This window comes from Bos indicus, chromosome 20 (genome assembly GCF_029378745.1).
Source record: "Bos indicus isolate NIAB-ARS_2022 breed Sahiwal x Tharparkar chromosome 20, NIAB-ARS_B.indTharparkar_mat_pri_1.0, whole genome shotgun sequence".
Lineage (NCBI taxonomy): Eukaryota > Metazoa > Chordata > Mammalia > Artiodactyla > Bovidae > Bos > Bos indicus.
Genome location: NC_091779.1, coordinates 66,187,728 through 66,257,299, shown reverse-complemented (window position 1 = coordinate 66,257,299; position 69,572 = coordinate 66,187,728). Strand labels below are relative to the sequence as shown.

General features: G+C 54.6%; 1 protein-coding gene across 2 annotated transcripts; it reads left to right on the top strand.

The window, feature by feature from the left end:
• The first annotated feature begins 9,601 nt into the window (after nt 1-9,601).
• On the top strand, nt 9,602-51,885 carry TENT4A (terminal nucleotidyltransferase 4A). 2 transcript variants are annotated; one of them, XM_070774874.1, is made up of 13 exons: nt 9,602-10,846; nt 35,453-35,576; nt 36,356-36,402; nt 37,246-37,366; nt 38,330-38,437; nt 39,568-39,696; nt 41,843-42,056; nt 43,896-44,022; nt 45,002-45,102; nt 45,651-45,823; nt 46,079-46,237; nt 48,980-49,144; nt 49,733-51,885. In XM_070774874.1, exons 1-13 carry the CDS (start codon nt 10,107-10,109, stop codon nt 49,922-49,924), a joined length of 2,400 nt encoding a protein of 799 aa, XP_070630975.1. In that variant the 5' UTR covers nt 9,602-10,106; the 3' UTR covers nt 49,925-51,885. The 2 variants fall into 2 exon arrangements, with proteins under 2 accessions (XP_070630975.1, XP_070630974.1); XM_070774873.1 differs by having other exon boundaries at nt 9,604-10,846; nt 49,730-51,885.
• Nucleotides 51,886-69,572: the final 17,687 nt, after the last annotated feature.

Genomic DNA, 69,572 nt, shown 5'->3' with positions numbered 1-69,572 from the left:
TCTCTGGCGGGATGCGGAGTTCGGCAGGTGGTGCCCGCTCAGTGTTCTGCTGGGCTTGTAGAGGAGCCCCTGGTAGGCTTGCCCAGGCGGGGGCTCCTGCATGTCCTCCATCCAGGGGTCCTGTCCCAGGCTCTTCACTGGAAGCTCCCGGCTCCGCCCTCTTCCCTTCCTCCACGTGGAATCAATTACGGGCCGATGATTTTACCTCCAAAACATCCCGCGGCAGCGTCAGTGCTGTGTGTCTGCCAGACGCATTTCCTTTCTGCTGGGCTCGCGGCTCGACTACAATTTATAAACTCCCCCGGCTAGGTGCGGCCGAGAGCCTGAGTTCTGGCCACCGGGCTGCCCGCTGCTGCAGATGTGGGCCACACCAGGTGCGACCCCGAACCTCCTGCCGGACCCATCATCCTTCTCCTTCCCTCCCCTGCCAGTCCTTGCCGGGTACCGGGGGAGCCTGCTGGGCCCAGGGAAGCCAGGACCCCTGGACGGGGTAGCCTGCATCCCTGAAGTACCTTCACATGCCCTCCCTGCCCACACCCAGGCCCCATCAGGCCCAGCTGGACGCAAGTATGAATGAGAGACCAACTCACTACAGCCTGCCGCTGAGATCTGAGGGTGTTTCTTCCAAGAGGCACAGCCCCTGACCTGAGCAAGTTTATCTTCAACTAAATGTTCCTTTGCAAACCTAACACCGTGCTTGTTACTGACTTTCCAGTTCTCTCCTCAGCCCCTGGGTCGTCAGCCACTATCACCACCTTCACCCAGCCTTGTGCATCACAATTCCATCTCCTGAGGCAGAGTGAAAGTGAAAGTCGCTCAGTCCCGTCTGACTCTTTGCGACACCATGGACTACACATTCCATGGAATTCTCCAGGCCAGAATGCTGGAGTGGGTAGCCCTTCCCTTCTCCAGGGGATCCTCCCAACCCCAGGATTGAACGCGGGTCTCCTGCATTGTGGGCAGATTCTTTACCAGCTGGGCCACCAGGGAAGCCCAAGAAAACTGGAGTGGGTAGCCTTTCCCTTCTCCAGGGGATCCTCCCAACCCAGGGATTGAACTGGGGTCTCCTGCATTGCAGGCGGATTCTTTACCAGCTGAGCTATCAGGGAAGCCCCCTGAGGCAGAGTGAGTCTCCTTAAACAATGTAGATCCCGTCGCTCCTCAGTGCAAATCTCCTCATGGGCGTCCAGTGCATCTCACATGCCACAGGGTGGAACATGGCCTTCCCAGGCCAGGCCTCGGTCTACAGTGCCAGCCTCGGGCGAGATTTCTGTGGCCACCCCTGGACCTGGAAGCCGGGACTGTGGTGCTCCTATCCTCAGGGATGTTTCTCTCCCCAGGCGTAGAACATCCTTCCTCTGCACGCATTTCCTGCATCTCAGGTTAGATGGGAGGGGACGTCTTGGGATAGCTGTGCTGCTGAAACGTGGTGACCCCCGTCCTGGAGGAACCATGGACGGAGGTCTTTGGTGATGCTCACACCAAGGGCGCTTGAGGACACAGACCCATCTCCACGGTTGTCACACTTCCCAGAAAAGGCCAACCCTGAATTGAACTGAGAGTCTACATCCAACAGACCAATTTACAGAAAACAGAGGAGACTTCCTTGGAGGTCCAAGGGCTAAGACTCCACGCTTCCACTGCAGGGAGCACAGGTTTGATCCCTGGTTGGGGGATTAAGATCCTACATGCCACAGCCAAAAAGCAAAAATAAATCAATAAGTGGGGTCAAGATCTTAAAAAAAGGAAAAAAAAGAAAATAGAGATGACCGCGAACATGTCAAGTGATCCCACAGGGAGATGTACCTGCACAACAGACTGTGGGACAAAGGAGCCATATTCTTCAACAAAAGATTGCCACCCCCTCGACCCCAAAAAGAGAAAAAGACGAGGGAGAAATCACAGATTAAAAACCTGGGAAGATTCAAACCAACCACTGCAATTATAGAGCTTATGGGGGAAAAAACAACCCATTAAAATTTTATAAGATAATCAGATATCGATGATCCAGTAGTCATGTACAGATGTGACAGCTGGTCCATAAAGAAGGCTGAGGGCTGAAGCACTGATGCTTTCGAATTGTGGTGCTGGAGAAGACTCTTGAGAGTGCCCTGGACAGCAAAGAGATCAAACAAGTCAATCCTAGAGGAAATCAACCCTGAATATTCATTGGAAGGACTGATGCTGAAGCTGAAGCTGAAGCTTCAATATTTTGGCCACCTGATGGGAAGAGCCAACTCATTGGAAAATACCCTGATGCTGGAAAGATTGAAGGCACAGGGAGAAGAGGGCGACAGAAGATGAGATGGTTAGAGAGCATCACTAACTCAATGGACATGAATTTAAGCAAACTCCAGGAGACAGTGGGACAGGGAAGCATGGTGTACTATAGTCCACGGGAGTCACAAAGAGTCGAACACAATCAAGTGTGTGTGATAAGACACAACTTATCAACTGAACAACAACAACAGATATCAGCTATGGATCAGATGTTTGATGATATTAAGTAAGACATTATCATTAATACGTTGATGTGATTAATACCATCAGATCAGATCAGATCAGTCGCTCAGTTGTGTCCGACTCTTTGCGACCCCATGAATCACAGCACGCCAGGCCTCCCTGTCCATCACCAACTCCCAGAGTTCACTGAGACTCACATCCATCAAGTCAGTGATGCCATCCAGCCTCTGTCCATCTCATCCTCTGTCGTCCCCTTCTCCTCCTGCCCCCAATCCCTCCCAGCATCAGAGTCTTGTCCAATGAGTTAACTCTTCGCATGAGGTGGCCAAAGTACTGGACTTTCAGCTTCATCATCATTCCTTCCAAAGAAATCCCAGGGCTGATCTCCTTCAGAATGGACTGGTTGGATCTCCTTGCAGTCGAAGGGACTCTCAGGAGTCTTCTCCAACACCACACTTCAAAAGCATCAATTCTTCGGCGCTCAGCCTTCTTCACGGTCCAACTCTCACATCCATCCATGACCACTGGAAAAACCATAGCCTTGACTAGATGAACCTTTGTTGGCAAAGTAATGTTTCTGCTTTTCAATATGCTATCTAGGTTGGTCATAACTTTTCTTCCAAGGAGTAAGCATCTTTTAATTTCATGGCTGCAGTCACCATCTGCAGTGATTTTGGAGCCCAGAAAAATAAAGACTGACACTGTTTCCACTGATTCCCCATCTATTTCCCATGAAGTAATGGGACCGGATGCCATGATCTTCGTTTTCTGAATGTTGAGCTTTAAGCCAACTTTTTCACTCTCCACTTTCACTTTCATCAAGAGGCTTTTTAGTTCCTCTTCACTTTCTGCCATAAGGGTGGTGTCATCTGCATTTCTGCTTTATTGACTATGCCAAAGCCTTTGACTGTGTGGATCACAATAAACTGTGGGAAATTCTGAAAGAGATGGGAATACCAGACCACCTGACCTGCCTCTTGAGAAATCTGTATGCAGGTCAGGAAGCAACAGTTAGAACTGGACATGGAACAACAGACTGGTTCCAAATAGGAAAAGGAGTACGTGAAGGCTGTATATTGTCACCCTGCTTATTTAACTTCTATGCAGAGTACATCATGAGAAACGCTGGACTGGAAGAAACACAAGCTGGAATCAAGATTGCCGGGAGAAATATCAATAACCTCAGATATGCAGATGACACCACCCTTATGGCAGAAAGTGAAGATTAATACCATAACTATGTTTTAAAACAAGAGTGCTTATAACTCAGAAATACATACTGAGATATTTACGGATGAAATGATATAGTATCTGGGATTTGCTTCAACGTATTTGGAAGGAGAGAAAGTGGGTAAGGATGTTAGTGAACACATTTGACCATGAGTTGATAATTACTGAATCTGGGTAATGAGTATATAGGGTTTCATTATATACTTTCTTGCTTCTGTTGTATAAATTTGAAAATGTCCATAATCAATGGTGAGGGTGATCACTCATTTTACAGAAATGCTCACCCCCAAGGTTTACTCTTTTTTAAAAAAATTTATTAAATCGATTTACAATGATGTGTTAATTTCTGCTGTACAGCAAAGTGATTCAATTATACATGTATTATACATATATATTCTAGATTTCCTTTAAGTAGTGGCCCCAGCGCTCAAGACTTCCAAAAAGCTCAGCCTTCACCTTGGTAGGCACAGAGCTCTTTGAAGGACATCTGTCTTCATGGACAAGAATCCTTGGGGCACAGCTCAGGTAGATGGCTCTCGCCTCCTGTCTCTTTTTTCCTCATCATATTATTTGCTTCCTAGTGACCAGAGATAATGCACAGGCCGCCCACCGATGCTTCCTGTCTGCCTCTCTCTGTGTGGGAGCATTTTCTGAGTCCCTGGCTGTTGTTGTTCAGTTGCTCAGTTGTGTCTGACTCTCTGCGACCCCAACGACTGCAGCATGCCGGGCTTCCCTGTCCTTTATCATCTCCAGGATGCTCAAACTCATGTCCATTGAGCCGGTGATGCTATCTAATCAGTTCATCCTCTTCACCCTCTTCTATTGACTTCATTATTTCCTAGCATCAGGGTCCTTTTCCAATGAGTTGGGTCTTCACATCAGGTGGCCAAAGTATTGGAGCTTCAGCTTCAGCATCAGTCCTGCCAATGAATATTCAGGGTTGATTTCCTTGAGGATTGACTGGTTTGATCTCCTTTCTGTCCAAGGGACTCTCTAGAGTCTGCTCCAGCAACGCAATTCAAAAAGATGCTTGCTCCTTGGAAGGAAGGCTATGACAAACCTAGACATTGTGTTAAAAAACAGAGATGTCACTTTGCTGACAAAGGTCCATATAGTCAAAGATACGGTTTTTCCAGTAGTCATGTAGAGATGTGAGAGTTGGATCATAAAGAAAGGTGAGCACTGAAGAATTATGAGCAATACTGAACTCTTATTTTAAGCCACTGAGTTTAGGGGTGGTTTGTTACTCAGCAGTAGCTGACTAATACAAACACATGCACAATCTGATTTTTGTCAGTTACTTATATCACCTATTTAGTTTCTGTGAGCAACTGAGTTAGGAACCTTGAATTAGATAGAGGTTTTCAAACTTTACTGTGCTTAAGAATTGTCCAGGGAGTTTACTTAAAATATTGATTCCTGGGCCTCACTTCTAGAAAGCTTCAGTAGATTAAATGAGCCCCTGAGATCTGCATTTAGACCAGCATGTCTGATTTTGGTACAGATCATTCATGAAACACACATTGGAAACCATTTGCTCATGAGAACACTAAAACTGTGATGTAATCACAAATATTACCTCTCCTTAATATCAGGAAAGAGAGAGAGTGGGTTTTGGCCAAAGAAGGGTACATGCTTTGTCTGATAAGCCAAGAAAAAGATGTCCCGCTTCCCGGAGTCTGAGACTGCGTTTTGCTGTCGGTACTATTTCTTTTTTTTTAATATGTATGTATTTTTCTTCAGCTGCGTCAGGTCTCAGCTGCATCACGCGGGATCTTTTGCCGTCGCACGTGGACTCTCTCCAGAGTGCCGGTGCTCGGTAGTTGTGGTGCACGGGCTAAGTTGCTCCAGGGCATGTGGGATTTTAGTTCCCCAACCAGGGATGGAACCCAGGTCCCCTGCATTGCCAAGTGAATTCTTAACCACTGGACCACCAGGGAAGCCCCAGGATGGTTTCTTCATTTACATAAGGAAATGTTTCTTCTAAATCACATAAAAGGTTTATGATCAAATGCATAAATAACAAAATCTGGATATAATTACAAGAAGTTGACTGGTGGCTGAGGAATCAGGCTAAGAGGGATTAACTAGAGGTAAACAGCAAAGAGGGAGTGGGAGGTCAAGGGGCGGGGGTGGGTGGGGAGCTTAAAAGGGGGAAAACAAGTGAACAGTGACAAGCTGTGTAATCGATCCTGGAAGCTCGGCAATGCAACTGCCTGCTCTCATTCCCACTGGGTCAGTGAGGTGACGACTGGTCATCCCACCAGTTCATTAAGGGCCCATTGTGTGCAGACACAATCCTGGAGCTGGCCCCCACCAGAGAAAAGGACAGGTAAAAATTCTTCTCCTTGTGGAGCTTACATTCCTTTGGGGTGAGGGGACACAGATGATAACAACGTAAAGATATTTTACATCAGATGGCATAGTGGGTCGATCTGTGTTCCCTGGCCCCTCCCCCTCAAAAAAAGCTCTGGTCAAGCTCTCCCCCTGGGTGCCAGTAGCATGTGACCTTATTCAGAAATAGGGTCACCGCAGAGGTAGTCGAGTTAAGATGAGGTCAAGCGTGAGCCCTGATCCAAGGTAAATGGTGTCTTTATAAGAAGGGAAAAGACACACAGAAAAAACTCGATGAAATGCTGGAGGTAGACAGGGATGTACCCACAAGCCTGAGGAGCAGCTAGAGCTGCCGACAGCACCTAGGTGGCACAGTGGCAAAGAATTTGCCTGCCAATGCAGGAGATGCAAGGAACAAGGCTTTGATCCCTGCGTTGGGAAGGTCTCCTGGAGTAGGAAATGGCAACCTGTCTAGCATTCTTGTCTGGAAAATTCCATGGACAAATGAGCCTGGGGGGCTGCAATCCTTGGGGGTCGCAAAGAGTCAGACGCGACTGAGCACAGGCACATACACTTCAGAAGAGTAGGTTTCTCCCCCAGAGCCCCCCGAGAAAGGCATGGCCCTGGGGACACCTTGATTTCTGACTTTTAGCCTCCAGGATTGTGAAAGAATGAATTTCCGTTGTTTCAAGCCATCTGGTTTGTGGTATTTTGTTCTGTGGTCAAGGAAACGAATGGAGATAAATGCTAAGAAAAACACAGCAAGGAAGGGAAGGAGTGAATGCTGAGGGTCAGGTTTGCAGTTTAAATAGAGCCACTTGGAAGTCCTCCCTAAGGACTGAGAGTGGGGAGGGACCTCTGGGGTAGGAGCGTCCCAGGCAGATGTAACTGTAAGTGCAAAGGCCCTGGGGTGGCAGTGTGCCCACTGCTTTGTGATTGAGTAGACAAGGTGATCAGGCAAGGCAGGGACTTGCAGGTCATAGCACGGCTAAGTGAGAAACAGAGCCCCCAGAGGGTTTGGAGCAGAAAAGTGGCATGATTCTTATTTATTTAAAATCAACACTTTCTCTTTTTTAAGGCTCACTCAGGTGGCTGTGGGGAGACAAGGCCAAAGCGGGCAAGAATGGGTTGGGGAAAGCCAGCAAGAAGGGACTGTTTAGGTTAAACCTATGGAAGCTTGGGGCTTCCAGGTGGTACTAGCAGTAAAGAACTGCCCTGCCCACGCAGGCGGCACAGGAGATACCCCTTTGATCCCTGGGTTGAGAAGACCCCCTGGAGGAGGGCATGGCAACCCACTCCAGTATTCTTGCCTGGAGAATCTCACGGACAAGGGACAGAGGAACCCAGGGGGCTGTGGTCCATGGGGTCACAGAGTCGGACACAACTGAAGCGACTTAGCACAGCACATGGAAGTTTGGAGGGGCTGTGGGTGGAGGGTGGGGTGGATGGAGGCTTTTGGCTGTTTGGCAGGTGAAGCCTAGAGGGTGTATTGGCTCTGGAAAGAGGAGGCTGGGATGACTCCGAGGGCTTTGGCCTGAGTCACTGGAAGTAACGAGTTCCAGAATAACAACTGACTTGTTTTGTGTGTTTTTTTGTGGTTTATTTAACTGGACATGTTCTAATCCTTGATCATAATTTCCACATGTACCATATACAGGTGCTGAGCAATGTCTGAACAGAAATAGCCACTTTTATCAAGTAACATCATTTGAGGGAAGAAAAAAAAAAAAAAACCAACACCAAAAACCTAGGTATGCAATACACGGACTTTTTCATGTTGGTAGGTTTCCAGTGTCAAGTACTTAGCGCAGTCCACTCATCTGAGATACCAATGAGGACGAGACCATTTAAAATCTGCTTTGTTCCGAGGTTCGACGGGAAAGGCGTCCAGGCTGCTGGGTGGGAAGGAGGCGAACAGCCTCAGGGCCCTGGCTCGGTCAGGGAAGTCGCCTGGCCCAAGAACGCCCTTCCCGGATCGGGCCAGGCCGGGTGGGGCCGCCGGGTCCGGCAGGCAGGCAGTCTTAGCTCCCCTGGCACAAGCAGACTCTGGACCTCACCGAACGTGTGTGGTCAGTGGTGTGTGCCAAACACCTCCAGCGTCAGAGCGCCGGGCTCAGAGCACCCTCTGGACACGGGAACGCACAGGGCAGACGGCTGGGCAGAGTCGCCGATGAAGCCTGCAGACCCCGGGCCAGCTCGAAAAACCCAGGCCACCGCGGCCTGCTTCCCTGATGGGCAGCGCCGCCGGGCCGGCCTCGGGAAACCGCACCAGTGAGCTAAGCTGCCAGCTTGAGCTTCCTTTTCCGCATAGAAAATCAGTTTTAAAAGCATAACAACAGCAAACCAACAAACAAAATAAGCCTGAGGCGGGATGTGTATTTTCCTTTGGAAACAGAGAGGAGAGAGAAGCTGTGAATATTCAAAACTGTTCCTGATTAGTAAGATGGGGTATGAAAAATGTAGAACTTGTTTGAGTTTTTAAATTGAGAAGGCAAAGCACAACGGGTATGCGCTTTAGGCGTTACAGCCACAACAGAAATTCAATGTTACCACCTACTGCTTGTGTGAGGGTGAGAAAGGACTTAGAAATCTCTTCGAGCCCGGGTTTTTCTTCCACTAGGAAATGAGAACAACAACGCCTACCTCACAGGGACGCTGACCTTAGCCCACCCCGGCAGCCCATAGCATTGTTTGCGTTGTTAAAGGATTCATGCTTTATTACTTTTGCTATGATTTATTACTGTGTACGTCTTTTTATGTCTCCTAAAATTGGGGAGGATCTTAATCTATTTAATTATAATATTAAAAATGAAAAACAATAGCCTGTGAGGAAACCGGCAGATGAGGGTCGACCCCCCGCAGGGTGTGGGGCGATTCCTCAGGAGGACGCCGGCGAGCACGTGGGCGGCGCCGACACCGGTGACCGCGGCGTGACCGGCCGCCCGCGGGACCCTGGTGGACGCGAGGGGGTCTTTGTGGCATCTCTGGTCTGCCCGTGGGGCGGCGACCGCCCCGCCGAGGGGCCGGTCAGCTCCCTACGTACAGCCTGCTCCCTACGTACAGCCTGGGGAGGGCGAAGACACGGAAACGTCCCCCACAGGCGGCGCCGGACTCGGACTCCTGCGCATGCGCGGCGCGGCGCGGCCCATCGGCCGCCGGACACCCAGCGCGCATGTCTCCACGCCTCGGCCGGCGCGTGGTGGAGGGAGGTGGGGCCGGCGGATGCAGACGGGACCGAGGGCGGCGCATCGCCTAGCGGCTTCCCCCTCTGCCCCCACCGCTGCCCCAGTCTGGTCTAGAAAGGCCCACGAAGCCGGCGCCCCCTCTTTCCAGCCCCTCCCCCGTCGCGTATCCTTCCGACGCGGTGCCCCGCCCCTCGCTCCCTCCCTCCCCCCACGCCCTCTCCTCAGACGGAAGGGAACGCCAGTACGCAGGCGCGCTAACCCAGGCGGCGGTGTCTAGTGAGGATTTGAAATCGGCCGCGCGTGCGCACTGGCGTCCGGGCCCGGGCACGGGAGGCCGCGCTTCCTGCCCGCTCGCCCGCCCCCGCCCCCCGCCCGGCTCCCTCCCCGCCCCTCATTGGAGCGGAGGCGGCGGCGGCGCCCCCTCCTTCACCCGCGCCCCGTCGCCGCCGAGCGTGTCTTTTCGCCGCCGCCTCCGCCGCTGCTGCTGGCAGGGACGCGGAGCTAGCGGCGCGAGCTCGCCTGAGGGCCTGGCTCGCGGCGGCGGCCGCCCTCCCGCGGGTCCCGGGCCGCGCGGCGCCTGGGCCCGCCCCCCTTCGATGGCCTCCGCCGCCGGCCCGAGTGGAACGCCGCCGCGACCCCCGCGCCGCCTGAAGGGAGCCTGACAGGCCCCAGCAGCACCGCCGCCGCCTGCCCGGGGCGCTCCCCGTCTCCTCAGAGACCGCCGCCGCGAGCCGGGACCCCGACGGGAGCCACCGCCGCGAGCCGGCCCGAGGCGCGGCGCAGGCCCGCCCGCCCGTGCGTCCGTCCGCCCGTCCGTCCGTCCGTCCGTGCGCGGCGCGGCGCGGCCCGGGGGCGGGGCGGGCGGGCGCGCGGGCCCGCGGGGCGGGCGCGTGGATGGATCCGCGCGTGGCCTGGATCCAGCCCGAGCAGAAGGGGCCGGCCAATGCCCTGTGGATGCAGATCTGGGAGACCTCGCAGGGCGTGGGCCGCGGCGGCGGCTCGGGCTTCGCGCCCTACTTCTGCCTCAACTCGCCGGCGCTGGACACGGCGGCCGCGGCGGGGACGGGGGCGGCCGGGCCGGGCGGCGGCGGCGGCCTAGGGGGGCCCGCGCTGCCCGCCGCGTCGCCCCCGCCGCCCCCGCCGCCGCCCGCGCCCGGCGCGGCCGCGTTGCCCCCCGCGCTGCTGACGGCGCTCGGGCCCGCGGCCGAGGGCGCCCGGCGCCTGCACAAGTCGCCGTCGCTGTCGTCCTCGTCCTCGTCGTCGTCCTCCTCGTCCAACGCCGAGTCGGGCACCGAGAGCCCCGGCTGCTCCTCGTCGTCCTCCAGCAGCGCGTCGCTCGGCCGGGCGGGCGGCGGCCGCGGCGGCGCCTTCTTCCACTTCGCGGACGGCCCCCCGAGCGCCCCCAACGGGCACGCCGGGCCGCGCGGGCCCGCGCCCGCCGGCTCCCCGCCGCCGCAGCACCAGTTCCACCCGGGCCGCCGGAAACGCGAGAACAAGGCCAGCACGTACGGCCTCAACTACCTGCTGTCCGGTAGCCGCGCGGCCGCGCTCAGCGGAGGGGGCGGCCCCGGGCCCCAGGCGCCGCGGCCCGGCACGCCGTGGAAGAGCCGCGCTTACAGCCCGGGCATCCAGGGGTGAGTGCGCGCGCCGGGCGCCGGGAGCGGGCGGCCTCGGCCGCGAGGGGCCTCCCGGGGCTGCGCCGCGGGCGAGCGAACGTCCCCACCCGGGGCTCCCACCTCGTTTGGAGGGTGGGTGTCGGAGGCCGAGGTCCGACTCTGCGGGGAGCTTTGTAGTTTCTTATTTTCATATTCAAAGTATAAACGAGCGGTGTGTCGAGATTCTAGAACTAACGGTGCCGGAAAGGGCCCGCTGCGTTCTGCGCGAGCAGGTGTTTTCCTTTTCTCGCTGGCTAAACTGGAAAGGTGAAGAAAACAGCAGCCCACTCTAGTATTCTTGCTGGAGAATTCCCATGGACAGAGGAGCCTGGCGGGCTACAGTCCATGAGGTCGCAGAGTCGGACACGACTGAAGCCACTTAGCAAACTGGAAAGCAGGTCGCGGACTTTCCAATATTACCCCTGCCAGGTTAGGGACCTTTTGTCAAGTGGGATGCAGAGGGGTGTTTTATGTTAACTTGCAGAGGCTTTTTAGTATTGTCGGGAACTTGAATCAAGTTGAAGGCAAATGTTGGTTAAATGTTAACTTTTTTACCGCCCCCACCCCCCGGCGAAAATCCGTTTAGAACAGGACTAGATTTTTCGGTAGCGATACAGTTTAACCAACAGCGAACTTAGAAACCACTTTCTCGTGAAGGGGCTTTCACATTGTGGTTTAATTTTGTGCCGAAATTGCCAAATAGCGTCTTCTGCAGTTTTTTTTTTTTTTTTTTTAATAGTAGTGTTCAGAAAAAGTAAAAAACGTTTGTAGCAATTGGTTATTCTCTGGGAAGTGTCATCTCTATTTTAAGTATTTCCACATTAGCCTAATGGGGATTAGAAGTTCCTTTTACGGTTAGAGCAGTTACAGAGGCCAGGACCTGTGAGGAAGATGGGTGCGTGTGTGGGAGCTGTCCCAGGTGAGACTGTCTGAGGTGTGAGTGCTACTTACCTAACCCTTCCTACGCTTTTCCGAGCACCTGGAAACAAGGTATCCGTAGACAGGTTTTTATCAGCATTTTAGGATTTAAGTTATAAACTTTCTTGTATAGTTAGCTGATTTAAAGGTCACCTAAAGATCTTTCAGGGTGTTAAGGTTGTAAAATATTAGTTTTATAAATCCCACAGTTGCTTGGTATTTGGATTATTTGTAAAAGTAACTATCTCGTAGGTCTGTTTATTCTCTTCTGAAGTGTGGTGTGAAACCTAAGTTGATACTACTTTAAAGCGTGTGTCATACGCAGTAATACCTGCTGTTTCTGCAGCTTGTTTCACCTGGTGTGGGTTGGAAGCAAGTTACTTTCAGAAATTCCTGAAGTCTTTGAGTTAGGGCTTCCCTGGTACTTCAGCTGGTAAAGAATCTGCCTGCAGTGCAGGAGACCCCTGTTCGATTCCTGGGTCGGGAAGATCCTCTGGAGAAGGGAAAGGCTACCCACTCCAGTATTCTTGAGTTTCCTTGGTGGCCCAGCTGGTAAAGAATCTGCCTGCAATGCAGGAGACCTGGGTTAGATCCCTGGGTTGGGAAGATCCCCTGGAGAAGGGAAAGGCTACCCACTCCAGTATTCTGGCCTGGAGAATTCCATGGACTGTGTAGTCCACAGGGTGGCAAAGAGTCTGACACGACTGATCGACTTTCAGTTTGAGCTAGTACTTCAGCCCCAAGTAGGAGTCCCACCTCCTCTTCTTGTCTCCCTCCAGTTGTTACTTGTGGAACTTTCTGAGCAGAGGTGGTAGGGGTGGCTGTAGGTTTCCAGCCTGTCTCCCCTGGAATTGACTGTGTCTGAGCCCTAGGAAAACAGGAGGGCATGTGGTCTTCACCTGTAGAGCTCCGGGTGTGATGCTCTTGTGGGACCTGCTCAGGCTCTGCAAGCGGTGTCCTCACCTGTGGTTTCTGGTAAGCCTGGGCATACGGGTTGCTGTCGCTTTCCTTAAGGAGCCCGCGACCTGCCAGGTGCTGTGCTGGCGTCTGGGGGAGGGGCTGGCGTGGGACATGGCCCTGGGACGCTGACTCGGGGGCCCCTTTCGTGGGCTGTTGTCCTCTCTAGTGAGGTTCAGTCAGGTCCCCCGGCGCCCCCCCCCCCGCCCCCCGTGCACCTCTCTTGCTCCCCTTAGGTTAGAGGCGGAACAGACGCCCTGCCTGCCCCTCCAGGCTCTTCCTGGGGTCTCTGCTCCCGGGGGCCTGCCTCCTCCACCCTCACCAGCCGGTTAGAACGCAGCTCCGCATGGTGCAGGGCTGAAGAGTGGGCTCCCAAGCCGCCAGGGGTTCTGCCTTTCAGCCCCTTGAATAGGTGGGTTTTTTCCCTCTTTGTATTTTTCCCCCTTCCTTGCTGGACTCTGTGGGTGGCCCTGGGTCTGTCCACTCTCTTCCATCCCTGCCTAGAGGAGGAGACTGCTTGGAGCCCACCCTGTGCCTGACGGGCGAGTGTCCAGCGCCTGGTTCCCTGCTCTGAATCCTAGTGGACTGCCGCTTTAGAAGGGCAGAGAGGAGGCAGAGTGCACCCCAGCAGTGGTCCAGCTGGGGGGTTCGCCTGTGGGGGGAGGAGGGATGCCTCCCCGATGGTCAGTCATGTCCGCCGGTCTGCTGGGCTTCTGGGAACTCACCTTTTGGTGTGGAGAAAGAACTATGTCTGGAGCTTGCTCCTGGCCACCAGCTTCTCTGGAGTGATGAGGAAGGCCACCAGAAGATCTCTCCCTTGTGGCTTAGAAAGGAAAGGAACTGAGGTCAGAGAGCTGCTAGTCCTCCCAGCAGACGAGACTCTTGTTGACGAGAAGTTGCTCAGCCCTTGTAGTCTCCGGACAGCATTTCTGGATGGATGGTGTCTGCAGCCCTCCAGAAAGGGTTGGCACTTGCTGGTGTGGCGGGAATTTGAGTGGCCTCCACTGAACCCCATTGGGCCTCTGCCTGGCAGCCCCTGTAGCAGCCAGCACCACCCTTCTGTCTTGGGGAGCTTTCTGCCCTTGGGAATTCAGCCTGATGGCTGCCTTAAGAGATGGCCAGCCTGTCTTCATCCTCTAGGAAGATGAAGAAAAAGCATGTGAAAGCGGATGGGAATGAGGGTGAGAACTTCAGTGTGGAGAAGGTCAAATGTTTCTCTTGTAGCTGGCGTTGCCTCTGGTTCTTAGTCTGTTTCTTTGGTTGAATCTCAGTCTTTGGGGAACCGTGTGGGCAGTGGGAGGGGTGCTCTGCCTGGGCTGCTGACCTGGGGATGCAGGCAGGTGGCGGACGGGCTCAGGGCCCCTGTGACCTGGCCTCTGCCTGCCCCACTTCACTGGCCCTCGCCTCCTGACCTCGCTGAGCTTTGTTACTTTGCCCGGGTCAGCCTCAGCAGCTTCGGAAACCTCAGTTTCAAGGTAAAGAAAAGTCCTGCATAGCAAGTCGGGGTATGGGCTCCAGTTCCGCTCTCACATCCCGCCTGGTGCCCTGTGGGCCCCTGGGAAGGAGGTCCTGGGATGAGAGAAGAGGCCTGGCGAGGCCTGCCATCAGGTCCTGCCCAGGCTCGGGCTCCAAGTTTGCCCCCTCTGGCCTGCCCGCGTGTGCGGGGTCACCCAGCAGCCTCCCCGCAGGTCCCTGGACGTTTCATTTTTAAAGGTCTTCTGTTCCCCCAAAGAGAATCCGCTCAGCCTGAGTGTCCGAGACACCCACAGGTGCCATTCATAGGCGTGTCCAGCCGCTCCCGCTGGGCCTGGCCTGGTTCCTTCTGCCCCAGGCCTGTTGCCTTCTCCCCGCTCTCCTGAGTCAGCGCCTGGAGGAGGTCACAACCTTGCCCCTCCCTCTGGCCCAGCCTGCGGTCCAGCAAGCGGCCTCCCCTGGCGTGTCCTCGGCACTGGTGGGAGAGCACAGGGGAAGGCCCAGCACGACTGCGGACTGCCGTGGGCCTGCGGCTGTCTCCGCTCTCCTGCCTTTGTCTCGTCCTGATGTCGTTCTCTGAGCGTGCTGGGATTCTCAGGAATGGTATTTGGAGATCTGCCTCGAAAGGTGGCACACCTGGGCCTGGTTTTTTTCAGTGTTCATTCCCAGAGGCCCTTGGTTGTGGAGGGCAGCAAGGGTGATGCACTGGGCATGCGTTTGCTGCTGCCCGGGCCATGCCTGAAATCCACTGCCACGCAGGCACTCACCTGTGTGCTGGTCACATAGCTCTTCCTGCCCCTTGCACCATGGCTGGTGTCTCTGCAGAGTGAAATTGGAAAGCTCGCTCAGGGTGCTGGCTGTGACGCTCAGGGAAGTGGCGCCTGGTCGCTGGTAAACAAGGACGGGCTGACCCTCAGGGAAGGGGCTGCCAAGGAGGAGCGGGGAAGGGGCAAGACAGAGCCCTGGAAGTGGAGGGGCAGCTTGTTACACCAGCTGGCGAGGGGGCCTTTGAAACGGGGTCCCTCAGATGGTTTTGTAAAAAGCCTTCCCGATTGCTCCTGTGTGGAGGGCAGGGTGGGATGGAAAAGCCTCGCCAAGGCCGGGCCGCTGAGACACGGCCCGTGGTGGGGACGTGCGCTCCTAAAAGGAAGTCTTCAGTGTCATGAAGTTCAAAAAAATTCCTAAGTGAAGATTGTTTGTCAAAGTAAAGTGTCAGACTTTCCTTTTGTTTGCCATTTAATTTGTGATTTTGGTCCCCGTTTTAAGTGGGCTCATACGAATGGAAGGAGAGGTAGCAGTCATCCTTGAAAACTGCTGTTGTTAAGGTGATTCTGGTTTAAGCTTTGGCTTTTTTGGTTGTGGAGTAAAAGAGGGTTGTCATAAACAGGCAGACACCAACCTGTGTTTTCTAGTTCACAAACCTGGTTTTGATGACGCAGCCAGAACGTGAGCTTACGGGGTGCGGGAGGAGGGCTGACTGACCCACCCCCGGGAGCCCCCGCGTCGTTGGAAGCCACAGTGCCTGCTGGGAACAGTTGCCGGCCTGTCTAGAAGGCTCCAGCTGGCCCCTCAGGGTTCCTCCGCTCCAAGGCTGCTGAGGGGGTCTGGCAGCAGAGGAAGGGGAGTTGGGCAGGCTCCATGATCGGGACAGGTGCCCGAGACACCCGCCCACAGTGCACTGCAAGTGCAGCATCTTACGCTGAGATCTCAGGGCCACACCTGGTGTACTGCTGCTGTGTAACAAGCGTCCACGGGCTCCGGGCTGCGGAGCCGCTGTCGCTGACTGTCTCACGGGCTCTGTGGGTCAGAGGTCGGGCTGGGGGCTGGCTCCTCCACTCGGGCGCTCGCTGGGCTGAAGTCTGGGTTGCCTACTGCATCCTCCACTGGGCTCAGGAGCCCTCTGCGAGCTCACTCCTGTTACGGTGTGACTCTCCCTCATGGTTGCAGGACTGAGGTCCCTGATTTCTTGCTGGCCGCCAGCTGGGGCCTCTTCAGCTCCTTGAAGCCACCAGTGTCTTTTGTTCCTGGTCCTTCTGTCTTCAGACCTGCCAGGCTTTGAATCTTTGGCAGCCTCTGCCAGCTGCAGAAAGCCTTCTGCTTTAAGGACTTGTGGAGTTGGGTCAGGCCCACCAGGGGACTGTGCTAAGGGCTCGCGGTAATACAGTGTGGTCCCAGGAGACACGAGCATTTCCTCAGGGCTGCAGGTTCTGGATCTTCCGGGGTGGAGGTGGGGAGGTGTTCTCTTGTAGATGACCTGTCTGCCTGGGAACTCGGGCTGCACTTTTCTTTTCCAACACTGCTCTCCTTTGACTGGACACTAGCCCGTCACTATGACTGGCAGATTGTCTGTCTTCTGGTCTGGTTGTCACCAGTGAACTCGGGCAGCCAGCACGACCATAGCTCTGAGTGCCTGTCTGTGTCTCTCTCATGTGGACTGTTCTTAAAATATGTTATCTGAGCAGAGTTTATGTGAATGCTGTGGACATACAAAAATCTCAGAGATTGAGAAGTCATGTGTGTGAGGTGTCCTGCCTTGGCTCGCTTAGCGAAGGTGCCCTTTCTGCGCCGGGGAAGGGTGGCCGGTGACTTGCCTGGTCACCCCTGAATTACCCCACAGTCCCTCTGTGCTTTCAGAAGACCCAGCCCAGGTCCCGGGACTGGTGCCTTGCTCAGAAGCCCCGCCTCAGGGCTCTCCCCTTTCCTGTGGAGTTATTGCTGCTCTTGAGAACTGGCGCTGACTCTCCTGTGTTTTTTCGGGGGAGAGTGGGCTGTGTCCTACCCTGCATTCCCAGTGCCAGGCACAGTCTAGCCACTGGTGTGTGTCTGGTGGGCGAGTGAGCGAATGAATGAGAGAAAGAAAGGAAGAGAGTCTGGCAGGTGTGGCAAGTCTGCAGAGTTGAAATAAACCAAATGCTAAAAATAACTTTCACTGTTTTTCTTAGAATTTTTGAAGATTTGATTGCTAACTGAGGTTATTTAAGTGCAGAATGAAGTAAGATCTATCACAGTGTATCTGCCTCCCTTCCTGAAAAGTTGCAGAAGTCAGGTTTACGCTTTGCAACCCAGGATGTGAAAAACAGAATGTTCAACAGTTAGAAAGGCACCTCCAAAAAAAAGAAAAAAAAGAAAGGCACCTCCATTTAGTTTTTAACTGGTTTCTTTTTCTTATTATTAAATTAACGCCTAACACTAGGAGGCAGAAAGCTTGGTGCCCAGTCGGTATCCTGCAACCGGGTCCCACGTGCCCTGGGCTTCCGAGGCCCGGCTTCCCTTTGCTGTGGGGAGGGGCAGTGGAGGCTGGGCCCACACCGGCCTGAGGCGGCTCTGCACTCGAAGGTGGACTGCGCTGAGGTTCCCCTTGGCGGGGAGTGGCTTCAATTATCAGCACCATGCCCTTTTCTTGTGGGTTTGTGCTCCTTTTAACTCCCAAGTCAGCTGCTGTGCATAGCCATTTCAGCTCTGTGTGGTTGAGATCAGAGTCAACTTCCTAAGTGATAACAGGTGGATTGTAGGTAGTTTCTATCTTTTCACGTTTGGAAGGGATTTTGCTAGAAGCACCATCGCACTGACATTACTCGCTGGCTTGCTCGGACGCTGTCAGTTGTGTCTGGCTCTTTATAACCCCGTGGACTGTAGCCCGCCAGGCTCCTCTGTCTGTGGGGATTCTCCAGGCAAGAATACTGGAGTGGGTTGCTATGCCCTCCTCCAGGGGGTCTTCCCCACGCAGGGATTAAACCTTGTGTGTCTCATGTCTCCTGCATTGGCAGGCAGGTTCTTTTCCACTGGAACCATCTGGGAAGCCCTTGAAAGGCATTTCAGATCTTAACATTTCTGGAATCCTGGGAATCAGAAGGAATGGCTAGGGTGGAGGAGTTAAAAGGAAATGAAAAATCAAAACATTTGCCTGGTGGTGGTGGCTGCGTGGGGAAGCACGGGCAAGGCCTTGAGCTCACTGGGTTAGCCCCGTCTCGGGTAGCCTGGTTTTCCTGTCTGGACGTGACTGGCTTCTTTGAGGGTCCTGACTTGTGAGCCTCTGTGTTTTCCCAGTGTGTTTCCCACTGTGGCGGGGGGCCTGGCCCTTCGCCGGACCTGTCACATAAAAGGCAAGCGGGTGAGTTGTCACATGGAGGAGTTAGGAAGGCCACTGGTTTTGTTCCTCCCTCTTCTCTAGAGAAATCGAAACCAAAAGTTAGGTGGTTCTTGTTGCCAACCGGCCAACCGGGTAGTGGCAGCATTCCCTCTCAGGCCAGAGCCTTTGTGTTGGAGAGAAGGCTGCAGGGCACTGGGCGGGTTGCAGGGACAGCTGGGGCAGCCCCACCCAGGCCGGAAAACGCATTCTCCCTTTGATCCCAACAAACTTTTCTGCTTTTAAAAATTAAAACAGTGCCTGAGTCTTGGGTCCTCTAGGTTTAAGCGTCCTGTTTTCCCAGAGCTTCCAGGGTCCTCTGTGTATTTACCAGGTGTGTGGGGGCTGCCCTGTGTAACTTGCTTAGAAGCCTTTGGGAGTTTGGTCTTGTCTTGAGTAGAAGGGGCAGGTGTTAATGCTGTTTCTCTGAGCTCCTTGCAGCCTTCAGCATGTGCTCTGGGTTGTGTCACGACTTGCGACTGAACGGCAGCTATGTGTTGTGCAGGAAAGTGGGGTGAGGGTCCGGGTGGGTCAGAACTAGGGCCGCGCCGCCCACAGGACGTTCGTGAGGACGGGGCCTGGTTCAGTGCTGCCCAGCGTGGGGGCCACTGACCCACTGACACAGGGCTGAGGAGCTGGGTTTTCATCATACTTAAATTTACTTAAAATTTAAACAACTTTACGTTCGACAGCACTGAACTGCAGTAACTTCAGATTCTTTACTCAAAACACGGTGCTTGATTTAGTAACTGCTGCCTAAATCACACCCTTACACCAACAGAGGCTGTGTTGCTCATCAAGGTACCACTGGGAAGCCCCGGAAACGGTGTTTCTGAGTTTCTAGAGGAATTTCTTTCCCAGGGCTGCTGTCTGCAGAGCGCAGGAAGCATAAACCAGGTTCCTGGCGGAGGACTCCGACGGCCGGGGGGTCTGCTCCAGCAGGTGGGCGGTGGTCTCCCGCATCCCAGTCTCTTCTGCAGGGTGGTCTCGCCACCCCACCTCCCCCCGCCCGCCCCACAGGTTTCTCCCTGTAAGCCTTCTCCTGTTGTGTAGACAGAAAAGTACAGCCTGCCCAGGCCGATGTGATCTGGCCAGGGGTGCTGCCCCTGGGACTGTCAGTCTGGCGCTGACCCTGGGGAGATGGCCAGAGACTGGGCTGGAGCTCGCAGCTCTGCAGACCTGGCTGCGGTGTGTCTGTTGAGGGTCATCTGCTGTTTTGCTTTCCTGGAGACGGCAGACCAAGGGACGGGGACCTAGGCCCTCCACCCCTCAGGACTTTGAAGGTCTGATGACCAGTGATAGAGCTGGGGGACCTGGGGGGGGGCCCTTCCGGCCTCTGATGTCCGAGGAGTTCCCCTTCCCCCAGGTATTCTGGAACTGCCTGGGGAAGGCCGCAGGACTCCTGCCATCGGGATTGTTCTTAGAGCTCGGGGTTTATGAACAGTGAAGGGTTTGAGGAGCTGTTGACTTGGGTTCTTCTGGAAGACAACTCAAAGATGGAAAAGCAGGGCTGGCGAGCATGTGCCTCCGGCCACCTCGGTGTCGAGGCTGCTCTCACTGTCCTGCTTCCTCCCAGGTCCTTGGGCAGGAGCTCACTGTGAAGAGCAGGTTAAGTTTTGGTAGATGACGCGTCCTGCCCACAGTGCAGCTAGAAAGCCGAAGAACAGGCGCCTCAGCCTAGGCCTGCTGGACAAGAAACCCGGCTTCCGCACTGCCCGCTGGGGAGGGGTTGGTGCCCTCAGGAAGGCCAAGAGGAAGGAATGTGGTGAACGGTCAGGGGAGCCTTGGTGCAGCGCACAGAGTATTCTGTTATTGGCATCTCCTCTGAATTTAAGCAGACAGGTTAAAAACTTGAGGTATAACTCTGGAAATGACTGAAATATAGGAAAGAGGATACTTTGCCTGGCTTACGAAATGCAAAGGGATTCTGAAGTATTGTTACAAGTTATCTCTTGGGAAGAAGTGGATGATGAATCTGTCTGAAGAGTTGGTGTCTCTGTCAAAGACTGACTCATGAGGGACCGACGTACAAACCTCAGTGCAAGGTGAAGTTTAGAGCTAAGAATACAGAGCTGAGTCCAAATTCCAGACACCGGGGACCTGTGAGTATTGTCACAGGTTAAGGCCTGGAGTGAAGGAGAGCTTGCAGAATTGGCCTCTCAGGATGGGTTTTAGAGTAAGCCCGTGGGAAGTAAGTAGAGGGCGGGGCTGGGGAAGATGGCTCCGTCCCGGGGCAGCTGGACAGGGCAGCTGGGCCTTTGCTGCAGGGATGGCAGTGGTCCTCGGTGCGTGTCGTGGTATTTATTAATCATTGTGGGCCTCCCGAGCCCCCACCTCTCCAGGAGGAGGAGAGGGCATGAGGCTCAAGCCGCTGAATCTGAGTGTGCTGTAGGCTGACTTAAATAACGATATTGGTTTTATAAAACAGATTTGTGTGTTTTTTGGTAAAAAGTAAAAAGCTTAAAATCACTCAAGCCTACCCCCGGGAAATATCCACCGGCCCTCAGGTGACTGCCATTGTGGACATCTCTCTAAGTCCTGTTTGGATGGACACATGGCATTATCAGCAGACGTACTTCAGTGTTCCTTAAATACAATTTACTGAATTATTAATTTTGCTTGAAAGCGAAAGTAGGATTCACTATTAAATAGAATAATAGTTTAAGAATATGAAAAAGATGATGAAAACCTTATGTGGCTAAGTGTAAAGAAAAGTTGGAGTAAAGTTTTTTTTTTTAATGATTTTTTTTTTTGCTGGGTCTTCATTGCTGTGTGAGGTTTTTCTCTAGTTGTGGCTGGCGGGGCTCCTCTCTAGTTGTGATGCTTCTTGTCGCGGCTTCTGTTGTTGAACACGGGCTCTAGAGTGCTGGCTTCGTGGTTGCGGTACGTGGGATTCGTTGCTCGAGGCATGGGCACGTGGGATCTTCACTCGTCAGGGATTGAACCCGTGTCCCCTGTGTGGGCAGGTGGATTCTTTACCACTGAGCCACCAGGAAAGCCCTAGAGTAAAAAGTTGTAATAAAATCACTTGCGTTTGCTTGCTGCCACATAGAGCTGTGAGCCCGTGCTGGGGAGTTGCCTCCCGCCAGTCACGTGTTGAAGCCCTGGTGCATGCGGTGTGGTGGTGGTAAGAGGTGGAGTCTTTGCGGGTGATGGGCTCAGATGCGGGCAGATGGGGCCTCATCGTGGGAAGACTGCCCTTATGGGAAGAGGACCGTGTTCCCTCGTTCTGTCTCCACCATGCGGACACGGAGAGTTGGTAGTTCGCACGCCCGGACGAGGCCCTCACCGTCGCCCAGACGTGCGGGGAGCAGGTGCTGGGCTTGCGGCGCCCAGAGTCGTGTAAGGCACCCATCTGCGGGGCCCACGACACGGCCCTCAGTCTGTCCCCAGCTCCTGACATGGGCACCATTGTCTGTCACTGCGCATTAGGCATTGGTGTCTTGTTCCGTCACTGTGATCACTGCCTTCGTTTATTGAGCTCCTCCTGAGTGCCAGGCCCTGTTCTGAACACTGTGGACTCGTTGAATCTTCATGATGATGCCGCGTTGGGGGTGCCGTCAGCAGCCCCGTGTTTTCCGGGGTAAACAGGCCCAGAGTGGTGGGGATCCCGCCCCGACCCCGCAGTCTGCAGTCGCTCAGCCTCGATTCTGCACTTGTGCAGACGTCATGCTGGGCACCAGGTTGTCCCTGCACGCCACCAGCTTTCCACATTCTGGCAGGCGTCTTTGTGGGGCTACCCTGCGTGTGAGCACTGGCGCTGGCTGGGTCTGAGCCCTCGCTCCCCCTGGCCCTCATCCCCTGGCCGCTCCACGGGCTGGGGCCTACCAGTCTGGTGTACAGGAGAGCTCGTGGGCATGTGCTCCCCAAAGCCTGCGGGGAGCCAGCATCGTGTCCTCAGTGTGCTGCCCACCGTCTCAGTGTCGTCAGAGATCTGAGGCAGGACAGAGCTCTGCGCAGGGACGCTGGTTGCTTCTGGATGCCCGAGGCTGTCTCCCGTCCTTACCTGGTCCTTTCTGCGGCAGGGCCCTGCCTCAGGCCTTCTTGCAGCCGCCCTGCCATCCACATACCAGGCTCTGCCTTGACTTTCGGGGCTGGGTGCTTGTTGGTTTCATCTTCCTGTTGGCGGGAGTCTTCCACCTTCTCCACGTGGACAGCCTGCCTTCTCTCTTTCCCCTCTTTGTCCGCCCTCCTTAAACTGGCCCTTCCCAGGCTGTTGCTGCAGTGGCTCCCCTGTGCTCCCTGTGGCTCCTCACCCTCCTTTCGCCCCCTGTTTATGGCCACATTCTTAGCTAGGTTTTCCATAGCATGAGGCACAGGAGTGGGTTTTCCTGACCCCACCCGGCGTCCACTCCTGCACTGGGTTGCCGTCCTGGTTGACCTTCAGCATCCTGGTCTCTGCCTCTCGGTTTGCTCTGCCTTGGTCCTGGGCTGCGGTCCCTGAGGATGCGGCATGAGGGTGTCCGAGCCCTCCCACTCCCCTGGAATGTTCCCTTTCTGGCCAGCTGCAGGCCGGAGGGGCTGCTGTGCCTTCGGCGGGCTCTCTGGGACCCGTGGCCCCTGGGTGGAGAGGAGAGTCTTGGGGCAAGTCTGTGGGCCACCTTTTGGGGCTTGAAGCCTGTTCCCTGAAGAGCTCGGCTTCTTGGGGCCCAGCTCCCGTGCTTTCATGGGGGGTCTCCAGGCCTGGCGTCCGTCTGCTCTGAGGTGAGGTCAGCCCAGGGGTGGCTGGCCCTCGTTGCTGGTGTGTCGGCCCCAGGCTCTCTCTGCTCCAGGCGGTGCCAGGTTCTTCTGGCCTCCAGGGCTGCCCTGATCTTTGAACGTCTGGCTGCGTCTTGCCCTCTGTCCTAGCTCTTGCACCAGCTCATTGGGAGGCTGCCCCTGACCCCACACCGTGGAGTAGCCGTGATGTTGGCCACGGCCACCGTCTGGAATCTCTGCAGGGTGTGCTGTGCTTCACGTTGGTTTAGTTGCTTGCTTGGCTTCCTCCTCCACGGCCCCTGACCCAGCTCCACGAGACGAGGGCCTGCTTTTCTCTGTCTGGCGCTCTGTGTAGCTGGGGTCAGAGCCTGCTCCACCGGGGTTGGCTGAAGGAGCCAGACGATGACTCGCGTCTGCTTTCTGGTCTTCAGTGTGGACCTAAACCTTCGGGGCCAGTGAGTTCTGTGTTTTGTCCTCCCTGCCTGCCTGCCTGCCTGTCTGTTTTTACTAGTTTTCAGCACTGTTGTGTAGTCCCCCTTTTCTGTAAAATGTTTTCCTGGTTGTCCTGGGGGGGCCTTGGGAGGTTGGCGTGTGCTTTTGCTGGTGTCTTGAGCCAAAACCCCAGGCCTGACCCTGAGACTCGAGAGATGGACATGTCTCAGTCATGCCGGGCAGAACTGGAATAAACGATTTACTGCCTGCTCTACACATGTCGAGAACTTTTGCCGATTGAATGAAAAGTAAACATTTGATAGTTAAAAGTTATGTTTTTATTCTTCTGGTATCATAGGTCACACTTGACTTTGATGTATACACAAATACTGGATACCGTGAAATTAAGTAGCTTTAATTACAGTGGACTTTGAGAAATGCTGACACACGGGCGTGTGGAGAGACTTGGCTCTCATGTGGCCAGCAGCGCACAGGCGCCTGGCGGTGACAAGCGCCCACGTGGTCATGTCCATGGTCTGCCGGGAGCGGGCTCAGGCTCACCGAGTGCCCCCCTGGGTCCCAGGAACATGGATGGTGGTTGGCAACGCCCTCCATCAGGTATGCCACACAGCGTTCTCTGGGGAGAGGCACACAAGGTGTCTGGCGTCGCTGCCCAGTGGTCGGGGCCAGGGACAGAGCAGCTGGCTGGGCAGAGGTCTGCAGGAAGCGGGGGGTGTGCTGGGGAGCACGGAGGCTCCAGGGGGCTCTCACAGCAGCGCAAGCAGAGACACGTGAACCTCGGGTTCCTGCCAGCAGGTTCCGTGTGGGCTGCGAGGCTTGGGCTGGATGCCAGCCTCTGAGCATCTGTAAGGTGGGAGGGGGAGGGGTTCTGAGGGTCGTGCTCGTAACGTGTGTCACAGGTGAGTGGCCCCAGCAGGCAGGTGTGCGTGTCAGTTACTGTCTGCCTGGTAAGAATACTGATACGATAACATTGCTAGTGAATTTTAGCAGTTTCTAATTTGGGAAGATCCCCTGGAGGAGGAAATGGCAACCTGCTCCAGTATTCTTGCCTGGGAAATCCCATGGACAGAGGAGCCTGGTGGGCTGCAGTCCACGGGGTCCCATAGACCCAGACATGACAGAGCACACATGTGACATCTGTATGTAGCCTGAGTCCCACCGGGCACAGCCCTCTGGCAGCAGCACTGTTGACAGGAGCCGGCCAGCGGGGAGCCAGCCACAGTCCCTGGTATGGAGTGGCCAGAAAGACCAGCAGGGGTGGTGGACATCCCCTTCCTCACTGGTCCCCTCCGGTCAGTCATCCACGTCCGCAGAGGTGGTTCTGGGCTTGTAGGTTGGCTTTCTTAGAAGCCTTGTCTCTCTGCTAATAAGCCAGTGACCTGGGTGTACTTTAACCAGAGTTCTAGGGCTGCACGGCGTTGGAGATGAGCACAGGAGGAGGCCCCTGGGCCCCCAGGGTGCCGGGCAAGGGCCCAGCCAGAGGGAGCGCGTGCGTGGGTTTGGCCTTAATGTGAAGGCTGAAGGCGGCCCGCCTGAAGAGAAGCGAAGCTCAGCAGTGTCTGACTTTGGTCTTTGGAGTGAAGTCAGTCACTAACCCTGCATGGGGACGCGTTCTCTTGGCTTCCATTATAAAAGCAGTATAGTAGTTACTGAAGAAATTCGGAAAATAAGGACAAAAACGACCGATACTACTTTTCTGTTCTTAACATATTTCTCTCTTATTTTTTAATGTTGCTTTAAATGTGTCACAAATGGGTCATTTTGTATGTTTGTTTAAATCTAACTGTAGATAAATGGCTCCTCCTGTCTCAAAAAGCTCTTTTAAACAGTTTTCCAGGATGAAAATTAATGTACATTGTTTCTCAAATAACTAGGAATAGATACATACAACTTTTCACTTTTTATAAAAGCCTGTTGTGCATATTTCTGCCCGTGTCTGTGTGTTGGGTGACTTGCTGAGCGTGATTCCCCAGCCTGTGGCTGAAGGTCAGGATCATGAGCTGCACGGCTGTGGGTTTGAGTCCTGATCAAATAATACTTGCCTGAAAGACTGTAATGGCACCCCGTCCCATCATTTTATAGCAAATACATGGTGAAAAAGTGGAAGCAGTGGGAGATCTCATTTTCTTGGGCTCCACAATCACTGTACAGTAACTGCAGGTATGAAATTAAAAGATGCTTGCTCCTTGGAGGAAAAGCTATGACAAACCTAGACAGTGTATTAAAAAGCAGAGACATCACTTTCCTGACAAAGGTTCATATAATCAAAGTTTTGGTTTTTCCAGTTGTCATGTATGGATGTGAGAGTTCCATGATAAAGAAGGCTGAGTGCCAAAGAATCGATGCTTTCGAATTGTGGTGCTGGAAAAGACTCCTGAGAGTCCGTAGGACTGCACAGAGATCCAACCAGTCAATCCTAAAGGAGATCAGTGCTGAATATTCACTGAAAGGACTGATGCTGAAGCTCCAATATTTTGGCTACCTGATGGGAAGGGTGGACTCATTGGAAAAGACCCTGATGCTGGGAAAGATTGACAGCAGGAGAAGGGGGCGACGGAGGATGACATGGTTGGCTGGCATCACTGACTTGATGGACATGAGTTTGAGCAAGCTCCTGGAGACAGTGAAGGCCAGGGAAGCCTGGCTGCCGAAGTCCACGGGGTCACAAAGAGCTGAACACGAACTGGCAGCTGAACAACAAAGACTACTTGGGAGACACTAGTGAAAATGCTGGCAACGCGGACAGTACTGTGCAGTCTCCCAGAGTAGTCCTCTTCCCAGACTCTTAACCGTATTGCTGCCCAGAAGATTACCCAGCTTACCTTCGTGAGTGTAAGCACATCTGGAAATAGGACAGAAGATGTAGCTGTCTCCATCTGAGAAGTGATCCAGCTCCTGGAGCCAGGAGCGGGGCTGGGCAGTTCCCTCTGAGCCCTGCGGCCTGAAGGGCCTGTGCTGCGGCTGCCGTGCAGGGCTGGGTGGCGGGGTCCCGAGCTGTTGCGTGTGGCTCACCCAGGGGTCTTCTTGGCACCGTTTGCCCTGGCAGCCCCTTGGCTGTGAGCTCCTCCAGACTGTGGGTCCTGGAGGGCATGTGGGCTCCTCAGGACCCCACTGTCAGGAGGCTGAGCCCCACTGGTCATTTGCACCCCGTGACGGGTTGAGGACTTGCTTAGTGGGAGTTCCTTGCTGGCTTACTCCAGCTGGTGGCTGTGGTGCATCCTGGCAGAGTGATGGTTCTGAGCAGTTGTAACCACCGGAATCTCTGCTCACATGTCTGTGAAATGCTGAGGTTGGCTTCGTCCTGGTCTGTGGGAAGCTCTCAGGTGTCTTAACCAGCATTTTCTGTGTAGAAATCATGTTAGCATGTCTTTTTTGTTCTCGCAGTGGGTTTGAGAAGACATGCCTTAAATTAACTGCCTCTGCCATGATTAATTAAGAGCTTCTGATATCTGACCTCTTGCTTGCTTCTGTGAGGAAGAGGAGATAGTTGTGATTCTCAGGCTACTCGGGGCCCCAGGGCCCTTGCTTGGTGTGTGCAGTATGGTTGGGTTTGGTCTGCCAGGGGGAAGAGGTGCTTCCCCTGATCCACACAGAGGCACCTCTGCTTCCCTTCAGTTCAGGTGCTTGGACGTCGCCTGCACGCAGTTCTGTGTGAGTCATCCCAAGACAGATCTCTGGAGGGAAGGAGAGAGAAAGCTTGCTTTAAAAAAAAAAAAAAAAAAATTTATTTTTGGCCGTGCTGGATCTTTGTTGCTGAGAGTGTTTTCTCTCGTTGTGGCCAGCAAGGGGCTACTCCTCGTGGAGCGCTGGCTCTCAGGTGCCTGGCTTCCGTCATGTGGTCTGCAGGCTTAGTTGCCCTGCTGCATGTGGGGTCTTCCTGTACCAGGGGTCAAACCCCTGGCCTCTGCATGAGCGGGCAGATTCTTAACCACTGGACCACCAGGGAAGTCCGAAAGCTTGCTTCTGCCAAGAGCTGAATTTGCATGGACCAGGGTGACAGAGTTGACGATTCCTGAGCTGCAGAGCCCTCTGGCCTGGCCCTCTCGTTGTCCTGGGTTGGCCTTGGCCTGGCCTGGCGCCCCAGGGCCCCCCGTCCGTCACTACGTCCTCCTCCTCCTCTTCCAGTCACTCAGCCCTCAGGACCCTCCCCTGGCAGCAGCTCCCCTGGGGCCTCCCTCTGCACTCTGGAGGTCCCGCAGCTTCCTGCAGCGCTGTGCTCTCAGGAAGCCCTGGACCCAGGTGGGTGCTGGCGGATGCAACGAGGCCGAGGTGCGGCCCGCAGGCAGACAGTGGGAGCCCTGGCTCGGTGACAACCCAGAGCGCTCTGGAGGCACACGGGCTTGTGGTTTCAGTCTCCTTACACTTTTGAGCTTAGGTTAAAAAGTTAACCTTTGACGGTCTCATTCACGGTGTTCTAAATAGTTGGTAGAGATAGTAATTGGTCTGTAATATTATTTAAAAATAAATGCAAATGATTTGTAATTAGCTCACTAACTGTGTTTTAGAAAGGATTGTCCACCCCCAAAATAGAAGTCATTTGGTCATCCCGTGCAGGTCTGTCTGTCCAGGAGCCTGTGCTTTGTAGCCACGGGGGTGCAGGCCTGTCTGTGCCGTGGGCGGTCGGGCACTGGGCTCTTGCTGTAAGAGCATTCAGGTGGCTTGAAAATCTCCTCTAAGACTCTAGTGGTTCACTCCAGATCTTTTCACCAAGGTGCTGTTGGTGGCAGAAATGCAGAGCGTGAACATTGTGGAGCTGAGGGAGGGCACTCCGGTTTCTGAGAAACCACTGGCTTATCAAGGCTTGTAAGGAGAGCTGGAAGGAGTGGGAGAGGGAGAGAATGAGAATACATCAACAGTGGAAGACGGCTTCTAGTAAGTTCTTTTGCCTTTTTCACTGTAATCAAAAAGCCTGGCTTTCCACAGGCATTTGGAATTGACCAGGTTCATGGAGGGTGTGAAAGGGAGGGTGTGAAAGGGAGGGTGACTCGTAGTCAGCAGTAGGGGGGCAGTGGGGGCGGGGGCCGGGGCGTGGGGAGCACGGGATGGACAAGTCAGACGACTGAGTGCCCGAGAGCGCGGTGCTCGTGGGCTTGGGCACCGAAATGTCCTGTCACCGAGCTGGAGGAGGTCGTATTCATTCATCTCGTTTTTCTTTTCCCGCTAAGCGATGAATGAAGTCTGACTTCTGACCGTGGCTTTCCTTGGAAAAAGCCACGGGGATCTCACATGTAGGGGAACAGGCAGCCCTCTGTGCTCCCCCCTCGCAGACCTGCAGCAGCCGCCACTGGGCCTTCCCGTTTGCCCCGCCCCTGCCCACACTGTTTGAAGCACGTTTCGCTATCCTCGATTCTAGTCCCTGTGGAATCGTCTCCTGCCTGCTGTGGTGCATCGCCTGTCCTCTTGTTTGAGTGCAGAGATGTCTCCATGGAGCCACTCGCAGACTGTGCCGTGCTGGCAGCGGGAGAAGGAGCCTTTCTGCCTGGGGCTGGGTGCCAGGGCCCCGGGCTGGGGCGGTGCTGCTGCCAGGCGCCCCCTTCAGAACCAGCCAGCCCTCGCTGGCTTTGGTTCAGATTTAGCCAGTGTTGGAAGCCATATAATCCTGCCAGCTCAGCTTCTGCAGGCGAAAATCCTCCTCCTGGAATGGGTCATCTGTTCTCATGAATAGCTGTATTAGCTGTGAAATGACATAGTTTGGTACCCAACTTAATACTCTGTCTTCTGCTCTTTAAAAACACTCATTGACTTGGATTTCATAAATATGGACAGCAGCCATGTATTTACTAAATAGATACTGAAACAAATGCAAAAATTCATTTGGCTAATTAATGTACTAAAAATTGAAAAGTCGCTACCTTTTGAGTGGGTTTGAACTCTTACAAGAGAGTGATTGTAAGAAATGTCTCAGAGGCTTGTTTTCTAGCAGTTCCTTAATTAAAATTCACCGAAAACTCTGGTCTCACCATTTGCATCTTCCTTAAAATAGCCAGGAAGGGCATCAGTTCAGGACTTGCTCCGTTGTGTTGTGTCTGTTTGAGATTCTTCCGCCCTGACTATTGAAGCTGCGTGTGGTCTGCCTGGCCTGTCGCCAGGGCTGGAGTGTGTCAGAGCCCGCCTCGCAGACACGACGTGAGGCTGCCCTCTAGTTCCTCCTGTGCACCTGCCAGCAAGGCTTCCCACCACGTCCCAGCTGACGGCACCTCTCCAGAGGCTAGAGCTGCCTCCACAGGCAGCTGTCCCGGGCTCCGCTGCTTGTGGGGTGACCCCTTTAGACCCTGCGGTGGGCCGCAAGGACACTCGGGTCTCCTTACGTGAGGGTGAGGTCTGTGTTGTGCAGAGGTGTCTGGAGTTGATTCTCCACCTCGTGTCTGCAGAGTCACAGTCAGGCCTCACACCCCGTGACCCTCTGTGGCTTTCTCTGCCTCCCCATGGTGCCTTGTGGCCAGCTTCTAATTCACGTGTTCCTTTGGATCTGAGGTGCCGTTACTTGCAGGAACTCGACCCATTTGAAATTGAAATATAAACTTCATATAGACAACTTTCTGTTCATTAGCCAGCTTAGAGGTGTACTGTTATGAAACATGCCGTGAAGAAAGAAAAATACTTAATTCTGAATTGGTTTGATGCTCAGCCATTGATTGAAAGATGCATCCCAATTTTAGACACATTGAAATGTTAAGGGAATATAGTACGTTTTCGTGATAATGGAAGAATAATAGTCTTTGCCCAATTACAAGTTACATCAGTTACTTGGAAAATGCTCTAATCAGGCACCGTTGTTTACCAGGGTCTTGTTGAGCTGTTAAGTCACAGTTTTGTGAATGTAGCAGTGTGTGTATATATAAATTATATCAAGAACTGTAACGCTTACTTTTAACAGTTGCTGTTCAATGCTGTCTGACTCTTGGCGACCCCAAGAATGGTAGCCCGCCAGGCTCCTCTGTCCATGGGATTTCCCAGGCAGGAATACTGGAGTGGCTTGCTATTTCCTGTTCTACTTTAGTGTTATTTCCGGATGTTAAATACAATTAATGGTGTAATGAGCACACTCATGAGTGAACTTGTATGTGCTTCCTCAGTTGGGTTTCCTCTAAAATGCATCTTTTTTCCTTATCACTTTTTAAACATTATCATTTTTAAAAAATTATACACAATTTAAATTATTTTTTGGCCATACCACGTGGCATGCGGGTTCTTTGTTCCCCAGTCAGGGACCCAAGCCCACACCCCCTGCAGTGGAAACTTAAGAGTCTTAACCACTGGACACCAAGGCAGTCCTGTTCACTTTTCAATTTATACGTAGATGAGTATATTCTAATAAACCCCCAAATTCCAGCAGCACCCAGGTGTCTATAGAGTAGGGGGTGGTCACTCTTGCCAGCTTGTTGATCACCTGGAGGAGGAAGCCCGGTGGCCTTGGCTTGTGGCCTCTTGGACCTTTCCCTGAGTTACATGAACACAGAGCGTGCGTGTGTGTGTGTGCGCGCGCGCCAGAGCCCAGGTGTTTCAGGCTCAGTGAGGGAACCTTCGTTCAGTCAGACCCGTGATCAGCTGACCCCAGGGTGTGAGGTTCAGTCTGAGAGTGCCTTGGTCTTTCTGAACAAATCCTTCCTGTTTCTGCCACGTGTAGCTGACAGTTTACACACCACATGTTTTTGGATAGAATTTCTTTGCGATGACTCGGCTGTCTCAGTCTTTGGGATTGTCATGTTTGTGGTGGAGTCGGGAGGTCTGAGGTAGGTGCCTTTGATTTTTCTTCTGTTTGATATTTTCATTTAAAACTTTACCTCTGCCTCTGTATTACATTTTCAGATGTAGAACGAGGCAGGAATCTGCCTTCCTTTTTTTTTTTAGCTACTGTGTCAGGATTGAGTTTGCAGAGAGGGAAAGTCACAGAGTGATGGTTCCCTGACCCCAGAGTGCCAGGACCGGGGAAAGGGCAGGCGAAAGGGCTGTGGGTGCACCGCCCTTAAACTCTCTGAGAAGGCCCCTGGGGCTTCTGTCGGGGCTCCCTGGTACCTGTAGGAGCAGGAGGTCCATGATCTTTTAAGCACCTGGGCCCTCCAGGTTATCGTCGCTCCGGTCGGTTTTGTGATCCCGCTTCTCTGATCATGATAGAGGAGATGGTCCGCAACGGTCACAGCATAGAAATTTTCCTTGAGAGGTGTGGGAACGGGTGACGCGGGCCCCCGGAGACATGATGACTAAATTGCATGCTGATGCGAGACTCGAGTGTGGTTTTTACGCAGAGGTCTTGTCAGCTCTGAGACTCGTTAGAGATTTTGTTGTGTGAGAAGAGAAGAGCAACCATGCTCATTTTCATTATTGAGTAGAAAAGATGAAACCTCTTCCTGGCCATAGTGCTGTAAACCCTTTGGAGAACTGAAGGTGCGTGCGTGTTCACTCTCGGAAGCGGTGATCGTCAGGAGGCCCCGCCATGTGTCTGATGCTGGTGCGGTCGGCAGCGCTCCATGTGGGAGTGTGCTGTTCCGCCCGTCACAGGTCGTTTCTCAGGCTGATGGATGCTTCTTGTGGTGTCAGTTCAGTCTCTCAGTCGCTCAGTCGTGTCTGACTCTGCAACCCCGTGGACTGTGGCACGCCAGGCTTCCCTGTCCATCACCAATTCCTGGAGCTTACTCAAACTCATTTCCATATTGAATAACAACATCCCAGCTGTTTTATTTAGGACTGTGTACCTTTTCCTAGGATACTTGGCCGTTTAAGTGACTTGTACTCATGCATTGAGTTATCCAGTGCCGAAGTCAAACACCTTCTGGATACTCGTTTTTGATGACATTGTATAGGGAAGGCCAGGTCTTCGGTGATGAGGTCATCAGCAAACTATGTATTTGATCAAAACGTGATTGATCCCACGAGTATTGATGGAGTGCCTGTTACAAGCCACTGCTGAGACAGGCCGTGAGCAGGTGCCCTGTCCTGAAGGTCGTGTTCCCCTGGCTGAGCCGGACTCCTGGCCACCTCATGCCTAGTCGGGGTGGGGGCACTGCTCCTCCCGCCCGCAGGCCCTGTGGGACAGCTCTGCCTGGCCCCCAGCCCTCTCCTGCCCTTGGAGCTTCCTTCCTCTCAGGGTTCCTCTGAGAGCCCGAGCCAGAGGAGGCAGCTTCAGGGCTTTCTGAATCTGTCCAGATGATTGTCAGACCTTGTCATGACTTTGTGCACCGACGGGGCCTCCCATTCCAGAGCCACAGCAGTACCTTGAGGGGCCCTGCCTTCCCGGAGGAAGAGCCCCAGGGTGGACCAGAGCCTTCTTGTCCAGCCAGGCCTCCAGCAAGATCCCTTCTGTTCCCAGAGGCAAAGCAAGCATCCTCTTCCTGACACGTGCTACAGCAGTCGTGAATTTACAGATGCGATTTATTACGTATCTCAGACACGCATTCTGGAGAAGGCAATGGCACCCCACTCCAGTACTCTTGCCTGGAAAATCCCATGGACAGAGGAGCCTTGTAGGCTGCAGACCATGGGGTCGAGAAGAGTCGGACAGGACTGAGCGACTTCACTTTCACTTTTCCCTTTCCTGCATTGGAGAAGGAAATGGCAACCCACTCCAGTGTTCTTGCCTGGAGAATCCCAGGGACAGGGTAGCCTGGTGGGCCGCTGTCTCTGGGGTCACACAGAGTCGGACATGACTGAAGCGACTTAGCAGCAGCAGACACGCATTCAGTGTCTCACGGTGGAACAGGACAAGGCAAGTCAACAGCCGTCTGACGCCGCCGCCCGTCACACGCGGCCCTGAGGGCAGGCCTCGGGAGGCTGAGGGGTGGCGGTGTGTGGCTGTGTCTCGCACGACTGTCCTTTTCACTCTGTGGTGGCGTCTGGGGGGTTGGAGTGGCCTGTCTCCTGATGCTTTCACGTGCTGAATGTGTGGAACGTGAGCTCGGATTTGACCACATCGGCTCTGCTGTTCTTCCAAGTCTTCCAGCCAGTTGCCTGGCTCCTCCAGGCCTGTGTCCTCAGTCAGCGTCTCTGCACCTCTGTGCTCTGCTCTTACCCACAGCGCTGAGCTGCAGGGGAGCCTGTGTTCCTGGTGCTGGGGTGGGCTGACTGCTCACCGACGGACGGGTGACCCAGGGGTGTGTGCAGCCTCCCGGCAGGTGCTGGGGGTGAGGGCTGACGTCCTCGATAGCAGGAGGGTCCCTGGCTTGGTCACTCACCTGGTACGTCTGGTCATGCTGATGACCGTGCTGAGCTCGGGGAATTGTGGCTCACAGCTCTCACGACGTGCCATCTGAGCCGCTGGAAGGGTTGCGGGAAAAGGCTCAGGATGTCGTTGGCTCTCAGTCATTGTTGAGATGATTAGAAGCTTTACCCCCTAAGTCTTGGAAATTTGATTGCTGTTTTGGTAAAATTGCTGCATTTCAGTGTGGTGTGACTTACTACCTTTTCTGATTGACTAAAAACTGGACTCATGGCTTAAGCAGTAGGAGCTTGGGGTGATGTTTTGTTTGGAAAATTAGACATGGTGGGCTCCAAGTTAGGTCCCCGGTCAGTGGTGGCCTCGCCGACACTGCCGATGTGCCGTGAACAAGGGTGTTGAGGGTGTGTCTCTTGCTCCGACCTGTCTGGGCTTTCAGTGGCTTCATGTCACTTGTAAACTGAGTCCTAGGACTGTCAGTGCAGGTGAGCTGTGGGGAGGTGATCCTGCGGGCGAGAGAGCCACAGCTGGCTGTGAGCTGAGTTGGTGGAGGACGAGATGTCAGCCGTCTGGCCTCACCTTCGTGGCTAGGCACCAGATGGCTCCGTCAAGTCGTGCCTGCTCTCAGGTGGACTGTCTTGCTCACTGTTGAGCTGATGTTGATATTATTAATGAATGAATTTCACTTTATCTTCTTTTCCTTGTTGCTGCTGCTAAGTCGCTTCAGTGTCGACTCTGTGCGACCCCATAGACGGCAGCCTACCAGGCTCCCCCGTCCCTGGGATTCTCCAGGCAAGAACACTGGAGTGGGTTGCCATTTCCTTCTCCAATGCATGAAAGTGAAAGGTGAAAGTGAAGTTGTTCAGTCATGTCTGACTCGTAGCGACCCCATGAACTACAGCCTACCAGACTCCTCCATCCATGGGGTTTTCCAGGCAAGAGTACTGGAGTGGGTTGCCATTGCCTTTTCCTTACTAGTAATCAAACTTGGAAGGGAACCAAGTAGATTTGACTTGATACATAATTTCTGGGAGTAGGTTATTTGCTCCCTTATCTTTAATCCTGCAAAGTAACTGAGGGTGACATGTCTTCCTTCCAGCAGAACGATGACCCTACGTTGCCCCCCCCAGGGGACTGGCAGAGGAATGACTCTGGGGGCTGGGGTACGAGGTGGCTTTCGGAGCCCGCCAGTCTGTCCTCAAACCACTGCTTTTTATTTTATATCTTTGTTAGAAACGATGGAGTAGGGGAGGGCTGAACTGACTGGTGTCCCTCACACCTTGGTCGCTGGCTCCCGAGTCGTGGCCTGGGCCCTTGTTGCCGATCTGGGGCGTTGTCTCAGTGGGTCGGGCAGACCTGGCCGCTAAGACTCGGGCCTGCCAGGCTCCTGAGGTCAGGTGTCTTCTCCTGGCCTGGCCTGTCTCAGAGCCCGCCGTGAGGGCACCCCTGGGCCTGGAGCACACCCGGCTGAGGTGAGACCCCTGGGTAACTGGGGTCCCTGTCGTGCCTCCGTTGGGAGCACCCTTCACCTTCTCAGTTTCTTAACGTCAAGTCACTGAGACGTTTCTTTCGGATAAGACGTTAGATGCCAGTCAGAAGCTTTGGTGCAATGCACTCGTGTTACTCTGGGGTGCTGAACCATACTGCCTCCCCACAGAGGGGTCATCTCACCCTGTACTCTCAAGAGGAAACAAGAAACCGGATTTTAAGTGGCCAGTGATAGCTTTTGTGTCACGCTGATCTGATAACAGAACGAGCCGTGTGGTTGCATCTAATGGTAACTCCAGTGTGTTTCTCTTTTGTCCGCTAGACTTCACGAGGAAATAATTGACTTTTATAACTTCATGTCCCCTTGTCCTGAAGAAGCTGCCATGAGAAGAGAAGTGGTGAGGAGGATCGAGACCGTGGTTAAGGACCTCTGGCCGACGGCCGATGTGGGTATATGCGCCGTGCCGTGTCACTGCGGACATCCTGTCTGCGGGCCTGTGCAGACCTGGCGGGCTGAGCCCCCTGCTGCAGTGCTGGGAGGGCGGCGGCCTCACCTGGAGCTTGTTAGAGACGCACATGCCCCTGCCGAGGGGGACCCCGGGAACCCGGGCTGGGGGTAGGGCTCTCCTCAGCTCGCCACCCCCCACCCCCCACCCCCACTGGTGGTTCTGAGTTTCTGACGTCTTCAAGTGTGAAGCCTGTCTGCCTTGGGGAATTCTTTTTTGGAATCTTGTGATTATTTTCCTTGTTTGTAATTTACCCTAAGATAAGTTTACCCCTTCCCGCATCAGACTTCGTAGCAGGGTTCCATTGTGTGAATCCTGGAAGTGTTTGCTTGCAAACTGCTTCCCCAGTGAGTGAACCATATGTGCTCTTGGAGGCGCTCCATGGGCCCTGGGCATGTGGGGGGCAGTGGGAGATGGCCCTCTGGTGCCCTGGTGTCCTTGTCCCTACCGCAGCAGTTTCATCCCTGCCCTTGGGTGCCCTGGGACAGAGCGCTGTGCTGTCCACAGCCTGGAGACCAGCGCTATGCGGCTGTGGGCGCCGCAAGGGGCTGTTTCGTTCTTTGATTCTGAGCTTTGGAGAATTCCTTTTGGGGCAGGCTTTTAACTTAAGGCTTGAGAGGATGCTGTCCGGTCAGTGGGGCCCCGGGCAGGAGCCGAGTGAGCAGTGGCGGCGGGCGCTGCCCGCTCGTCCCGGGTCTGAGCAGTGCTCTCTGTTGCAGGTGCAGATATTCGGCAGCTTCAGCACCGGTCTCTACCTTCCCACCAGGTGAGCGCCCACTCCGCACAGATGAGGGTGTGGTGGACGAAGCTGGGGCCAGGGGGTGGCATCTTTGTGCGTGCTGAAGGCTGAAAGCAGCTTTCTTGTGTGCAAATCTGAGACTGGAAATGTAAGCTAAAGGAGAAAGCCACAGAGCACAGGGGGAAAATTGCAGGAAGCAAACATTTACTTTACTGTTACGATCATTGATTGCTTTGCCTTTTTCCTCTTGCACTTACTGGGATGGGCTGCAGAGAAGATGAGAAAGGAGGGGATGGGGAAGATGGGAGCCGTGGAGCACATGCAGCAGAAACAGTCTGAGCTCTTTGGATGCTTTTGAAAAGTTGCTTTTACATCTTAATGAAACTTCAAGCAAAATTGCATTTGAATGGGATTTTGTGAGGATTTTTAATTGATAGAAAACATCAAACAGGTGTTTGCATTTTAAAGTCACTCTCCAGCGTTTCCTCATAAAGGGTTTTTTAATGTTTAGTTTTACGTGCATCATTTTATTAAAAACTTGCATTCTGCTAAGCCAGTTTAATCCTCGGAGACTAAAGAGACTGCAGCCTCAGGATTTTTGGGGTGGCATTGGCGAGGCTGGTGGGGAGCTGGATCCACCACAGGTGTCCATATGGGAGGGCCAGGCCTCCGCAGTCCCCTTGTGGTGTGGCGAGTCGGTCAGCGTCTGCTCTCCACCTGTTACAAGTAGTTCACAAACTTCGTTTTCTCTCACTAAGAGGGAGAGGCTGGTGGGATGATGTCGGCCCTGGAAGCACTGTGGGCCTGCAGCCGGTGTGTTGCCATGCAGACAGGGGAGCAGGGGTTCACGCTCGCCTCTCTTCCGTCCAGTGACATCGACCTAGTGGTCTTTGGGAAGTGGGAGCGCCCCCCACTGCAGCTGCTGGAGCAGGCCCTGCGGAAGCACAACGTGGCTGAGCCGGGCTCCATCAAGGTCTTGGACAAGGCGACGGTGAGTGCCGCTGCTGGGTGCCCCGTCCGAGCAGGGGGCGCACGGCCACCTGCCGGCAGCTGTGGGGTAGCTGACACGGTTTACAGCGGGGACTGGTTCTGTTTGAAGACTGCTTATGTGAATGTGCTCGTGGTGTTTTGTAGTTAGGGTTTCTAGCTGACGATATGTTTGGAGACCGTCTGAAGTGCACATTGTACTGCAAACACTGAACTCTGCAAACACTGAGCTCTTTGGATGCTGGTTAAAGCATGACTTTAAAGCATGACTCTTTAGTCGTGCACTAAAATATACGCCTGGGTCATCCTTTGTGAAGCCGTGCAAGGAGGGGATAATCATACCCGAAGCAGGGCACGTTCAGAGGCTGCCTCTGTGGAGAGTGGGGCCCAGTGATCAAACCACGGCATTTATTACGTAGAAAAAGTTACCATTTGCCAAGTTACACTTCAGAAAGAAAAACTTGCCTGGTCCTTTCTTGTTCCAAAAATGTCCACATATGAAAAAACATACTTCCCTCAGGCAGAAGGTGGATGACCAGGCCTCTCTGGTGTGTGTGTCAGGGTCTGTCCAAACCCAGAGCTCTGCACAGCCTAGGAGCCCTGTGTCACCGGCCTGCTCCCTGATGCGCCTCAGTCTTGGCCCCGCCCCTCCGTGGCCCCACCCCCTCTGTGGCTCTGTCCCTCCTGCCGGGTGGCTGCTGGCCTCTGAGCAGGCATCGGTGTTTACATACAGAGCAGCCAAGGGGGCTCAGCCTGACTGTCCTGAGCAGCCCCCAGAATGTGAGTTTGGCAGTGTTACTACTAGTTTCCAGGATCGGGGGTTTAGCCTATGAGTATGGGGTGTGTGTGTGTAAACTCCTTTTGTGTTTAAGGAGAAAACTCTCTGTATAAATTGGGAAACATTTTGATACCTGACCATAAACAATGTTGCCTATTAAAGCAAGTTCCCTAAATTAAATCTCTGCAGGTACCAATTATAAAACTCACAGACCAGGAAACAGAAGTTAAAGTCGACATCAGCTTTAACATGGAGACCGGGGTGCGGGCAGCGGAGTTCATCAAGAATTACATGAAGGTGCTGTCACCGCAAGTTAGCACGATGCAGATAAGGGGCTTGTTAAGTTGGCTGACGTTTCCCTTATAAATGTTGAAACCTTTAAACTAACGATAATCTTTAATGAGAAAGACAGTTACAGATGGATTTACGTTAGAGTGTTATTTCTTTGGAATTACATAGCTGTTTCGCAGCTTTGCCTTCCTTTCCTAATAATTTTATACACTTGCGCATCATTATAGAGATCCTTCTAGTTATTACACAGTGGCCATCCCTGCAGCTCATTGTGCCTGATTTGCAAGTTGAGTACATCATAGTGGAGCGTAGGTTTGCTTTCTCTGGGGTTGCGGGGAGGTCTCAGTGCCTCAGGATGGGAGGTGTTCCTCGAGTTGAGGGACTCTGGACTCTGACCAGGTGTGTGGTGCAGTTAAGTGGAGCATCCTTCCCCGTTCAGAGAGCTGCGTTGTCTGGACCCTGCCTCTGCCCCCAGTTTGAGGCCTCGCTCCTCGGGAGCCGCTCACTCTGCAGTCGTTTGAGGCCTCGCTCCTCGGGAGCCGCTCACTCTGCAGTCAGGCTGGTCCGCAGAGTCCCCTCTGCTCCAGCAGAGCTGGAAGCGCGGCGGAGGTGGCTGAGCCCCCGCACCCCTCCACAGATCCAGTCGCCCTGCTCTCCACCCTTGTCCTTCGTTTGGCAGTGTTGTGTCCTGCTGGCCTCCTGCCTCGTGAGCTGCCCACCCCGCTGCTTGTCTCATGGGTGCCCCTGAGTGTGGGTGTTTTGCCTGCTGGTTCTGGGACCTTCCCTCGCCCACGGCTGCACCCACAGAGCCCTGTGCTCAGCGCCTGAGAGGGGGCAGAGACTTGGAGGAAGCTCCCGTTCACTCCCTGCGCCCCTGGGCCTGGGGTCTCCATGCAGGACCCCCGCCTCAGCCGCGCTAAACCATCATCTGGGGAGGGGCCCCCAGCAGGGCCCTAGTGAGCCCCTCATGGATCTCTTCTCAGGCCCCCATGGGGTGAGGAGGCCTGGTCTCCTCAAGCCTCCCGAGGAGCAGGACGAGGAAGTGAGCTTCTTGTCCGCATGTGGAGTCTGCCCAGTGTGGACTCTTCAAAGCCACAGTAAATAACCAGATGCTGTCTTTCTTTTGGAATTTGCAGAAATATTCGTTGCTGCCTTACTTGATTTTAGTACTGAAACAGTTCCTCCTGCAGAGGGACCTGAATGAAGTTTTTACAGGCGGGATTAGCTCGTACAGCCTCATTTTAATGGCCATTAGCTTTCTGCAGGTGAGTACGCTTTGTCTCAAGAACCCTTGACCTTGAGGCTGACGTGGGGGTCGTTGTTCCCTGGTGTTCTGACCAGTTGCTTCTCGGCTTCCAGGTCTTTGCTGTCCCTGCCCAGCTCTGTTTTGATGTAGTAGAAATTGACTTCTAATCTTGATGATGAAACTGTTTTGATCAATACTTTTTTCCTTTGCATCTGTTTTTTTTGTGTCTGTTGTAACTGTTAGAGGGCTTATCTCATTTTATCAATCAAGTATATGTTGACCTAACCCTGAAGAAACATTATGTTCAGAAAAATTGAAAGACATGCCTTGAAAGACAGTGAAAACCTTTTCTTCATTCTTGACTGTCATTTATACTGAAAAATTTGTCTCAGAAAAAAAGTCAAGTCCCACATATGGGGAAAAAAAAAATAAGAGCTTTTTCCTGAGTGATGAAAAGTTGGTGTTTTGTTTTTATCTGTTGCCCGTATTTTGTTGAGTAGCGTGGAAAAACCTATCAGGAAACCTGAGTATTAAAGGCTGTGCCGCGCTGATGACCTGTCCTTACGCTGCGTTTCTAATGTGCGGTCTCTGCGTGAATCGAGGCACGATCGTGCCATTTACACTTGTCAGCCCCTCTGCTGTATTCTGGCCGCACAGCGCTGCTCCTCTGTTCTGTGTCTGTGGTGGTGCTGAGGGTTTTGTGTTGAGACTTGTCTCGGTACCGTCGGCACTGCTGATGGTGGAGCGGCTGGGCCCAGCGCCCTGCACCCTGGGGTCTCCTTGGCGTGCCTCTGGGGAGGCCCCGTGAGGGCCCACGGGCAGGTGGGGCTCTCTCTGCTGCTTCTCGCTGTGCCTCCCTCACGCTGCCCTTAGAGCCCTTCTGCCCGAGGTGTCGGACCTTTTTTTTTTTTTTTTTTTTTAGAACTAAGCATGAGCTGTGTCCTTAAGTTATTTCCTCCCGCTTACCTGAACTGTCCCAGCAGCCTTGTAGTGTGACCACTGCTCACTCTCGTGATGCTGGGTGCCCGGCTCAGTGACCCTGCGCAGGCCACCCGGGTCTGGGCAGGGCGGCCACTGTCAGCTCCACCCCCTTGGTGCCCAGCCCTTCCCACCTCTGCGCTGTGCCCACTGAGACGTCTGATCCATGCCGGGGCTCACGGAGGTCGTGGCTCACTTGCTTGGCCTGGGTAGCGCTCAGGCGGGGAAACAGGAGGGAGAAGGCCAGAGAGCAGCAGGACCACGGCGCTGAGCCTGCGTGAGGGCTCCTGAGCCCGGACACGCCTGCAGCCTAGGAGCCGCGCTTGCGCCACGGCTGCTGCACTCTGAGCGCTTTCAGCTGCCGTGCTTCTGCCGGGACTTGGACCTGATGGTCCTCTTCCCGACCGTCACTGTCCAGTAGTGCGGGTGGTGCTGTTTGCTGGGTCCAGTGGGCTGGCCGCATGCGCCCGCGGGGCACTGGTAGGACCAGCAAGCTGAATGTTCAGTTTAACTTGTTGAAATTCACAGCTCGAGGCCGTCACAGTGGGCCGTGCACTCAGATTCCTGAGCCTTTTAATGACACCCAGGAAGGTCAGTAGACAGGGGCTCAGCTTCAGAATAAATCCATAAGCTGCTGCAGGGACAGGTGGAGTGGAGCTGAGGCTGAGGCTAAGCTGTGTGCCGGCCAGTGAGGCGAGTTTGCCGTAAATGCTGGCACAGAGCTGGTGGCCGTTCAGCTGGGCCTTGGATTCTGAGCAGTGATGCTTTTCAGGCTCACACTGCCCCCTTCTGGTTGCATTTCAAAATAACGGAATTAATACTAGAATCTATAAATTTGCCTCCACCATCTAGGTGACTCTGAATTGTACAGAATATGGTCCACTCACCTACCACTGTTTGGGAATTTGGGGTTAATCAGATGTCTGTGTAGCAATGTGTGGCTTCTGAATTTCAAAGAATTGGAGTATAATTTAAAAATTCAGATGAGCAGATCTTTTTTCTCTTGAACACCCTTGGTTGACAAGCTCTCCAGGCTCCGGTGATGCCTCCTGGCTGCCGGTGGTGGTGATGGTGGTGGGTGGACGAGGGCCCCTGACTGCATCCTGGGCCAGCCGTCTGAGCTCACCGCGTGTGCAGTGTCTGCAGTGTCCAGAATCCACACAAACCGGGGGGCCTCGCTTTCACAGCTGCATCCGAGAATTGACGCCCGGAGAGCAGATGAGAACCTCGGGATGCTGCTTGTGGAATTTTTTGAACTCTATGGAAGAAATTTTAATTACTTGAAAACTGGTATTAGAATAAAAGAAGGAGGTGCCTATATCGCCAAAGAAGAGATCATGAAAGCCATGACCAGCGGGTACAGACCGTCGATGCTGTGCATTGAGGACCCCCTGCTGCCTGGTAAGGACCCTTGCTCTGCGCGGGCCCCCATCTGCAGGCACTGTGCTCTGGCCGCTGATGCCAGCCAGGGAGCATTCACAGGCGCCCAGCCACGGGCAGTCACTGGATCTCGTGTAGAGTCCTGCTGTACTACTGGGGTCAGGGCTGGCACGTCAGAATTCCTTGTTAATACTTCTAAATAACTTACTCTAAAGTTGCAACTTAGTTTGCTTTCTGTAATCAGAGTAATGTAGAAAGTGTGAATTAAGAAAAAAAATTCTGTTTTTTCTGAATAGAAATGTATTACCTGTCTGTCATAAAGCATCTGTTTCCCAGAAGCTTGTCACATAGAAAAGTGAAGTGTGCCATAATCCCCTCCCCTTTGCACGCTCTTCTCATATTTTCCCTGTGTGGATATTAACATCGAATATTGCCTCGTTATTGATTGGACGTGTGTGCTCAGTCCTGTTTGATTCTTTGTGACCCTATGGACTGTAGCCCACCAAGCTCCTCTGTTCATGGGATTCTCCAGGCAAGCATACTGGAGCAGTTGGCATCACATAACACAGACAACTTTGCCGCTTTCGGTTTTACTTAACGGTAAACCCGAGAGTCCTCTTCTGTGCGCAGAGGGAGATTCCGGTGTAAGACTGGCTCCTTGCAGAGCCCAGGTTAAGGTGCGTTTCCCGCACCTTTGCTGGCCGTCTTTGAAATCTTTGCCCACCTGATAAGGCCAGGCATGTCCATTTTCACTTCCTGTACTTTCTTTAATGATGGGTGAGGTGAAACGCATGGTTACTTGTCAGTCCCACAGGTGTCTGTGGGGGGTTATTGGGTGACACGCTGCTCTTTGTGGGTGATAAAGTCAGAGGCAGCAAGCGACAGGCTGGGTGGTGAGATGGTATGCTCCGGGTGTAGAGCCCCTGCGTGGTGTTTTGTGTGAGCTCAGGCGCTTTGTCCGTCCGTCCGCTGCACTGTCCTCCCTGGTTTTGTAAGGTCCTCTGCGGTCAGGGAAGTCTTTCTTTGTTGACATGTTGTACTTCTGTCTCTTGCACCTGTATTTGGTATTTTTTATTATTTGTGTGTGTGCGTGTGTGCTAAGTCACTTTAGTCGTGTCTGACTCCTTCTGACCCCATGGACTGTAACCTGCCAGGCCCCTCTGTCCATGGGGTTCTCCAGGCAAGAATACTGGAGTGGGTTGCCATGTCCTCCTCTAGGGGATCTTCCCGACCCAGGGATCAAACCTGCATCTCTTTTGTCTCCTTTATTGGCTGACAGGTACTTTAGCACTCACGCCACTTGGGAAGCCTTTTGTCTCTTGCATTATATTTGGTATTTTTTTAATGTTTAGCTCCTGTATATGTTTTTCAACACCCTCAGATTTATGGTTTTTGTTTCGTGGCTCCTGGGGTATGACATTAATTTCTTGTCTTCTGAAAGACTCTCCTCTGTGGTCGCGTGGTCTGTGTGGCACTTCCTCAGCGGTGTGTTTCCCTCCCCCAGGACAGGCCTCCAGCCCTGGTGTGTCTGCGTTTGGTCAGCTAAGTGGCCGGCAGTTCCTTTGTCTTCAGCGTTTGCTGAAATGTAGTTGAAATAGGAAAACTCACACAGTTACTGAGCGGCTACATGATTAAACCTGGAAAAGAGAAAATGTTGGTGCTCAAGGATATGTTTCCTAAGAAAAACACCCCCACCTGAACTTGAGGAATGAGTTACATGTAAATTGAACTTGGAAAGTCTGCTGTTCAGCAACGTTCGCTCCTTACCTGGACTCCCTTAATGACTTCAGTGCGCTTCATTTTATTTGCTGTCTGCAAATGTGAGAAGCCGCACCTCTGACGCTGGCTGTCTCTTCTCAGGGAACGACGTGGGCCGGAGCTCCTACGGGGCCATGCAGGTGAAGCAGGTGTTCGACTACGCCTACATCGTCCTCAGCCACGCCGTGTCGCCGCTCGCCCGGTCCTACCCCAACAGAGACTCCGAAAGGTACCCCGTCCTGGGGCCGCGGCCCCCGTCGTTTGCCTCCACGGAGTTTGCCGCCCTGTTTCAGGAGAACCTGAGAATGCTGGGAAAGGAAGGCCTTTCAGGGGCTCAGGGTGGTCATGGCGGTCAAGAGGTGAAAGGTTTTCATTTAGAGAGCTAGGATTTTCCCAGGGTATTAGTTTTTGGGGAGGTCATTTCTGGCTTTTAAAGCTGTAGAGTGTGATGCTTTTTTTCCGGCTGCCCTCAAGAGGTGGGTGTCCGGCCCTGAGGGATGCGTCCGGCCCCCAGGCCCCTCCCTGCACACCGGTCGGCCCTGAGGGACGCGTCCTGCCCCCACCCCCCTCCCTGCACACCGGTCCTTTGTGCCCCTGTTTTGGGCTCTCACTTTTCCGGTGTGCACTTTTACTGGTGAGAAGTGTTTCTTCCTAACCGCAGATTACGCGCCCGTGGAGGTGGGGCTGGGATGGAGGGACAAGCTGAGGGGAAGTGAGAGGCAGGGGCGATGACTGTCATAGGAGATTGCTGAAGCTGGGCCAGTACGCCGTCCTCAGAGGTTATGGAGGACGCAGACTCTGAGGCCAGCTCGGTGGTGGGGGCACAGGGCTCTGTGGCTTCTGTCCCCTGGGTGTCTGCGGGCAAAGCTTTGGGCCTGTTCTGGGCACTCTGTGTCCCCCGTGTGGTGGGAATGGGGCCCCTGTGGTCACTGGGGCTGGGGCCGGCTTCCCTACCTGGTGGGGACTTCAGCGGTCCTTTGTGGACAGATGGAGGTTCCAGGACTTGTGCTTCCCTGCCCCCACTTTTTACGTTCCGTGTAGGTTTGGATTCAAACAACAGAAGTCAGCCGTAAGATTACCTTAGCTTGCCCCAGCTTTCCCTTAGCAGAGTTCCGTGTTAGGATGTAAAGTGGCTATTGGATAGGACGGTCGGCTCCACGGCATGCTCTGTGCGGCACTCACGCCCGCTTGCCTTTGCCCTTCCACAGCACCTTAGGGAGGATCATCAAGGTGACTCAGGAGGTGATCGACTACCGGACATGGATCAAGGAGAAGTGGGGCGGCAGGGTCCACGCGGCACCAGACCCCGGTGAGAGGACCCCTCCCGCGGCTCTGCATGTCCTGACGCGCTCGCGCAGCAGTGTCTGTCTTTTAGTAACAAACCATTCACACTAAGAAAGCAGCTTGTTTCCTGTAAGAGTTTAAAGCTGTAAGGTTTAGGCCAGTGCTGTGCACACATGGAAGTTCTGAAGTTCCCAGGAACTGCATTGTAAGTGGAAGAAAGCAGATGAAATTATTTTTAGTAGTCTGTTTTATTCAACTGAGTGCTCAGCATACTGTCATCTGAACGGGTAGTCAGCGCCCAAAGCTGTGGGTCTCTGGTGCCGTGTCCTCCGCGAGCGGTGCGTGTTCACACCTGAAGCGCCTCAGGGCCAGGCTCTGTAACTCACAGGTGGGGCTGCACACCGTGTTGTTTCGAACATAGTTGAGTGCACTCCAGTGGCTGAAGTGTAACTTAAAAAATTAATTGACAGTGAAGTGAAATCAGGAGCTGGCTTTGTCAGCCTCACGCGCAGCGTCAGAGGCATAGTGGGGCCGCGGGCTGAGGAGCGTGACGGCTCCACCTTCCTCCCACAGACAACAGGGTGAAGACCGCAGAGCGGATGGGCACCTGCGAGGGGGACCAGCCTCCTCGACGAGACCCCGAGCCTCCCTTGGGCCCGCGCCTGACCCTGCCCCTGCCTGGCCCACAGCTCCGGTCATCCGGCTCGTCCGCCTCCTCCGTGTCCTCGCTCTCTGGCAGCGACATCGTGAGTGGCGTCCTTTGAGCTGGGGGGCTCCTGGGGGTCGTGGTGTACAAACTTATGGGGAGATAAGACCAGCAGTCGGGGTGTTTCAGCTGCAATTCCATGATGTTCTTCAGTTTTGACCTGACCGGGAGGAGCCCTGGGTGGGGGTGGGGGGGGGGCGCCCGCATTCTGGGACGCCCTGGGTCTTGCCTGTGGCCACTCCTGTCGCTCTGAGGGGCACGAGCCTCGGGTGCAGCCCTCCTCTTGTCCCCCCAGGACTCAGACACGCCGCCCTGCACCACGCCCAGCGTGTACCAGTTCAGCCTCCAGGCGCCCACCCCCCTGCTGGCCAGCCTGCCCGCCGCCCTGCCCATGGCGAGTGGCAAACCTCAGTCCACCACGTCCAGGACACTGGTCATGACAACGAACACGCAGGTATGCGGCTGGCTGGGCTCTTCCCAGTGACGGCCTGGGACCAGGTCCAAGGTGCTGTGCGCTGTAGGCCTGACTGACAGTGTTAGATTAGAGAGAGAACCTTCGACGTTCTTGGAACAGATATGTCTGTCCTGTAGGCCGTTCTCATCCTTGGTGGGTTGATAGAATGTGAGTCCTGTTGTCCCGCAGAAGTCCGTGTTCTTGAGCTTCACCATATGCTGTGTTTGCACCAGGGGACTCTGGGTGGGCCCAGAGCTGCTGCTTGACAAGGTCCACGTGGTCTTTCTGCAAGTGATGCTGGCGTTCAGCATGAGGCCGCTGTCCTGGGCTCGTGCTCAGAGGGCCCCTGGTGCCGTCCCTCGGCTGAGAAGGACACGGTCCTCGATTTCCTCAAAGAATCTCATTGTTTGCACTCTTACTCAGATTTGATACCAGCTTTGACTTCTCCGCGTCATTCACTACATACTATTTATAGAATTTTTTCCATTGTAGTATGTTCTTTTTCAAAAAATTTAGACAAAATTAGTATACCCGTGTTGTTTTTAGAACCCGGGTGTTTTAAAAAGGTAGTTTTTAGAGGTAATTTTTGATGTTTTAGATTTGTAGTTACTTTCCAAATATACATCAACTCTATGTGTATGAAACTCATCACATTAATGCACTTCTGAAGTAGAGTCGGCTTTCACAAGCAGTTGTGATCTGAGCAGAAGGTGATGGGTATGCCCACGTGTCCCCACGTCTCTCTGTGATGCTGGGCTCCCCTTGTAGGTAGGGTGTTCTCAGGACACACCCCAGGCTAGGGGGGTGCGGAGGCAGCAGGCGCGGGACGCACAGTGATGGCCATCAGCAGAGCCCCCAGAATCTTTCACTGGTATATTAGCAAGCAAGAACCACAGAGGCAGTGCCTGCAGTGTGGACGAGGAGGCAGTGCCCGCACGTGGGCGAGGGCCGCGGAGGCAGTGCCCGCATGTGGGCGAGGGCCGCCACAGGCAGACTTGGGGCTGGCCTCTGCTCGGGCCCAGCTCCCTCGAGAGCCGTGTGCAGGTGCTGCTCGTGCACCTCCCGGGTGGCGTCAGGACCATGTGCTGCCTCTGGTCCTGTCTGTCACCTGTACAGATAGGCAAAAGCTAAGGCCACTCAAGGGATTTTTTTTTAAAAAGCAAAATATTTATTTATTTTACTTGGCTGCCCTGGGTCTTAGTTGTGACATGTGGGATCTAGCTCCCTGACCAGGGATTAAACCTGGGCCCCCAACCTTGGGAGCGTGGAGTCTGAGCCACTGGGCAACCCGGGAAGTTGTCATTTAAGGTTTAAGACAAAAAGCTCACTTTATCATTTTATCGCCAAACTGCAAATGTCACTTCCAGTGGGGGAAGTGACTGAGGGAAATCCCACTTGCAAACCCTCACGTGCATGGTCTCTTGAGTGCCTCACTCGTGTTGAAGTCTCCCAGATCAGGATGCAGTGGAGACTGAACAGCCAGGGCACAGAGCTGTCAGAGACCCTAGGAATGGGTTCTTCTCTGCGCCCCTGGGGGCACAGAGCTCCCACTGAAGAGAGGCCCTGGGTGGGAGGAAACGTGAGGAAGGGGTGCCATCCCTGAGGCCAGCTCCTGCCACAGCTGTTGCCCAGGAGGCCACAGCCACCCTCCTGAGGTCTCGGGGACTAATGCGGACAGTTCTAAGATGAGAGCAGAGAGGGTCTGGAAAAGCAGGGGAGGGGCTCCCGAGCCAGCACCTCTGCCCTGATGGGAAGGTGCTGCAGAAATGGGAGGGGAGCGGAGGTGGGGGTCGTCCCATCTGCAGGCCTTCACTCCAGCTGGCCTGGGGCATCTTACCCCGCTTGACCCAGGGCGCTACCCCAAGACTCAAGGGACAGTTTCTCTGATAATTGTAGTTCTCTTGAATTTTATGGTCACCAAAACCTTATGGCTTGGGTGACTGGACATCCTTCATGTTGTCATTGTGCTTCAGAACAGACTGTTGTGAGGTGGTAGGCAGACATAGACTGAGTTAGAGCTACTTAGGAGCCTATTGTGGTGTAGTCCGACTGAGGAGCCTGTTGTGAGGTTGTAGTCAGACCCACTGAGGAGCCTGTTGTGACGCAGTCAGACGGAGACTGAGGGGCCTGTTGTGAGGTTGTAGTCAGACATAGACTGTGGAGTTTGTTGTAAGTTTGTAGTCAGAGACAGACTGAGGAGCCTGTTGTGAGGTTGCAGTCAGACCCACCGAGGAGCCTGTTGTGAGGCTGTAGTCACACAGACTGAGGAGCCAGATGTGAGGTTGCAGTCAGACCCACTGAGGAGCCTGTTGTGAGGTTGTAGTCAGACATAGACTGTGGAGTTTGTTGTAAGTTTGTAGTCAGACCCACTGAGGAGCCTGTTGTGAGGTTGTAGTCAGACCCACTGAGGAGCCTGTTGTGAGGTTGTAGTCAGACCCACTGAGGAGCCTGTTGTGACGCAGTCAGACGGAGACTGAGGGGCCTGTTGTGAGGTTGTAGTCAGACATAGACTGTGGAGTTTGTTGTAAGTTTGTAGTCAGAGACAGACTGAGGAGCCTGTTGTGAGGTTGCATTCAGACCCACTGAGGAGCCTGTTGTGAGGTTGTAGTCACACAGACTGAGGAGCCAGATGTGAGGTTGCAGTCACAGACTGAGGAACCAGTTGTGAGTGGGGCCCTTCTCGGGGCTCCTGGTAAGAGCGGTGTTGCGTGGGCACTCATGCTGTCTCGTCCTCTCCCCCAGACCAGGTTTACTATCCCGCCCCCGACGCTCGGCGTGGCCCCTGTGCCCTGTAGACAGGCGGGCATCGAAGCTGCTCCGGCGCTGAAGGCCGTCCACCACGTGTCTTCCCCGGCCATCCCTTCTGCGTCCCCCAACCCGCTCTCCAGCCCCCACCTGTATCACAAGGTATGGCCCCAGTGCCCAGGGCTGGTCCCCCGCAGGCTGGCGGTCGGCCCGCACTGAGCACCTTTTCCACAGAGGGGGTCCACACATGCTCTTTGTTCTCAAGGGGCAGCTTGATCATTCAGCTTCGTATTTGCTTTCCCTGTGACAAGCAAAGCGTTAAATTATTTTAAAGTTTAGTGTAGTTTAATTCATTGAATTTGTTAGCATAAAAGTTAAGTTCGAAGTAAAGAATATTTTCCATTTTTTGTTAATTTCCACGGTAGGAATTTGGTTTTCAGGAAGCAAATGATGAAGCAGGAACGATGACGCTGCCCACGGTGTCGCCCCCTCACCACTGCACTGCCCCTGGTCTTGCTGCAGGCGCCCTGGACTGGGCCGGGCTTTCTGGTGCCCGGGGCCCTGGGTCCACTGCCCTGGGGCCCTCTAAGTCGTCCCTACACGTTAGAAATGCAGTTCAGGAAAAAGGCCGGGATGTCGGGAAGAGCCATGGCCGGGGTCCAGGCTCTTGGCCCGCGGGGGAGGTGGGGCTGCGGGTGGGGGTCAGTCCAGGCCGGCCTCGAGCCGCGTCCCTCTCGGTCCCCTCAGCAGCACAGCGGCATGAAGCTGTCCATGAAGGGCTCCCACAGCCACGGCCAAGGCGGCAGCTACAGCTCGGTGGGTACTGGCGGCGTGCGGCCTCCTGTGGGCAACCGGGGCCACCACCAGTACAACCGTACCGGCTGGAGGAGGAAGAAACACACGCACACGAGGGACAGCCTGCCTGTCAGCCTCAGCAGGTGATGCTCCCGGCGGTGCCGCCCGGCCTGCCCGCAGACTGCAGCCGGGCGGCCGCGGGGCCCCGGGACCGGAGACCAGCCCCGGCCGGCCACGCTGCATGTCCCCGTGTGGTGGTCACGTCCTCAAGAGCAGCTCCCTGTGTCGTCTGTGAAGCCTTATTAGACGTGGATGCTGTCTGCTGTCTCCCAGGCGCCTCCTTCAAGGCCGGAGCGGGTCTGCAGGAACCGGGGGCCGCGCGGGGTTGGGGCGCCTCTCGGCACCATGCCTGCCCTGCGGGTTGGGTACTTTCATTTCACGTTGTTGGAGCAGCAGAGAGCGAACCCCATTATTTGTTGGGAGATCATCATTGTTTTACTGCCCTCACGTTTTGTTTCAAATTTCAGAACTGTTTTTCTATGTAAATATTGAAAACTTATGATTTGTGCAATAACTCAGATATTTTTTATTTAATTTCATATTTTCACATAAGTTATATTGAAGGGAGGAGGGAATTTTTTTAAACAAGCTTAGATCCTTTCCCGAGTTGCATTTTCTAAGTTGGGTTCATCGTGTCGGCTGGATGTCTGATGAGCGTTGTTGTGAACACCACGAATGAGGGGCTTGGGTAATTTTTATGTTCCGTCTTCAGGTCAGACGTGAGGCCTCTCAGCCTGTGGTGAAGGAGCCGAGTCCCTGCTCCCCCAGGGCTTCGGCTCCTAAACATTCTGACCAGCTGCCTGTCGGCTCTGCCATCCGGCCTGTCTGTGGTCCTGCTCTGACCTCGGAGTTTTAATGTTTTGGGTTTGGTTCTTTTAAACTGTAGACAACAGACCCAGCATTTAAAGTGCCAGAGTATAACTTTCTACAGGGAGAAAAGGTCGTCACGTGATAAGATCTCAAGCGTGAACTGTGAAACGCTTCAGTTTTTAGTCACACAGCCTGTCATAATGGGTCTGGCGAGTGTCATCACAGACAATGGTACCCAGTTTTAGGAATGTGGAGAAAGGAGTTCTGTTGATTCCGTTGTGGAATCTGTAGCGGTATGCATTCGTTCTGTTAAGAGCAACTATAGGAGAAGTACTTGAGCTGCTTGGCGCGCCGTGGGGGGTTTTTAACACATCGCTGGAGAGCACAGCCCAGTGTCGGGCCGGAGTGGCCGGCGCCCGACCCAAGAAGCATCCTCTGCAAGTGTGTTCTGCCACGACAACCACTGTCTCTGTTACCCATCCCGAACACCGGCACAGCCACCCTGCCTCACCCTGAGTTTCCCGAGTGCCGCGGGTGTCCCGGGAGGTGGGCGCCTCTCCTGGGTCATCCGGTTCCCATTTTTAAGACAGGGTTCTGACCCTGCTACACTACAGGTGGGATGGTCTTTGAAGTCCACTAGCGAGAAGCGGGATGAGAAGCTTACTGCCATGACCCCGGTGGCGTGCAGGAGCGGGGCGTTCTCGAGGGCTCCGAGTGCTACACACCCCGCCGTGTCTGTGGCCCCCGAAAGGCGGGCCTGGCCCGCTGGTGTGGAGAGGGGCCGACGTGCCTGCGGGCTCCCTGGGGGGCTCCCGAGCCAAGTAGCACAGTTTGTCTGCGGTTCGTGATGATCCAAGGTTATCAAAAATATTTAAAGATATTTAAATTGTGAACCTATTGATAAAGAAATATTTATAAAAACTGATACGTAGGCCTGTACTAATCTCTACGCATTAGCAATATTGACTGTAACCCCCCACTCAAGAAACGCGGCGGGGATGCAGGAGCACCGCCAGTGGCCCCAGGACAGAGCCCCAGGCCTGGGCGCCAGGCTCCAGCCCGTCACAGTGAGCGGATGAATTGGCCTGGCTCCCTGTGGCCACATGCCGCGGGCTGGCAACAAGATATATCATGTTTCGATTTTTTTTGTGCGTGGACAACAATGTGGAAGCTAAAATTGACATATTTTTATGTGAAGTTTTTCTATTCTTTGATTTTTAATAAACTTGGGAAACCAGGTGGTGGCTGTGTGTGTGCCTTTTCCTTTCAAGGCGGGGGGCGGGCTGCCTTCTGCAGGCTTCGTTCTTGCCTTGTCCAAGGCCGGACAGCCAGTGATCATGTTGTCATTGGTTCATGAACTCAGAATCCAGTGAGGTTGCAGGCTGGCCACGGGAGAGTGAGCCCTGTCCCGGGCTAGGTGACAGGATGAGCTAGAGCCATTTATTGATGCTCTTTGTGTGTAGTTTCTGACAAGCCGATGTCCATGGCGCTTAACTTCCCATCAGAATCCTTTGTTCCACTTTTCTCTCTCGAGTCAACACTATACGACTTCAAAATAGCGCATTTGAAACCACAGAAAATCATAGTGTGGCTTAAAATGTAGCTTACGATTAGAATGTATAAGGAAATTTATGAAAATTCTCACTCCCTTGAGTTACTGAGCGCTGGCCTCAGCCCGAGGCCTCTGGCCCGATGCCCCAGAGCCATTGTGCATGGAGCTCGGCGCTGTCGGGCCGGTGTCGTGGGCCCTGTGTACCTTCACGTCCTTCCAGAGGAGGCTCCTTCTGAAGACGCTCTGAGCGGCAGTCTGCAGACACCAGGCCTGGCTCCTCAGGCACCCCCCTTGCTGTGAGGTCGCAGAAAGCCTCCGAGGGTAGCTGATGGCCCACGACCTCAGTGGAGAAGGGAGCTGGGGCTGGGGGTGCAGGATGTGTGCCAAGCTGCTGGAGTCGTGTCCCACTCTGTGACCCCGCCAGGCCCCTGCGTCCATGAGAAGATTCTCAGGAAGTGAAGGGTGACGGGTGCATGTTCCTGAGCAGGGTCCCTCGGATGGCCTTGGGCCAGGACTCGAGTGGCCTGGGGGAGCTGGGTGCGTTGGGTGCACAGGAGGCGGCCTGAGTAGGGTGCAGGAGCTAGCTGGAGGGGCAGAGGGAAGGTTCCTCTGCCCCTGTGGCCAGCTCTGGAGGGCAGGCTGGAGGAGGGCGTTGGGTGGTCCAGCTGAGAGGACAGCTGCTGGGTTTAAGAGGTAGGGATGGCCCGCAGGTGGAGCTGTAGGGCCGCCTGGAAGGCTCAGGGGCGGAAGGGGGTTTCGGCCCACAGCACTCTTTGCACCAGCGTGGACAGCGTGATTCCAGATGCCCGAGGCCTCCTGGAGGGGCAGGGACTCAGTAGGCGAGCCACGCTGGGAGCCTGGGGTGTGGGCTGTAGAGACTGCAGTCTCCTCAAGTATAAGCTGGGTCTCGGGGGGCTTAGGGACGGCGAGGGGGTGCCGGTGCTGTCTGACGGGGCCCTGCATTCTACTGGGACACCACGTGCTGGCGTCAGCCATCTGGAGGGCCCCCTCAGCTCGCTGCCCTGTGGCCTGGCCCCACAGCCTCAGTGTGACTCTCTGTTGGTTCACCACGTTGTCCTGGGCCCATCAGCACGGATTCCCAGGTTTCCAGATGCCCCTGTGCCCCGGTCCTGCACCCCCCGCCACCCACAGCTGGGTCTCCAGGATTTTGTCTGAGTTGCTTTGGGATCTCAAGTGCCTTGTCTTACCCTGATTCGAGGGACCTGGTAGCTGGGCCCCAAGCTGCCTGTGTGCACAGGGTCAGTGACATTGGTAAATCGGAAGCGAGTGTATGTGTTTTTGTTTGTCATGCTGTGATGGGTTTTTTAAAAGTTTATTCTTTATAGTTGACACATTAATTGTAGGTATACAGGTATTCACCTGGGCTTCCCTGGTGGCTCAGATGGTAAAGTGTCTGCCTGCAGTGCAGGAGACCTGGGTTCCATCCCTGGGTCTGGAAGATTCCCCTGGAGGAGGGTATGGCCACTACTCCAGTATTCTTGCCTGGAGAATCCCAAGGACAGAGGAGCCTGGCGGGCTGCAGTCCATGGGGTTGAAAAAGAGTCAGGCACGACCTAGTGACTGCCACACACATAGAACATTGTATTTTGGTATTTGTATAGCTTCCATGGACTGGGTTGCCATGCCCTCCTCCCGACCCAGGAATCATCCTGATCTGGGGACCGAACCCAGGTCTCCTGCATTGCAGGCAGATTCTTCACCGTCTGAGCCACCAGGGAAGCCCACTCCACTGAAAGTCACTATGAAATACTATCTGTGTTCACCGTGTGATGATCTGATGAAGCTTTGAGGAGGGTGTGATGCTTATATCCTTACACTTCAGAATTTGCAAAGCTTCTGCCAATCCCCAGGTCATTTAGATGACCAAAGGAAGCTGACTTAAAAGCTGACTTAAAAAAGGATAGTGGCTACCATGAAACACACACACAAAGTCCCAAAGACCCCATTCAGTTCAGTTCAGTCGCTCAGTCGTGTCCGACTCTTTGCGACCCCATGAATTGCAGCACACCAGGCCTCCCTGTCCATCACCAACTCTCGGAGTTCACTCAGACTCACGTCCATCAAGTCGGTGATGCCATCCAGCCATCTCATCCTCTGTCGTCCCCTTCTCTTCCTGCCCCCAATCCCTCCCAGCATCACAGTCTTTTCCAGTGAGTCAACTCTTTGCGTGAGGTAGCCAAAGTACTGGAGTTTCAGCTTTAGCATCATTTCTTCCAAAGAAATCCCAGGGCTCATCTCCTTCAGAATAGACTGGTTGGATCTCCTTGCAGTCCAAGGGACTCTCAAGAGTCTTCTCCAACACCACAGTTCAGAAGCATCAATTCTTTGGCACTCAGCTTTCTTCATAGTCCAACTCTCACATCCATCCATGACCACTGGAAAAACCATAGCCTTGACTAGACGGACCTTTGTTGGCAAAGTAATGTCTCTGCTTTTGAAGCTATCTAGGTTGGTCATAGCTTTCCTTCCAAGGAGTAAGTGTCTTTTAATTTCATGGCTGCAGTCACCATCTGCAGTGATTTTAGAGCCCAAAAAATTAAAGTCTGACACTGTTTCCACTGTTTCCCCATCTATTTCCCATGAAGTGATGGGACCAGATGCCATGATCTTCGTTTTCTGAATGTTGAGCTTTAAGCCAACTTTTTCACTTTATCAAGAGGCTTTTGAGTTCCTCTTCACTTTCTGCCATAAGGGTGGTGTCATCTGCACATCTGAGGTTATTGATATTTCTCTCGGTAATCTTGATTCCAGCTTGTGCCTCTTCCAGCCCAGCGTTTCTCATGATGTACTCTGCATGTAAGTTAAATAAGCAGAGTGACAATATACAGCTTTGACGTACTCCTTTTCCTATTTGGAACCAGTCTGTTGTTCCATGTCCAGTTCTAACTGTTGCTTCCTGACCTGCATATAGGTTTCTCAAGAGGCAGGTCAGGTGGTCTGGTATTCCCATCTCTTGAAGAATTTTCCACAGTTTATTGTGATCCACACAGTCAAAGGCTTTGGTGTAGTCAATAAAGCAGAAGTAGATGTTTTTCTGGAACTCTCTTGCTTTTTCGATGATCCAGCGGATGTTGGCAATTTGATCTCTGGTTCCTATGCCTTTTCTAAAACCAGCTTGAACATCTGGAAGTTCACGGTTCATGTACTGCTGAAGCCTGGCTTGGAGAATTTTGAGCATTACTTTACTAGCGTGTGAGATGAGTGCAATTGTGCGGTAGTTTGAGCATTCTTTGGCATTGCCTTTCTTTGGGATAGGAATGAAAACTGACCTTTTCCAGTCCTGTGGCCACTGCTAAGTTTTCCAAATTTGCTGGCATATTGAGTGCAGCACTTTCACAGCATCATCTTTCAGGATTTGAAAGAGCTCAAGTGGAATTTCATCACCTCCACTAGCTTTGTTCATAGTGATGCTTTCTAAGGCCCACTTGACTTCACATTCCAGGATGTCTGGCTCTAGGTGAGTGATCACACCATCGTGATTATCTTGGTCGTGAAGATCTTTTTTGTACAGTTCTTCTGTGTATTCTTGCCACCTCTTCTTAATATCTTCTGCTTCTGTTAGGTCCATACCATTTCTGTCCTTTATTGAGCCCATCTTTGCATGAAATATTCCCTTGATATCTCTTAATTTTCTTGAAGAGATCTCTAGTCTTTCCCATTCTGTTTTTTTCCTCTTTCTTTGCATTGATCGCTGAGGAAGGCTTTCTGAAGGACCCCATACCCAGGGCTAACTCCCACCATCTTCGAGCTGCTCAAGAAAAGGTTTCTTTACTGTGTTTCCATGGCTCCGTGGGGGTGGGGCAGTCCCCCAGTAATGGATGAGGAAGCCCTAGGCCACCCCTGCTGGTGTCATTCACTGTCCATCTCCCAAGGTCCCTGGGTCCTGGAGAAGGACCAGTTTGTGATTCAAAGTCCCCAGGGTGAATTCTGGAGCTTCCCTGGTGGCTCATATGGTGAAGACTCCACCTGCAATGCGGGAGGCCTGGGTTCCCTTCCTCCCTGGGTTGGGAGGAGGGCATGGCACCCCACTCCAGTATTCTTGCCTGGAGAATCCCCATGGCAGAGGAGCCCGCTGGGCTACATCCAGGGGGTCGCAAAGAGCCAGACTCGACTGAGTGACTAAGCAGCAGCAGCGGTGGCAGGATGAATCCTGGAGCAGGCGGGTGGACCGGACGGGCCTGGTGGTGATGGGTTCCCAGGAGGAGAGGCCTGGAGCAGGCGGGTGGACCGGATGGGCCTGGTGGTGACGGGTTCCCAGGAGGAGAGGCCTGGAGCAGGCGGGTGGACCGGACGGGCCTGGTGGTGATGGGTTCCCAGGAGGAGAGGCCTGGAGCAGGCGGGTGAACAGGATGGGCCTGGTGGTGTTGGGTTCCCAGGAGGAGAGGCGAGTTCCGCCTTCAGGGAAGCTGCTCGGCGGGCATCCCGGCCGCCGTGGTGCAGCCCGGAGCTCCTCGAGGCCTCCCGTGATCCCTGGAGAAACTGCTGAACTCAGCCTGAACGCCTTCGCTTTATGCCTGGTGTCGGGGGCCGGCCGGGAGCCACCTGGGTGGATGTGTTCACACGGTTACGCGTAAACCACCCGCACTTGGTTTTCTCTGCCAGTGTTTGTACTGGAAGATGCTCACCTCATACAGACGATGCTAGAAAAGCTTGCTCCTCCCAACGACTGGTCCTTCCCGCTTCTCGCTGGCTCACCGGTCTTCCCCCGCACCTCCCTTCTCCTGTGCGCAGGCCCTCCTGGCAGGACGGGTGGTCCCTCACTCTGCTCCGAAGGTGAGAAAGACAGGAGTGGGGTTGGGAGGCAGCTGAGGCTCCAAGCACGTAGTGGGCCCGCGTGATACCCGTGACACCACCAGCACCGTAGCTCAGCCCGCAGCCATGCTGAGCACAGGTGAGTCAGGGGAGGCACAGAGGTCAAGGAACTCGGCCAAAGTCGTTTAACAGGATTGGACTGAGTGGGACACAGCTTCCTGTGACCTCAGGGCTCCTTGCCCCTTTCCCAGAAATGAGGGTCTCAATGCCCCCAATGCAGCTCACATTCACACCCCACCTCCCCTTGCAGACATGGCCTTGCCTCCTGGGTCAGGAGGAAAGCCCCGGGCCGGCTGCTTCCCCGGGCGGTAAACAAACACATAGGAGGCGCGGCCCCGCCTTTGCTGGGTTCTGCTTGTCCTCTGTCTCATACCCCCGCTTCTGTCTCCCTGGATGTGATAAACACACAAGCTCATGTGGCTAGATGTGAGCCATGCTGCCAGGCGTTCAGGCATCCAAGTGCTCCCATCGGTGGTCTCCGCTCCCACGTGGCCCTGGCAGGGACCCCATCTGGCCCCTCACCCGCTCTGAACAACAGCTCCCACCCGTTCTCCGAACCTCGCTACGGCCTTCCCGGGATGCATTTATCCTTTGGGAAGGCCCGTGACACACGACGCATGTTTTGTGATAATTCCTTCTTGTGGATGGCCAAGGGTGCCCACCTTAGCATCATTGCTCTCTACAAAGTGATTCAAACACCTTTGCTGGGCATCTCAAAGGAGGCTTGATGCCAGGGCCCCACCTGCAGAAATTGGCATTAACCGTGTAGACCAAGCCTCCGCCCACCGGCTTTAAGCCATGGGATTCTCCCCTGAGGCCAGGGGTGACAACCATGGCCCAAAGCATCACGTGTCCCATTCCTAAGACCACCTCACCAAAAGGTTGCTTTGCCACCACGTCTGTTTGACTGTTCGTTAGGTGAACCACTGCCCGGTCTTACACGTGGGATCTGTTCTGTTCTCTCTTGCTCTGTTGCTTTAAAAAGCAGAATGCTGGTGGCTCATTAGCTGCATCCCTCTCACACCCGTGACGGTCTGGACCGTCATCTGAAGCACGGCTCTGGAGTCGGGAGAGGAGGAGCACTGCCTCGGACAAGGAGGATAGGACGTGGGCTTGAGCTCAGCTCCTTCCTGGGGTCCCTGGGGCCAGACCAGCATCCTCCGCAGCTTTCAAAACAAGTTGGCAGGGTGGGCTCCAAGGGGCTTGGCCTCTGAGCATTGTCTCACCGGCTGGAGCTGACCACTGCGTGGTCACAGGCTAAGTGCTGCTCAGTGCTGTTTTGGGTGCAAAACGAAGAGCAGTTGGGAGGTTCTCTTGGCTTCCCTGCTTCCTCACGTCCAGAATTTCCGCCTGGCGGTGATCGTGTAGAAGACGTGGGTAGGTCTGGCGCCAGGCAGGGGTCCTTCCCCACGGAGGGGGCCCTGACGCCCCTGGGTGTCCTGGGCCCCTCTCGGGCATGGGGGCAGGATAGTGTCGGCCATGGTTGGGAGCCCGCCCTTCGTCCATGTCCAGAGGGCACCCACCCCCGCCCCGGTCAGAGCTTCCCAGAGGGTCAAGGGCTGCCTGTCTCCTCCGAGCTGCTCCCGGACTCGCCACTGGTCAGTCCATCACCTTTCTGATGTGCACTAAACAGTGATACGAAGGTAGGGGGCTTCCCTGGTGGCTCAGAGAGGAAAGAATCCGTCTGCAGTGCAGGAGACCTGGGTTCAACCCTGGGTCGGGAAGGTCCCCTGGAGAAGGGAATGGCTACCCACTCCAGTGTTCTTGCCTGGAGAATCCCATGGACAGAGGAGCCTGGCGGGCTACAGGTCATGGGGTCGCAGAGTCAGAGATGACTGAGCCACTGACACATGCACACCCCCACAAGAAGGTGGGATTTCTTCTGTGTTGTCTGAGTTTTTCAAATTTATCTTCTTTACTCAGAAGATTGTGAGCTTTCTGAGGCACGTGTGTGGATGTGTGAGAGAGAGAGAGAGGGAGAGAGTTAAAGGGCTTGTGTGTGTCCTTCACAGGCTCAATGCCACTCCGGACACCCTGAAATCCCTTGCTGAGATCTCACTGGTTTATGGATGGGTGCACATTCTTCTCTTGTTCTACGGGCAAAGAAAAAGCGCTAAGTCATGTCCGACTCTTTATGACCCTGTGGGCTGTACTCCATCAGGCTCCTCTGTCCATGGGATTCTCCAGGCAAGAATACTAGAGTGGGTTGCTATTCCCTTCTCCAGGGGATCTTCCTGACCCAGGGATCAAACCCTGGTCTCCTGCATTGCAGGCAGATTCTTTACCAACTGAGCTACAAGGGAAGCCCTAGGGGCAAAGAAGTCAGGAGCAAAGAGCAAAGCTTGGGTGAATTAAAAAAAAAAATGCTTTATGTGAAAGAATGCAGCAAGAAATAAGTAAGATTCCAGGTACATTTTGTAGGAAAACTGCAATCTAGACACACACTTGCCTTCAAAAGACATCAGGTCCCCCTTGGAGCTGCAGCGGCTCACGGCAGTGCCGCCAGCCCTGCGGGCTTCCTGTGGCTCTGTGACAGCCAGCCTGCAGTCAGCGCTGGGCGAAGGGGCGGGCCACGAGTGAAGCTACATAACGGATCACCCGGACCCCCAGCCTACGGCAGGCACCCCTCCCTGCCGCCTGCACACATGCACACTCCATCCACACCCCACACCCCATCCCACCCCACTCCCCATCCACACCCTGCTCCCCATCCACAACCCACACCCCATCCACATCCCATCCACACCCCACTCCCCATCTACGACCCTCTCCCCACACCCCATCCACACCCAACTCCTCATCCCAGCCTACACTCCATACCCCACTCCCCATCCACACCCCACACCCCACCCACACCCCACACCCCATCCACACCCCACTCCCCACACCCCATCCACACCCTACACCCCACGGACAACCCACTCCCCATCCACACCCCACTCCTTGTCCACAACCCACACCCCATCCACACCCCACTCCCCATCCACACCCCACTCCCTATCCACAGCCCACATCCCACCCACACCCCACACCCCACCTATACCCCACACCCCACACCCAAGCTACACCCCACAATCCACCCCACCCACACCCCATGACTCATCCACCCCACACCCCACTCCTCATCCACACCTCGCTCCCCATCCACAACTGACACCCCATCCCAGCCCACACTCCATACCCCACTCCCCATCCACAACCCACACCCCATCCACACCCCACTCCCTATCCACACCCCACATCCCACCCACACCCCACCCCACACCCCACTCCCTATCCACACCCCACATCCCACCCATACCCCACACCCCAGCCACACCCCATCCACACCCCACTCCCCATCCCACCCCACACCCCATCCACACCCCACAATCCGCCACACCCACACCCCATGACTCATCCACACCACACCCCACACCCCACTCCCCATCCACACCCCACATCCCACCCACACCCCACACCCCAGCCACACCCCACCCACACCCCACTCCTCATCCCAGCCCACACTCCATACCCCACTCCCCATCCACACCCTACACCCCACCTACACCCCACACCCCACACCCCGTCCACACCCCACACCCCACACACACCCCATACCCCAGCCACTCCCCATCCACAACCCACACCTCATCCACACCCCACACCCCACACACACCCCACTCCCCATCCACACCCAACACCCCATCCCACCCCACTCCCCATCCACACCCCACATCCCACCTACACCCCACACCAGAGCCACACCCCATCCACACCCCACATCACACCAACACCCCACACCCCACACCTCACACCTCATCCACACCCACATCACACCCACACCCCACACCTCACACCCCATCCACACCTCACACCCCATCCACACCCCACTCCCTATCCACACCCCACTCACACCCCACACCCCCCCACACCCCACACCCCACTCCCCGTCCACACCCCACACCTCACACCCCACTCCCCATCCACACCCACAACCCACACCCCTCACCTCACATCCCATCCACACCTGACACCCCACCCACACCCCACACACCACACCCCACATCCCACTCTCCATCCACACCCCACACTCCACCCACACCCCCCACCCACACCCCCCACCCACACCCCACACCCTACACCTCATACCCCATCCACACCCCACACCCCACTCCCCATCCACACCCCACACCCCACTCCCCATCCACACCCCACCCCCCACCCCACACCTTACACCCCATCCACACCCCACACCCCACTCCTCATCCACACACCACATCCCACCCACACCTCCTCCCCACGGCCCCTCCCCTTCCCCAGGCCTCCCATCTCCCGTCCCAGGTGGCCGTTTCTACTGGAGAGTCTGTGGTCCAGGCCTCCTGCCGTTTGCTGCCCCTGCCCGTGGAGGGACCGCTGTGCAGTGACCTGGCTCTGGGGTGGACATTGCCATCTGTCCCCCTTCTCTGGGGGCTTCTTCTCAGGCTCTTGGCGAGCCCTGTCTGCGGCCTGTGCCCCATGGAGCAGCGAGGGGGCCCCCTACCGCCCGGGAACCCACCGCCCCTCTGCCCGCGGGGCAGGCGCCCTGCAGTCACCGCGGGGCAGGGGGGCCCTGCAGGAGGGAGGCTGGCCCTTGAGGCTGGCTGCGAGGTCACTGAGTATCTGACAAGAAACCCCGTGCCCAGGTTTTAGAAAAGTGAAGGACACGAGGCTGCAGCTTTTTTCTGCTGAAAACCAGAGAGACGGGGGACGTCCCCTCCGGGGAGTGACTGTGGAGGGCCTGGGGCCACTCCTGCTGCCCTGCCCAGGGGATGCCCGCTTCAGCGGGGCACCCCGACTCGCCACAATCAGACCTCCTCTCTCCCTGCAGACCTGCAGCCCTGTGGGGCCTGGGGTCGGTGGTCCTGTTGTGGTCAGGTCCCCAAGGACGTGCTGGGAGGTCTGGGGCGGGGGAGGGCGAAACTCCAGCCGGGACAGCAGTGCTCCGCCCGGGGGAGCAGAGGGTTAGGGGGAACCTCTCCTGGGGGAGGGAACAAGCCTCTCCGGGGAGGGGACACTGGCCCACCGGGCAGGGGCCTGGTCGTGGGGGGCCATGGACAGTGCAGGTGGAGGAGGTCCCTGGAGCTGTCGCCACCGCCTCGGGGGCGGAGACGGCCCTGCAGCTCCAGGGGACGGACTGCTTGTGGCCCCTGCCTGCCAGGGGAGAATGGGCTGGCGCCCTCATGGGTCATTAGGCTGAGAGCAGCAAGGGTGGAAACCACTCTTCTAATGGACACACAGAGCCCAGGTTGGTGGAGGAAACTTTTTACAGTTGCTTTACCCTGTTGTGTTAGTTTCTGCATATGTATTGTTATTGTTTAGGCAGGAAGTCGCGTCCAACTCTTTCTGACCCCATGGACTTTAGCCCGCCAGGCTCCTCTGTCCATGGGATCCTCCAGGCGAGAATACAGGGGTGGGTTGATGGTTCCTTCTCCAGGGCATCTTCCCAAACCAGGGATCAAACCCACTCCTCCTTCATCGGCAGGCTGATTCTTTAACACTGAGCCACTGGGGAAGCCCATGTATACATGTATCCCGTCTTTTTTAGGATTTCCTTCCCATTTAGGTCACCACAGAACAGGTAGTGGAGTTCCGTGCTGTACAGTAAGTTCTCATCAGTTATCCACTTTATACAGGGTATCAATAGTGTATTTATGTCAACCCCAGTCTCCCGATTCATTCCTCCCCTTCTTCCCCGCTTGGTGTCCGTATTTTTTTTTATGTCTGTGTCTCTGTATCTACTTTGCAAATAGGTTCATCGGTACCATTTACGGAAGAAAGGCTTCTTACTCTCTCTGCGTGTCTTTCCAGGACTGTGACCCTCCTCTGCCTAGTTAGGTCCTGGGGCAGGTTGGAGACTGTCTTCCTGCAGACCTGGACCCCCCTCCCCTCAGAGGTGGGGCTAAGCCCCCCCCTCCCCAGAGGGCTTGGCCCCCCTCCACGTCCACCAGAGGGATTCCAGAAAGTCCTGCTTTTTATTCTCAGAAAATCAGCTCATGCCAGACTCCAGTTTCTATGTATCTTGCAGTTTGAAGCAGACAATGGTGAAAGCTGTTTCCCTTCGCAAATGTCCAGCTTCTCCCTGATCTTGGTGATGGTATCAAAGTCACAAATCGGGGTGGGTGGGACTCCCAGCCTCCCCCCCACACCCCTGGCGAGGGGGCTCATTCTCCCTCACCCAGTTCAGGACAAAGGTGGGCGCAACACCCAAGTCCCTGGGGACACAGGGTGTTTGGGAAGGTGACCCAGGAGAGAGAGGAGAGCAGGCAGAGAGGGCTTAACTGTCAGTGGGGCAATGAGTGTAGCCTGACCCTGCAAGCCAAGCTTCTTTTAAGCCTCCTCCTCTGTGGCCAAAGTGCCTGGCATGCTGGGGAACCCGGTCCCCTAGGCCGGGGGGGCTCCTTGGATGGCCAAAGGCAGAGTGGGGTCTGTGGGTCCAGTGCGCCCATGGGCTGTGAGCTCATCCCAAACACGGAGTGAGTTTCAGCTGCCCGAAGGCCGGTACCCAGCCCCAGGGCTCTGGTTGGGAGCATAGGAGGGGCTCCTGGGGGTCCCAACCCCCCGGGGCTCCCATCCCGCTTTGTCACTGGTTGCAGGGAGAGGTGTCTTCATGGTGGCTGGAAACCAGCTTCAGGAAGACTGTCCTAACCAAGCAGGAAAATGGGTGGACCAGAGCAGCCTTGTACCCATGAAATCCTCACTTCTGGACTCCCTGATCACCATTGTCATCACAGGGGCAATCCGTGACACTTTTCAGTGAAGGGGGAGAAGGACTTGTCAGGTTTCTAGTTTTGTCTTTCCCTGGTGGCTCAGATGATAAAGAATCTGCCTGCAATGCAAGAGACCCGGGTTCCATCCCTGGATCAGAAAGATCCCCTGGAGAAAGGAATGGCAACCCATTCCAGTATTCTTGCCTGGAGAATATCATGGGCAAAGGAGCCTATTGGGCTATGTGTGTGGGGTCACAAAGAGTCAGACATGACTGAGCAACTAACATTTTCACTAACCTGTATTTCAGGTGTGGTCTTCAATTGAAGGGTGAGTGAGCAGGGTTCTCGTGCTGCTTCCCAACTGTGTTGACAGAGTGTCCCACCCACGGGGTCAGCAAGAATTTGAAGACATCATGGCTAAAATGTCAATCAGGGATCACACACCCATTTCGGGGCTTCCCTTGTGACTCACCTGGTAAAGAATCCACCTGCAATGCAGGAGGCCTGGGTTTGATCCTTGGGTTGTGAAGATCCCCTGGAGAAGGGAAAGGCTACCCACTCCAGTGTTCTGGCCTGGAGAATTCCATGGACTGCAAAGAGTCGGGCACGACTGAGTGACTTTCATTCACTTTCACACACCCATTTCAGGCACACAACTGGATATAAAAAGATAGGCTCAAAGAAATCCGCTCACACTTCCTATTACAAACATAGTAAAGGTTCTGTTTGGAAACTACACACACTCAGTATTATCTCCAATGTTGTATTTCATTGTAAACGCATGATGATGTAGAAAAGGGTATAATTTTTTGCCACCCTTCATGTAGATGCCGCAGATTGCTTCCCGTTTACCCTAATGAACCATAAAAATAAAGTCATAGTCTCTGTGGATTCAAAATCTACTCCAGTTATCACTAATATTAAGAATCCCTGCCTTAGAGGAGAGTAAGTTTTGTGTTTACCGCATCAGAGATGTTCTTATGTTACCTTTATATTTATTCTGCTTTGATTATAAAAATCTATAACTGGTGTGTGTGTGGGGAAACTCGAGAAACTGTGGAAATCACGAAGCAGGTGCCCTTTTCTCTACCTGTGTCATTGCTGTTCAGGGTTCTAATCGTGGGACCTGGGTGAGTGAGAGCTTCTTCTTCACCCGAAGAAGGAGGCTTCTGAGGCTCTATCATGTTATGAGCCCAGCCATCACTTCACATGCACAGACCACAGCGGGGTAGATTGGGCGGGACCCGGGCGGCAGTCAGAGCCCAGTCTGTGGGTTGTGATGCTGGAGAAGCAGACCCCCTGCTTCTCAGCTTGTGGGGGATAAAATCTGGAGGGTGGGGGGCAAGGTGGTTGGGTGCCCTGGTTCACCCTGGGCTGGCGGCATGGGCTGCCCACTGGCTGCTGGGCTGGGGAAGGGCCAGAAGGTGCTGTGTCTGTTTCCTGGGGCAGGTGTGACAAAGCACCGCAGATGGGGTGGCACAGACACAGAGTTTTGTCTTCTCCCAGTTTTGGAGGCTGGATGTCCGGGATCCCAGGGTGGACAGGGTGAGCTCCTCCCTGGTCCAGGCCCCTCTCCAGCTCCAGGTGGTCTGCTGGACACCTTCAGCTCCAAGCATCGCCTGATGTCTGCCTTCATGTCCATGTGGTGTCTCTTTGTCTGAAGGTCCTGTGTCTAAACTTCTTTTTTTGGTAAGACACACATCAGTTCCAGGCCTGGCCAGCTCCAGCCTGACCTCATCTAACCAGTTTCATCTGCAGCGACTCTATTTCCAAATAAATTCACGTTCTGAGGCTCTGGAGGTTAGGGTTCAATGCTTGATTTGCGGGAGGGGATATGATTCAGACCATAACAGCTGCACATGTCCTGATCCTCAGAACCTACTCATTTTACCACACAAGGGGAAGGGCACTTTGCAGATGGGATTAAAATGCTGTTGCTCAGTCACTCGGTCCTGTCCAACTCTGCAACCCTATGGACTGCAGCATGCCAGGCTCCCTGTCCTCCACTATCTCCTTTCATTTGCTTAAATTCATGTCCATTGAGTCGGCGATGCTATCTAACCATGTTATCCTCTGTCTCCCCCTTCTCCTTTGCCCTCAATCTTTCCTAGCATCAGGGTCTTTTCCAAAGAGTCAGGTGGCCCAAGGGTTGTAGCTTTAACTTCAACATCAGTCCTTGCAATGAGTGTACAGGGTTGATTAAATTAAGGATCTTAAAAGGGGGGAGGTTGTCCTGGATTGTCTGGGTAGGTCCCACATATAATCATAAGTGTCCTCCTAAGAGGAAGGTGGGGGAGATTTGACTACAGAACAGACGGCAACGGTTGCAGTGATGTGGTCATAAGCTGAGGGATGCTAGTGGGACCCGAAGCTGCAAGAGGCAAGGACCCTCTCTCCTCAGAACCTCCAGGAGTGGCCAGCCCCACCCAGCCCTCAGCGTTAGCACCCCCGACACTGATTTTGGCTTTCTGGCCTTCAAGACCATCAGAGAATGAATCTGTGCTGTGTTTCAGGCACCAGGTTTGTGGTCATTTGTGAGAGCGGCTGTGAGAACTGGGACAGCGGCACTTCATCTTCCCCAGGGAGAAGGGAGGGCCCTGGGGCTGCTTACTTGCTCCTTTAGGTTGGGGTCTCCATTCGGTTGGCTCAGAGGAGGATAGACAGAGAGAATCAATGAGAGAAGGTTCTGGAATGAGCTTGCTTCAATTTGATGAAAAGTGTGCATGTCCGGAGATGAAGCTCTAGCCTTGGGGATGCATCTCAGGCGTCCCTCCAACTTGTCAGCATCCACAGGTCGGCACGTGGCTTGCCTGGTCCAGTGGGGGTTGGGGGTCCGTGACCACTGGGCCGCAGGAGGGTGTGTCCTGCGTCCTCCGGGGGGCTGCCTTGGGCTGCCCTGGTCTGACTCTGCCTCACTCCCCAGCCCCCTGGGGTCTGCTCCTCCCTCACACAGACGTTTCATCACCACGTGGGTGGGGTGGTCATGGCGTGTCCTGTGCGAGGAGGCAGGTCCCAGGGAGCAGGAGAGATGTGACCACTGGCCATCACACAGATGTCTCAGGAGACCTCCAGAGACCAAGAGACTCTGCCGAGTGTCTAGACTGGCTCTTCACAGGGTCTTAGAAATACTTTTATTTTATTTTTTTAATTTTAAATAAAATTTTTTTTTATTGGAGGATAATTGCTTTAAAATGTTGTGTTCATTCCTGCCATACAACAAAGCAAATCAGCTGTACATATTCATATATTCCCCTCCCTTCTGAACCTCCCTCCCACCCACCCTAGAAATGCTTTCAGATACAAGGGAGCTGGCTTGGGCAAACTCCGGGGGGTAGTGGGGAACAGGGAGGCCTGCTGCCGCCCGTGGGGTCGCAGAGAGCCAGACACGACTGAGCGACTGAACAGTGGCAGAGCTGGGAAGGGGCCCCATAACCACCTGCCCTCACCTCCGGGGCAGAGACCCGCTCGCTGTCCCCGTGCCTCTGGGCCGATGCTCACGGGCTGGTCAGGGGGCTTTGGCAGAGATGGCTCATGTGCGCGTCACCTCTGATCACTTGTCACCGGGACTGTTGGGGGTGCCGAGCTGGAGTGGAGCTAAGCTAAGCTGGGCGTTGTGGGGAAGCTCCAAGCCCACAGAGCGGTTCTGAAAACCAGCCGCTCAGGGCCCCCAACACCTGCTATTTATCTGGGCTTGGTTGGGGCTTGTGTGGGGGCTCCACGGGGCCACCCCATCTCAGTGGTTTGCCAGCAGCATTCCCAGGACTCAGCGTGTGATCAACCTTGTGGCTTAGACTTATTCCAACAAAAGGATACACATCTAAACCAGCCAAGGGAGGGGGTGCACTGGGTGAAGCCCAGAAGGGACCAGGCGTGAGCGGGCAGGACCCACCCCCCCAGGGGACACCCTCCAGGGGACCCCCTCATGGTGGGGAGAGGCCCATATCCCTTCAAGGGGGAGCTGAGACAGGGGTACGCAGTAGTCTCGGTGGCCAGGGCTTTTACTGGGGGGCTGGTCACGAGGGTACCCACTGCCGAGTGGGGCTGGAAATCCCAGACCCCAGAAGGAAGCTGGTGATCTGGACACAGTGAGCCCCTCTATCAGCGAGGGATGGGGGAGCCCTGCATTCTGGCACTCGGGGAGGAGCAAGCCAGGGCCTCATTCCTGCTCTAAAGCGGGGAGTTGTTTGTCTGGGAACTTACCTATGGGAACCGAGTGGGCTGGGGGTGGTGGGAGGCCCTTCCCATCTCAGCATCTCCAGCACGTAATCCTGAATCTTAACCTCCAGCCTCCCCCAAGCATGGAGAGTGCTCAGTAGATGTTCACCAGGGAGGGAGGGAATGAAGGTGTGGAGTGGCTTCTAGAACCCTCCTTGGGGCTGCTCCCTTGCCCGGTGCTGAGTCCGTCAGCCCCACAGGGCCCGCTCTGAGCCGGCCTCCACTGGATGGGGAGTTTCAGTCCACACTCACCTGACCGGCCCCGTCAGCCTGACGTGGGAGCCCTGAGGCAGGGCTTTAAAAGCCTTTATTTGCTTTCTCCACTGCTGCGCCCTGAGTCCTGAGCACTGCCTGGCACACACACATGCTCAGAAGAACCAGTCCCTAGACCAGCCTCTGGGATCAGAGGACAGTCTGTCCCCACCGGCCCAGCTTCCCTGGAGCCTGGGGAGGAGTGGAGCATGCCTTCATGAACCAGAGATTGTGGGGGCACAGAAGAAGGAAATGGCAACCCACTCCAGTGTTCTTGCCTGGAGAATCCCAGGGATGGGGGAGCCTGGTGGGCTGCCGTCAATGGGGTCACACAGAGTCGAACACAACTGAAGTGACTTAGCAGCAGGCTGTCCCCGGGAAGAATTGTTCTCTGCGGGCACAACCCCTGACTGTCCTCTGGGGTCAGCCTGCCCAGGGTTAATTTCTGCCTTGAGTTTTTACCTCTTTGTTCCCTGAGGAGGGGGCAGGTGGCCCTGGCCACAGCAGGGGTGGGACGACTGGGTTGGTGGGGCGGCGGGCAGCTGCAAAGGGACCGTGTGGTCATCACCTCTGTCTTCCCTGTTCCTTGACCAGAGGCTGAAGCCACATCTGGCCAGCGCTGGGGTCTGTCGTTGCTGGAGAGGATGCTGTGGTCTGCTCCGTGAGCTTGCAGACCAGGGCCTCTCTCTGCCTCACCAGCTGACCTCCTGCTTCTCCGTGGCCACATTTATGGGCTTTGATGCCATGGGACTTCTCTGGCCACTTTGGATGGTTCCGTCCTGCTAGCGTGACACTGACTCCCCCACTGGGGCAGGCTCTTTGGGACCAACTCTGGCCATCCCTGCACAGGCATCTGCCCAGGAGCCTCACGTACCTGGGAGCTTGAGGGGCTCCTTGAGGCACAGGGAGCTGGCCGAGGGGCAGGGCTGTGTCTGCCCAGAGGAAGGGGACCTTCTCCTGGTCGTCACAGAGGTGCCTGCCATGTGAACCAGCAGGCAGGGGGAGCCAGGCACAGCCGCATGGCATTGGATGGTGAACTGTGATCCAGATCCCGGGCTGCCTCCCCAGCTCTGGTGTAGCTACAGCTTTGCGGGTACAGCGGGCAGGGGGCTTGGGGCAGTTGGGGGCTCTCAGAGATTTTCCTCACTGTTTGCCAGTCCCAGGAGACATGCCTGCAGTCCCAGTGTTGCCAAAGGTGTGACTGGAGGGACCCATGAAGGGACAAGAAGGTCCAGCCCGTGCCAGTGGCCAAGGTCATGAGGACTGCTGGTGAGATGGGCCAGTGCACCCGTGGGCCCAGGGGACCGGGGGGAGTGCACATCGGCTTCACGGCGAGGCCCAAGGT

Bases quoted from the DNA above. Each gene is read 5' to 3' on its own strand.
- TENT4A (XM_070774873.1), top strand. From the start codon at position 10,107: ATGGATCCGCGCGTGGCCTGGATCCAGCCCGAGCAGAAGGGGCCGGCC. The intron at 38,438-39,567 runs GTGCTGTCACCG...TGGAATTTGCAG, and splicing joins TCATCAAGAATTACATGAAG to AAATATTCGTTGCTGCCTTA. The intron at 45,824-46,078 runs GTGAGTGGCGTC...TTGTCCCCCCAG, and splicing joins CGCTCTCTGGCAGCGACATC to GACTCAGACACGCCGCCCTG.